At 41.5% G+C, this 65,000-nt stretch overlaps 1 protein-coding gene across 1 annotated transcript; it reads left to right on the top strand.

The window, feature by feature from the left end:
- Positions 1-11,290: 11,290 nt before the first annotated feature.
- LOC143288582 (uncharacterized) lies at positions 11,291-61,086 on the top strand. The gene is made up of 12 exons (XM_076597203.1): positions 11,291-11,444; positions 14,886-15,018; positions 28,881-29,018; positions 30,394-30,570; positions 31,178-31,345; positions 32,353-32,520; positions 33,289-33,456; positions 34,211-34,378; positions 35,639-35,863; positions 38,376-38,577; positions 41,679-41,765; positions 59,574-61,086. The coding sequence occupies exons 1-12, from the start codon at positions 11,392-11,394 to the stop codon at positions 59,669-59,671; spliced, it is 1,785 nt and encodes a 594-aa protein (XP_076453318.1). The 5' UTR covers positions 11,291-11,391; the 3' UTR covers positions 59,672-61,086.
- The last annotated feature ends 3,914 nt before the right edge of the window (positions 61,087-65,000 follow it).

The following is a 65,000-nucleotide window of genomic DNA, read 5'->3' as shown; positions in this document are numbered from 1 at the left end:
ATCATGCAATCTTTGTTTTATTTCTGACATCGAGAGAAACGAAACGAAACGAAATAAACGAAATTTTATTTTTACCAGGGTAATGAGATAAGCAAAACATATGCTTTTTTCCGCCCGGCCCTGGGTTATAAATGAAAGGGGGTAAAAAAGATAGATGTGGGGGGGTAGGGTTTTATCAAAGAACACAAGAACACATAACTATTAACAAGAAAGATATCAACGACAAATTTCACTGAAAATGAGAGAGAGAGAGACAGAGGGAGAGGGGGGGGGAACAAATAAACAGACAGAGACAGAGAAACAGATACATAGGAACAGAGAGAGACACACAAAGATAAAATGTGAAATATTTCTTCTCTCTCCAGAAGGAAGGTGGCGAATGATTAAGACGCTCAGCTGCCAATAAAAAAGGGGGGGGGGGGACCGTGAGGGTGCGGGTTCGAATCCCGCTCTCACCCTTTCTCACAACTTTGGAAAAATCAAATTGTGCGTCTAGTCTTTTGGGTGAGACGATAAACCGAGGCTCCGAGTGCAGCACGCACTTAGCGCACTGTAAAAGAACCCATGACAATGAGAGTGTTGCAATCTGGCAAAATGATGTAAAAAGAAATCCGCTCTGATAGGTACACAAATATAAAAGCATGCGCTCAAGGCCTGACAAGAGCGTTGGGTTATGCTGCTGGTCAGGCATCTGCTTCGCAGATGTGGTGTATATGTAGCGTATATGGATTTGTCCGAACGCAGTGACGCCTCCTTGAGAAACTGAAACTCTTCTCTCTCTTTGTCTCTGTCTCTGTCTCTCGGTCTGTCTGCCTGTCTCTCTGTTTCTGTCTCTCTGTGTCTCTGTGTCTCTCTGTCTCTTTCTCTGTCTGTCTGCCTGTCTCTGTCTATCAGTGTCTGTCTCAGGTCTCTCTGTCTCTCTCTCTCTCTCTCTTGATAAGAAAAACGCTCTTGTCAAATACAGATGAAGTGGAGTCATTTTTGTGTCAGAATCGTCCAGTTGCCGCCTCTTGCTGTGTCGTTTAATTCTGAGGAATGCTTCGCTCCGTTCAGTCTGTGTTGTTGAAAACAGCGAATCGCACAGGGATACAAAAGCTACTCATTGGAGATCCCTCCCCTCTCTCTCTCTCTCTCTCTCTCTCTCTCTCTCTCTTCATGTTTCTGAAGTGTCTGGGTTCTCGTCAGGTCCTAAAACCCCATTATCTCCCAACCCCACCCAACCCACAAAAAAACAACAACATTGAAATAAGCTATAAATTGAAATCAGATATGTCCTCACAAAACAACAACAACTTCTACACGAATGAATTTCGTGCATAATTAGCAAAACAAAAAGCAAAAGCGAACAAAAATAGACTCGAACAGGATGTCTCGAACAAAAAACGTAAAGTTGCCACGACGTTTGATAATTATTGTCATGCGACGCGTAGTATTATCCATCACGTTTAACAAACATAGAAATACTATCGGGCTCTCCCATGCAATAGTTTAGACTTTCATCCTCTTTACAAGAAGATTTATTATAATGCAAAGCAGCATGGCAGAATAGATTAACACACATGCATCACACACACACATACGCGCGCACCTGCACACACACTGACATACATACAAATGCATCGGTCTGCATACAGACATGCCGTGCATACGTGCACACACGCACACCGTATACACACTCACACACACATGCATGCACGCACGAACACACACATACACACACACACACACACACACACACACACACACACACACACACACACACCGGCACACACACACACACACACACACACACACACACACACACACACACACACACACACACACACACACACACATTACGTAGACTGGCCACACATTCGAGTCAGAACTGGAACTGTTTCTGAGAAAGTAGTTTGTGTACACTATTGACGTAGTGGTCTAACCTGCTTAAGCTGTTTGTTATCTGAAGTGATTGTCACAGATTGGTGTGTTCCTCTTCAGATTGTCTGTCAACAATGTGAACACTGGGAGTAGCTCATATTAGTTGAGAGAGAGAGAGAGAGAGAGAGAGAGAGAGAGAGAGACTGGACACTGGAATTATTTATTGCCAAGAAAGGTCTTTTGACGAGGGGGCAACAACGTATATTAAATTTTAGCTTCAATAAAATTTCAGACTGCAAACGGGACACTGTCAACTCCTCTCCCACCTCTACCGTCTGAAGATATCAAAATTAATACTGACCAGTGCCCTTGTGGCACAGGCCCACAGACCCCCTCCCATATCCTGCAGTCCTGCCCCACCTACGACGCTCTGAGACGCCAGGCATGGCCCAGCCCGGTGGAGCTCCAAGAGAAACTGTGGGGGCCGGTGGAGTCCCTGCGACGGACCGCGGACTTCGCTGTCCTGACCGGACTAAAAATCTAGCGTGGCCAGGGAACGCGGAAGAAGAAGAAGAAGAAGATTGATTGAATCTTTAATGGGTAAAGAATTATTCACAGTAAAGGCCTTTTTACAATTCTGCCCCTTTAACGACACAAAACAAAAAATAAAGAACGACACAAAACATACAAATAAAGAAACAAACTGAAATAAAATAAAATAATAAGAACGACGAATAAGAATAGGAACTTGAATAGTCTATTAAAGGTAACAAAGCGATGAAAACTGGAACAATTGGTACATTACATGTACATACGTACTTACACACACACACACACACACACACACAATTATAAAACAAGCAAACAAAGACATACGTACACATTCACGCCCACACACACAAACACACACACGCACTTACTGTTCACACATACACATACATTCAATTTTTCATTCATCATGGCATGGCAGCTAGTGGACTGAGTACAAGCAAGCATTTGCAAAAGAAGAAGAAGAAGCAGCTTCAACAAAATCACATAACAAAAACTATACTTGTTTTCGCAAACCATTCAGCCAGTTTAAACCAAGAAACAGACGGGCGCAGTAGCCGAGTGGTTAAAGCGTTGGACTGTTAATCCGAGGGTCCCGGGTTCGAATCACGGTAACGGCGCCTGGTGGGTAAAGGGTGGAGATTTTTACGATCTCCCAGGTCAACATATGTGCAGACCTGCTAGTGCCTGAACCCCCTTTGTGTGTATATGCAAGCAGAAGATCAAATACGCACGTTAAAGATCCTGTAATCCATGTCAGCGTTCGGTGGGTTATGGAAACAAGAACATACCCAGCATGCACACCCCCGAAAACGGAGTATGGCTGCCTATATGGCGGGGTAAAAACGGTCATACACGTAAAGGCCCACTCGTGTGCATACGAGTGAACGTGGGAGTTGCAGCCCAAGAACGCAGAAGAAGAAGAAGAAAAAACCAAGAAGCTAGGCAGTTATTGGAAATACTTAAGCCACATCCTGACAAAAACAACATCAAACAAAAAAATCAAGGAACTAGAACTAAAGAATGACAAAAAAAAAAAAACAATGATGATAACAAAATGACAAAAATGAATAGAGACTGACTCTCGACTATCTATTCAAAAATGTGTCAAAGTAATGGAGACTGGTTCAACAATACACACAAGTATGTTAATGCAATGAAATGAAAGACGCGACGGACAGGGTTGGGCCAGGTGTGGCCTTCATCTTGTCGGATTTGACAGAGGAAAGTGAAGTTATCTTTTTCAGGCTGTGTGTGTGAAGTAGAGCGTACCGCAACTAAAGGGGAAAATAGCACACACACACACACACACACACACACACACACACACGCACACACACGCACACACACACACACACACACACACACACACACACACACACACACACACACACACACACACACACACAAAACCCAGGAGGCTGCGCGCTTGAATCAACACCTATAGCTTCCCTTTTGATAAGTGAAGAAACCAAGTTGAGTGCATATGGGGCATGAAGGGTGGGTGAACAAAAGGTATAAAAAGAACTGCCCAGAACGTACCCAGTGAACGAAACCAGACACCGAAGTTACAACACAATACCGTACAAAGCCGCTCGGGATAAATATTTTTTAAAAGCTTCTATTGGCAGCCCATCCCATAGCTTGACGATTCGTAAATTGCAACTAAGTTTCCAAAATACACGCACTCTTCAGTTGCAAGAAAGGTCATTTGAAGAAAGAGGAGGAGTGATTTTGTTAAATGTCCTGTCACACATCGTCTTCTTGTAGCGCCACTTGTGCCGACACTGGTGCTCTGTGTGGCCAGACCTCTCACACCAGACACAGTGTGGAGGGTCTGGGGTGCGGTCAGCAGCACAGCAGCGAGGATGAAGCCCTGGTCCTGTAGGATGCGGGCGATGTGCCAGCATGTGGGACTGCAGGTGACGTCGCAGGCTGGTGTTTTCAGCTGCGAGCGTGGTCAGCTGAGACTGCAGGCGGGAACAGTCGTGCTGTCTACACCGGGGCAGGTGTTGTAGGTGTGGCTGTCCTCCCTCAGACATTGCAGGGTCTCCTTCTTCACTGCCTCGAAGGTGGTGTCAGGGTTGTCTCTGATGAAGCGTCTGACATCTCGCCTGAGTGCAGCTGGCTGAAGACCTCTGGCAAAGGCGTCGCGAAGGATGGTCGCTGACACCTGGATCCCCCCATCTTCAGCCCTGTTGACCTTGGTCCATAGGTGCTGAAGATGGGACGTGTACTCTGCCACCGTCTCCTTGGGCTGCTGCTGCCTGGTGAAGAAGTCTGTGGCAAGGTCTGTGGTGTCTCGCTGCTCTCCCCGGTTCTCATCAAGAACTGCAAGGATCTTGGCTGGGGTGTCCATGTTGGTTGCTGGCCATGGCAGCCTGACGATCTGCTGGCGAGCTCGGCCTGCAAGGGCTGAGATCAGCCAGAGAGAGGCTGCCGCGTCATCCAGGGGCTGTAGCTGAAGGATCAGTCTGGCCTCACTGATGAAGTCGTCGACCTCACCGCTGGTTTCCTCACTGGATAGCGTCGGGAGTTTGGGCAGGAAGTCAGCTGAAGACATCTTGATGGGGCGACGTTTCTTCTTCGTGGACTTGTGTACCTGTTGCACTGTCTTCTTTCTTCTCCTATGTTTAACTATCCCTATGTGACTGTTAATACAACCTCTTGCCCCTGCATGATCCTAGCTCGCAGCACCAAGTTGTGATAGCGTAAGTGGAAGGGGCCTTAACTTTTTAAAGAGATTTAACTCACTCAGTACGGCCAGTCTTCTCTTCTCCTCTACACAGACCCCTCGGATGTCCAGTGGGTGTCTGAATGACCCAACCTTTAGCTTCCGTCGTAAGAATTGTGGTATTCTTTGTCAACATTCACCTCTTCAGTATAAGAGCCTTCCTCTTGCAATATTTTGATGATGGTAATTGGGGTGAAACGCTGTTAACGTCGTCTCTTTCGCCGTTCGTATGGAGAGAGTTAAAAGAATTAAAACATCATTGCTCACAAGCACCAAGTTGTAACAAGGTACAACTGGTGGAGAAGGGCTGTGACTTATTGTTTGGATTTAATTTGGATAAAAGAATTGAAATATTAAAGGGAACAATTTTGGATCAATCTTGTTGTGGATCTTTATCTTGTCGTAAGGATATTTTCAAGGATCAAAATCCTGTTGGCGACGCCACTTTTGTAGCCGAGTGGTGTATTTATTAAAGGGGTGCGGGACAAAAGAATTACTAATGATGATTTACTGAATTAAGGAAAGAAAAGAATCCCCGTGCAGACCAGGAACATGTAGAGGTCAGTCACAAAAGGGTTTTCTGTTGTTTTATTTACAATAGTTATGAGAAGATAAAAGAAAAGATAAGAAAAGAGAATAGAGAAAACAAAGATGAGAAGAAGAGAATATGAACAGAACAGAGAAAACAGTGCACTGATAAGGACACAACAAACAAATGTCATTAAGCACAACATGTCAGCACAAGTGAATACTAAAGCACGTGTATATATATTACATGGAAGGACTACCATTCAGTTTGGGATAAGTAACAACATAAGATAAGATATGCATATGTGTGAAGACCAAACACTGACATCAAATGACATTTCTAATACATTTAAATAGTGTAGTTAAAGTGATTGAAGATCTGCAGATTTAGTGAAAGTACACTGACAGTATAGATTAGGTAAAGCTTATACTGTCAAAGTGACTAAAATGAATTAGTTATCATGTAGCACTATACTGGAGTAAGCTGTATAGGAGAGAGCATAATCGCTAAATTACAATGAACAGACAGTGATACATACCAGTTGAGTTTAACCAATAACTGATATTAATCCAACACTATCTTGTAATCACAACAGAATACTACATACATCTTAGAGTACTGAGAATCAGTGAAACACTAGCAGTGCAACTGATATCAGTATGTAAAATAATACATGAATAATAAACAAGATAATAAGTGGCTTTGATAAAATACTGGCAAACTGAGAGACCAGATATTCTGTGCTCATTACAAAGATCGGAAGAACCATCATGGCTTAGCCATTAAGTGGTGAATGAACCTACACAAGTTATCTAGTTTTGTGCCAAACATTAACAGTTAAGTACAGCCTGTGTGCAACATTTAAATCTCCTCCGCGGAAGCGGAAGTAACTTAACCTTCATCAGTGACAGCAAATGAGAAAAAACGCATCCTTCCCTGGTACATTCTCAAAGAAACATATCAGTGTCCAGAGACGTCACTGACTGTGATGTTGAAAAGAATTAAATGGAATACTGTTATGAGCATAATTATGACGACATGGTCATTTTCGAGATCAATAACAGCCGAGATGTGACTGCATGTCAAAGCAATAACTGAACAAAGCAATATCAACATACTCATATGAACACAAGTACTGTGTCGAAGAATATAGTTTACAAATCATCAGCACATTTTACACACCATACTTTCATCGATATGGCGATGACGCTAGCCATTGTGGGAACAAACACAACACACTGCTTACAACACAACAAGAGAGAGAGAGAGAGAGAGAGAGAGCAGGTTCTAGCCAGCAACAGCCAGGTGGAAAAGTGACCAGTGATCACCCACTCTGTCTACTTATGCAAGTTAAGTGAACTGCACTGATGCTAGCGTGGCCCGTGAAGCGAATCGGCTCAAATCCCCCTTGATTAGCATTGTGTTTGTGACAAGGTGTTCAGTGATAGATTTCTAAATGATTCCTGAGCCGACTTATGTTGGATTGGTCGCAAAAGAAAGTGCTCAATACCTCAGTACTTTATGATAAGTATAAAATGAAGTGTTGATTATTTAAGATGAATTTTTAATCTTAATTTTATTCTCCTGAAAAGGGTAAGTTTTAGCGAGCTCATTGCTGAAAATCACAAACTGCGTTAAATCAATTTAACGTAGACAAACACAAATGCAATAGATCAAGATGGAATTGCAATAATTCTGCCAGTATATAATACTTGCAGTTTACTGATCCGACAAAAGAGATATTAATTAAATACGCTGCGTCAGAAGCACAGATTAGAGCTCACCCAGTGGCACACAGCAACACTGGTTATGGAGTGGTTGTGTGGCGAGAATGACAAAATGATGTAAGCTTAGTGTCAGTTGAAATTTTTAGACTGATGAACAATTAAACTGAAATCAAGCATGCTTCTAAGTGATTAAAGTGTGTGTTTAAGCACAACAAATACAATATTGCAGTGAACAATACAGAGACTTGATTCAACGGATGTTTAGAGAATACGTTTAGAATGGGCTTGCATTCAAAGTGGGAATTGCGTCAGACATTCTGCATGAGCTGTTGAAGACCGGCAAGTTAGTTGTGCAAAAAGCGTCTGCTATACGGCTTTCAGCTTGAGCTGTGAGTTGAGCCATGATCATCTGTAGTAGCTGAGCACTTGGCTGCATCTGGAAGGTAGGTGATGGCAAAATCGACCAACATGTCTTGATGTGAAAAGAACGGTATGAAATAAACGTTTTTCTTTGGAAATGAACTGGTATTTGCAAATTAATGTGCCTCATGAACCCTGGTGAAGTAGACAGGTCAATTTAGCATCGGAAAGAGAATGCAGCTGGCTGGAGTATGAAGGTGGCAAAATGTAGTGCATCAGAAGTCATGAAGAGCAAAGACTCTCTGGAAGATGAACATGGGTCAGTTTCCAGAACTTTGTTGGAAAATGGGAGTCTCTCAGTCTGATTCAATATAAACATGTGTTTACAATGATTATTCAAATTTTTTGCATGTTATCAGGATAGCAACTGAATAAAGAAATATCTGCAACAATTTTGTGAGAATCTGTTTTGTTTTTATGTCTTCAATGTGTTGAAAATTATTAAAAACATCCAAAATTTCGTGGCCATTTTGTGATATGGCAATGTATCTAAACATGAAGTGGTCAGAAATAAACAAGTACAAACGTTATCAAAATCCAGTCCATAATTGCATGGTCTATAATTTTTTGTTATGATAAAACATCGATCATCAATGAAAATAGCACTATTAAGTTTGAAATATTACGCACAAAACAACAACAACAAAACGCGTGACAGACGTACACAACCCTTTCCACTTGACATGTTTTTCATTCATTCAAAGGCAAGCACATTCTTGAATATACTACACGCTCTTTACTTGCAACAGGTGGTCAACACATCTATCTTCGACAGCACATACACTCATTTTCTGGGGGGAAAAAAAGACTATTCAACTATTTAAATGCATATCGACGTCACATGTTAATTTTCGGTTCCTCTTGTCTGTGTTACTTCTGTACATGTAAATGTCCAAATAAAGGCATACATGTAAATAAAATTGGAACTATTTTCACATAAATCATGCAGATTCAACATGGAAAAGCACAAATCGGTTTGAAAAAAACCTTCAATCGTGTGTGTTTGAACACAGATTCAGAGAATGTGGTGTTTCCAACAGTGAGTGAAATGTACATGTAATTATTACACAGAAATCTCCAATATGTTCATTCGCATCCAATGGTTGATACATTGTTTGAAAATAAACTGTGTATGTTAATTTTGTTGTTGTTATGGTTTGTTAATGCATTTTTCTCTCATCCGATTAAGTTTAGATACAATCACAGTTTCTGACACATGGCGAGATGCGGTGATATTCGGATACTGGCGTAAGATTTCGAAACGAGTCAATTCATGTTGTTCGATAAGACTGCTTTCAGTTGAATACTTGTGGCATCAAAAGTTCCATACAACAAAGTTCAAAGTAGAAAATCACCCCCTTTAATTACCTTGATTTTGGCTTGTGCTGTCTGGTGAAGTTTTATCACGAAATGATCGTATTATCAGTTCACGTCACAGACAAAAATTAATGTGGAAGAAAAAAAAATTTCCGAAACATGTCAGTCCTTACGATATTGTTGTTTTGCAAAATTTGATAAGAACAGCCATGCATGTTTTACATCACACATCCAAACAATGCATTCATTGTGAATAATTTTTTCAATATTCAGTTTGAAGCATTTCACGTTTAGAAATGCTTGAGATGAAGTGAAGTGTTACGTTCGGACACGGAACACATGTTCTTCCATTCTGCTTTACGCAGACAATAATATTTCTTCTTATTCTTAGCTTTTGTTGTTGTTGTTGTTGTTGCTTTGTTTTTGTTTTGTTTTGTTTTTTCTCATATTTATACTTTTATCACATTTTGTTTTTCTGTTATCCTACAGAATATAATTGTTCACTGTAAGGATAAAGCTAATTGAGTCGGTTTTCTGTTTATTGATCGAATAAAAAGGTTTTGTTTGTTTTTTAATCGGTGTTTTTATCACAATTATTCAGATAAAGAGGATAACTTTTGTCAAGTGATATAAATCATGTTGTTCCCATTTCATAATAGAATAAACAGTAGTACTTTAAACAGTTAAACATTGGAGAGAATTAATGTGAAAATGGATGCCTGCAATTAATGTTTCTGAAAAAAATTAAATCAACCAGGGTGGGGAAGTTAGTTTAGGTATTTGGGTTCCACTGATGTTCATTTGTCTTAAGGTTTTAGACGGGATTAGTAAGATATGTAATTTTGCGCAGACTTTGTTTGATTTCATTGCATGGGATGAGGATTGCATGATAGATTAATTGTTAGCATTATTATAAATCCAGTAATTCAAACATCCATGCTGGGAAAGTTAGTTTGGGTAACTTGGATTCAATGTTACACATGTTACAACAAAGTTTAATATAATTATTAACGAAATACATTATTTATTATTGTTATTAATATTATATTATTATTATTACTACTACTACTACTACTACTACTACTACTACTACTACTACTACTACTACTACTACTACTACTACTACTATTGTTATTATTATTATTATTATCCCACGCTAAATTGACTTCTGCTATGCTGGGGTTCATGAGTCACAATTGCAAATATCGGTTCATTCCCAAAGAAAAATATGTATTTCATACCGTTCTTTTCACAGCAAGACAATGTGTTGGTCGATTTTGCCATCTTCTGCCTTCCATGCTTTCCGAATTAATTGTCTAGACAGTGCTCAGACAACGTTCATTCAAACATATGATTCAAACAATCAATGAAAACAAACGGAAACATTATGAACTGAACAATCCACGCAAACATGCATAAGCCCACCCCAGAAACCACGATGGCTTTGATTAATACACTGATTTCATTAGGTGCTTTCCCTGTTTATATGTTACTAATTACATATATTATATTGATCAGTTATCAATGCTTAACCTTACCGATTCAAATCTTTGTTGATTGGTCACGGCGTTCGCTTACTTTCATCGTTATAGTATTTCGTTCTAAGAATGTTATGTGTAATCTCTTTTTCTAAACAAAATTTCGCCAGCTATGATTATCACACACACACACACACACACACACACACACACACACACACACACACACACACACACACACACACACACAAACTCACATGCGTCAGTGAACAGTTACTTTTCCTTCACCTGTAGTTTTTTCCCCTATCTTTGCCAAATAACACTTAGTTATAGCTAAAAGAACGAACACACACACACACACACACACACACACACACACACACACACACACACACACACACACACACACACACACACCACACACACACACACTGAAGAATGAACACACACACACACACACACACACACACACACACGCGCGCGCGCGCGCGCGCGCGCGCGCGCATACAGAAGAGTATCGACACGCTAGTGTCGTCCAACTGTTTTTTGTGTCTTTTCTTTTTTTCATTTCGTTTATCTAAAATAAAGGAAAAAAAAAGTTTTGTTTTTAAAAAAGCAATCACAGTTACCTCCCTCCAACAAACTCTCACGTTGAGAGTTGAAAACGACTGTAAAGCAATAAAAAATGGCGCGACTAATGGGAAAGACGATGGCTCGATTCAGCACAAAAAATCAATAGTCTGTATTGAGATCGAAAACATAAAAAGACAAGTAGAAATGGAGGAAATCGAAGCATTCGTTCGCAAGCTCTGTGCAGAAGGTGACCTGGGGTAAGTTTGTTATTTGAAGTATTGCGACGGCACCATATTGAATCTGAGATTGAGAAGATCAGAATGCAAGTCGGAAAGAAAGGATCTCAGATGTGATGCTTTATTTTATTCGATTTCTTAAGTAACGAATAAGCAGTTAAGTGGCTTTCTTTTTATCAGTGTTAGACAGTTTACTCCTTCACTGATATCTTGGCATAAACTAAATTTATTCAGTACATACAAATGTAGCAAACTTACCAGACATAGCGTTAACAGTAACCGTACATAGAAACAGCAATGGACCATGGTTATTATTGTCAATTGTGTTCGTGTATTTGTATAAGTACATGTGCTAGTAAAGAACAAATAGTACTCAGCAGTAATTTCTGTTGTTTTTACCAGGACTCATCTGGTCCATTATCTCAACAGTATTATTATTAAAGCTTGTTTATTGGGTGTTTGTTTTTTTCTTCTTAGTTTTCAGTGCATGTTTGCATATTTGACAAAGTGTCTGAATAGAAAACCATTTTAATGTGATTCAGAATGTCAAAAGATTCAGATACTGATATCTACAAACCATTATTTTACACTAAACTTGCATACAGACACAAGCTTATGACACACACAGTCACACACACACACACACACACACACACACACTGACACTTAGCAAAATTATTTCACATGACAGTACACACACACACACACACACACACACACACACACACACACACCAGCATTTAGGTTTGGTTCAGGTCATCCGACTGGTTGCGCTTTGTCCATCACTTTTGTTGGTACATGACGTGTGTGTGTATCTGTATGTTTGTGTAGAGACGATGCCAGATGTGTTAGTTTGCTGTGCCATGAATGAACACAGAAAATACAATTATAACTGGTCATTACTAATCTTTATTTTGCAATGCTGAAACACTGACCCATTTTGACTGCCCAAGATGACAAATGTTCAGATTATGGCCCAGTCTATATAAAGATCACAAGTAGAATCAAAAGCAAAGCAGTAGAGCTGATACTCAGATCTACAGTTTAACAATCACTTGCGTTAGTCTAGTGCCATTGTTTCAGGAAGCACTGTCTTCTTTGTGAAAATCCAAAACTTCACAACTGTTAAATGTCTCTAAACTTTCCAAAAATACCATGACATTGACAGCATGATTTGCAGACCTGTATGTATAGGAGTCCAAATGCACAAAACAATGTCAGAATGTGTGAGTTGGGTCATGAAAACGTGAGCATACCCTGAGAACAAAGTATGGCTACTGTGGAGTACTGAAATGACAAAATAAAAACGGTCATGCACGTTAAAGTGCACCTGTACATATCTTGATCGGATCTTGATTTTACTCGAGAGAGAGCCACTCTCTTGCAAAACACTTTTAACAGCAACGAGTATAAGTGTCAACTGTCCACAGATGCTGAAGAAATCTATCTGATTCAGACTCTCCAGACACTAGGAGAATGGAAGAGAAGCATCTGTTCTGAACACTCATTTGTTCTTCCTTAACATTGGGCAGTTCCATTTGACAACATGTTCCACGATGCAGATGATGATTTCTTACAGCAAAATGTTCTACATGTATCGTAGCCATCCTCAGTTGAGACTAGAGGGAGAGTAAAAAAAAAATTGATTGGTATTGTAGTCCACCGCAATGCACAAGCGAAGATGCCTTTGTGTAAATATACCTGGCTCAGTACAAGTAGTGATTTTGTTCACTATGTTCATCTGCTCAATGTGGAACTGGAGAATAATGTCAGTAACGATTACATGATTATTTTTTAGGTTTGAAATTGCAATAGGGATCGTTTTGCAGGAGAATAAGAGAAACCTACTACAGCTATTTTAGCCAGACAGATTTTATTGAAAACCACTTAACCAGTTAGTCAAATGACCGACTGGTTGGCTAATCGATGGGTCATTTGAAAATTGTAGCATCATTGACCGATGACTGCCAAGTGCCATGAAACCTAAACACAGCTTACACACACACCACACACACACACACACACACACACACACACACACACATGTATGCATCAATACATGAAAACACATTAACACATGTGGCATATTTCATTGTTTATTTGAAAAGCTGCATGTTTTTATTTGCAGACAGGTTGTGATAGTGATCTGATCTTCTCTGCTTGCATTCTTATTATCTCACATTCTCAGCCTGGTTTCCCCTCATAGATGTGGTCTATCCTTACTCTTTTATTCATTGTTCTCAGATGACTGTGACTGTGACTTTAATGAATGCAACACTAATATAATTTGCTTGCTAAGTAATAAAAGTTCTGTTACTACTGATAGTGGTTAACATTTGGATAGCTGATGGCACAACTCAGTATTCTGTTCTATAATGGCTCATTGGTTATGAATGGTGGTGAGTCCAGATACCTGGAAGAAGTACTCACTGTACTGGAACTTGTCACCTGGTGGGATCAAAACAGTTTTAAGTAGACTTAAAGTTAGAACTCAAAACTGAAAAGTATCAAAAAATTAAAATCCTAGATTTCATTTTTAGGAAGTTTCTGTCTGATCCTGTACTGTTTGTAGTTCCTGCAGTGTCTTCTTCTTCTTCTTCTTCTGCATTCACTTGTATGCACACGAGTGGGCTTTTACGTGTATGACCGTTTTTACCCCGCCATGTAGGCAGCCATACTCCGTTTTCGGGGGTGTGCATGCTGGGTATGTTCTTGTTTCCATAACCCACCGAACACTGACATGGATTACAGGATCTTTTACGCGCGTATTTGATCTTCTGCTTGCATATACACACGAGGGGGGTTCAGGCACTAGCAGGTCTGCACATATGTTGACCTAGGAGATCGTAAAAATCTCCACCCTTTACCCACCAGGCGCCGTCACCGTGATTTGAACCCGGGACCCTCAGATTGACAGTCCAACGCTTTAACCACTCGGCTATTGCGCCCGTCAAACCTGCAGGGTCTGATTTATCATCTTTGGATGATGAACATAGCAAGCATCTAAAAGGCAGGCAAGAAGTCGGTATGAATCATCCTGACCCACCTTTCAACATTTTTTTAGATGTTTTCCTCGGGACATTGGTACAGTGGTATCGGAAGCATTTTGCCAATACTCTGATAGTTTTCTTTTCATAAAATAGGCAGCTAGTGCCTGTTGCCTTGTTGATCCAAAAACTAAATCAATGGATAAAAGAGAATTGAACAGCCAACCATCAAATAGATATGGGGTGGGTGGGCATTAGCTCTGTAAGTTAAGAATCTAGTTGTTTATATTTGGTTCATGACACAGTGGATCATTTCGTCGGTTCATGACAATGTCAGGATGTCATCTTCAAAATGGGTCAGGAAAAACTGCAGTTTTCCTTACCCATTGGCCACCCCATCACCCACTGTGTAACAGAATCAGGATATTCATGTATCAGTATGTATAATAATATGTGTAATTGACTTGTGCTCCAGCATACTGACCAAGAAGCTGATTCGTACCCAGTATCAGGCCCATTTCAACAAAACTACGGTCACACGAGAGGAGAAAGATAAAATCAATGAAGTCTTGGAGACAGTCATTCAAGAACTAGCTGACCAGTCGAAGGTAAGTTTTGTTATAATATTTGTATATCTTTTTATTGCAAATGATTCATTAAACAATATATTTAGCCCATTTGTTTGGTTTTTTGGAATTTTTGTTCCAGTTGATGGTGAACTTGAAGAAGAATGGTAAGTTAAGAGGAAAATATAGGAGACATTTTTATTAATAACAAAGGTGGGTGAAGTCAACGTAAAAGATCAATCACGGTCTCAGAAACTAAGCTGGCAAGCTTTTTGACAGCAAAGAGTGTTTGCAAGTGAGAGGGTGAAGTTCTTTGATGACATTCACTCCTTTCAAGTTGCACGTGGGCCGATTAAAGTGTCTGCTGTGCATCCGGCTTGCCACCTCTTCAAACAAGTCAACCATCTGATTCTGCAAAAAGAAAGCATGAAAAACAAAAAGCATGTGTTTCACGTTCAGTGCAGGTTCAATCATGGAGCATTGGCGGTTGTCGATTTACGACACTACAGTCTGCATTGAAATGTGAGAACACTCATTCCTAAAAGCCACGCCCCCTTCATGAACTCTGGCTGGCATTCAACTTGTCGTCTTACATCACTCCTCTCCCTCTCCTCCTCTTCTTCCAACGCTCCCTGCACGTATTCTGTCAGTCATAGCCATTTGTTAAAAAACGCTGTCTGATTGGATAGGTAGACTGAATTACATTACCATCAAATGAGCTGTCAGTTTCGTCACTGTTGTTGTCAGTCACCTTTGTTTTCAAACCAATCATCAGACAAGAGAGATCCTTCTCCATTGTGAAAGCTGTCCATAATCACAAGTAGAGCTTTCAGAATTGTGTAAATCTGCTGACTGTGACTATTTGCTTTACTGGACACAGTTTTCAATGCCTTTTTTTGCACATGATGCAAGCCACTTTTCCATGCGCGTATCATGTGCTCAGTTAGTAAATTATTATCGAGTAGAAAGCGGTCTTCTACCTGATATGTGTTCAGTTAAATAGTATTTTTATAATCCAGAATTGAACCAAACTCCAATGAAGGAAAAATTGGAACATATGCAGGACGTCAGTGGACGTCTTATAGGCACTATGGCAATACTTTTTGTAAGACATCAGCTGACATCTTATAGGCACTCTACTGGTTAAGAGTTGGAGTTTGGATTCACATTTTCATAGAGAATAAGACTTGAGAGTTGGAGTTTCTGAGTGAATTCATGCATGTACTCACAGACTGGGGGTAAGGGGGAGAAAAAAGAAACTGAGGCAAAATAATTGTATAGGGGTATGAATGAGGTGGTGGGGGGCAGGGGCTGAACTTTTACAAAGTTTTACAAGTAAGATATAAATACTGGTGATAATGATTGAGTGTACACACAGATGGGAGGATGATCATGTCAGTGAATGTTATCATGGGGCTTTCTTTGCTGACGCAGTTAAATAATGACATAGGATCAGAGGTTGAGACCTATCATCCTTTGTTAGGATACTCATCGAATCTATATATTGTACTCATCTAATATATGTTGTATATAAAATATACATTATATATGTTGAAATGTAGTGATTTCAACCATGTGTTGAAACTTGTTTTCTTTATTTCGTTTTAGTGTTTTTCCACCATTGTGATTCAGACAGATGATGAAGATGAACAACAACAAAAAAACAACCGAACTGCTACATAAAGCAGAAGTTCTTTTTTGATCACCATGTTTAGCAGTGAATGCAGACTGTCTTTTCACCCAGTTGTTGGGTAGAAAAGTAGTCAGTTGCAGTGTGTAACTGACAGTACAGTAAGTAGACAGTAACAATGTTTTACATAATGCAGAAGTTCTTTTTTGATCACCATGTTTAGCAGTGAGTGCAGGTCCTTTCACCCAGTTGTTGGGTTTAAAAAAAAAAATTATAATTATCTCATTATTTCCATGCTAGGCATCTGTTCAACTCCTACTTACTTGCTGTGTGCAGTGAATTATCACTTCATCAGTGACAGAGATGCATATGATAACAGATGAGTGTATATCGTGGCGTTCTGTACATTTATTTCTGATAAAATCAGAAATGGTGTAAATGTGTCTGCATTGTTTAACTTGGTTGAGAACCAGTTGACTTTCTGCTGTGAATTTTATGCAAATTTTTTGTCAGAATGATTTTTTCCATCTCGTTATATTCTCTTTTGCGCACCTTGCTTTAACAGTTTAAGTTTTGTACTGTATGTATAGTAAACCACTGCTTGGAGATTATATATATGTATATATCTATCTCTCTCTCTCCGGAAATAACATGTAAGAAAAAAGAAGCCATCATTTGAAATAAATACAAACCTGCCTACCACTGTGATTTCTCAGTACAGACAGAAAGGTTCACAGCAAGCAAAGCAGCCTGAACAGCGATCACTCAACACTCACTATGGACACTCAACCCAGTACTTAGTTCTAAAGGAATTCATGCTTCACATCAGTATACTTTAGCTGAAGTTGTAAATATTATTATGGATGAAATTCCAAACTCTTGGTTCACTGTTGATAGTGACTCCGGGGAAGAATTTGACAGCAGTGTTGATTCGCCAAATGACGAAACTGACACTGACAGCACTGGCGAAGAGGAAGAAAGTTGTGCATGGAAAAGGCAGCGTGTTACTGCTTCAGTCGGGGATAGATAATTATCGATTTTCATTAGAATTACTTGCAATAATCAGCTTTCTCTTTTTCATTAATATAAAGAAAAAATCAGCAAGATTGATTGAATGGTTCCAAAGATATGATAGTTTGAGTACAGCAACCCCCATGTGTCTCAGTCAATCTCTTGCACTGGCAGTTTCCAGCTATGCTCTGGCAAAGCTGACCTAGTTTCACTCCAGGCAGGCTGATTGACAGAGAAGTGGCATAAGGGTTGAAAACAACAACAACCATGGTCTTTCAAGTTCAGTTCAAAGACTTTTTATCTGCATTTGGGTGACAAGCCACAGCTGGCACATAAGTAGCAGAAACATTTCAACAATCAAACACGAGCTGAAAGCAAAAGAAAAGATTGAATTGTGTTTTTTGGCTCGCTCTGTTATTTTGTTACTAATACACTTGTGAAAAACATGTTTGGCTATTTGAAAACTGAAGTGACTGCTACTGGGCAGTTATGTTGGAGGTATGCAGGTTTGTAATTTTTAAATGAATGCATGCACTAACGATTAGATTTTTTCCTCAGCTTTCTTGGATCAAGGGGGAAGGGGGTGCTTTGCTATGCACATCGCATATTTCAGTGTTTCCTCTGTACTGTACTGGTTGAATAAGCAGTTAACGGTTACTTCCAGTCATGTCAAGATTGGAAAACAGATCAAGTTTGAAAAGTTCTGTGATAAGCCATCAGTCATTGAGTGCTCTCAGCTGTCATCCCAGTCCTCATCAGTCAGTCACCATTGTGCGGTCTGGAACAAAAAAAGAAAAAGAACAGGGGAAAAAGAAGACTGCTGCCTGTTGATGTGACGTCCATGTTTTATGTTCCACAGGACCCGCCAGCCTCCACAGATGGTGGGCAGTTTGTAGACTCTCCCTCGCCAGACCAGGGGAAAGAGAACCTGCGGCGCACAGGCTTCGCGTGCCTGTCCAACACAGCACTGCCGGCAGTGGGAGTGCCTCGCAAGGTGGCGTACAAAACCAGCAGGGCAGACCTGGGTGTGACAAACCTCAGTCACAACCACTTGATCCAGGTGTCGTTGAATAAGAACACCGTTTCTCACACTTCCAAACCTGCCAGCTTCCGATTTCGCTCCAGCTCCACCGGAAACAATGAAGTGCCTCAGCAGCATCGCAGTTCGCCCAGAAAGAGAACTAGCAGTGATTCAGTGTCAAGCAATAATGCAACAGAACTTGTGCGTGTAAACCAATCATCTGATGAGGTTGATGGTGACAGTGTGTCTGGCTCTAAAGTTGTGGAGAGCTGTAAAGAGGATGTTGAACACCATACAGCCAGGAATGCTGCTGGTAACAGCAAAAGTTCTGCAACAGAGCGTAAACCAAAAAGCAGGCAGGAGCTTGACAGCAGGAAAAGGAACGATAAACATGACTGCTCTAGTGACGAGGTGATCCTTATCCCAGTGGATTCAGATTCCTCAGCGTCCAGCAAGAGGCTTAAGATTAATTCGCCACCCAAATGGAAGAAGTGCCAGATTGAGAAAAGGAAAACTGAATCTGAAGCATCTGCTGGCAGTGACAGAAGCTGTTCTAAGGCTTCACCACCCAAACAACGGCAGCATAAGAAAGCCAGGAGGATGTACTCCGTGCAGTCTGTGCTGGCTGCCATCATGGAGTCAGACCAATCCTCAGACTCTGCTCAGAACATGGAGGGGCTTCCACATAGGTCTGAGGAAGAACAGGAAGCCTCCTCCTCCTCACCACGAAAGAAATCTTCAGGGTGGTCCCAGCAGACGAGGCATTCGCAGCCCGTGGAAGTGGATGGCAGCGCTACCACTAGAGACAGTCCAAACAAAAAGAGACACAGCTCTCAGGGCAATGCTGCATTACTTACCAAACGGCGAAAGGCAAGCCAGAGTAATGGCAAATCACGGTGGAGTGCGCCCACAAGGCAAAAGTCTGAGGGTTCACAAGAGGAGCTGAGAAGAATGGGTAAGATATCAAATCATCTGCCAGTATCCTCTGAAAAGCATGGTGATGGCTTGGGATCGGTTTCTGTGGCTAGGTCTGACAGCATTTTACATTCAGGATTCAGTGCTCAAAAGTTCTTTTCAAAGAAAGTCAAACATGTGCCAAAATCAGAAATAAAAGAACAGTCAAACTCTGCCAGAAAAGCAGGTGGAATGAAAAGAACTTTAAAAAGGTTCAAGTCCATATCACATGGTAGCCTTGAAGAAAATGCCCATCAAACGACAGTTTTAAACTCGTCAGTGTTGAAGAAAAGACTTATTGCAAGAGAGAACGGCAAACAAGCTTTGAAGATGTCAAGGTTGACGGTCAAAACTAAAAAAGGACAAAAAGGTTTGAGAGCCAAGGTGATGGCACAGAGACAAACAGAAAGTGGGGATTCTGAATCAGATGCAGATGATCTGCCCTTGAGCCTTTTGCAGCAAAATGGGAAGCAGCTCAGTGAGATTTCCAAGCCGCAAACAGATACATATCGGACCCTGAAGTCGAAATCCAAGAAAGAAAAGACAAATTCGCACAGAATCACAGACACCAAAGAATCTCTTATCTCATTTTCTCCTCCAGTAACACCTGTTGTAAAGAAAACAGTGAAACATGATGGAAAGACAAAGGCACATGCTTTATTCAGAAATGCAATGGACACATCCCCGAAAGTGAAATCATTGACATTAATGTCAGAAAGTACAGGGGATGAATCAAGTTGTTACAAAGTGTCAGGTGGAAAACGAGCATCTGGGGGACCAACTCTTCACAGAGGCACCCTTGTTGGTAAAAAATGTGTTGACTCGTCATCAGACATCACAGAAGAAGAACCAGCGTTTCAGGGCCAACTGCAAAAAATGAATCAGGGACTAGAAGTGTCAGAGGACTGTAGACCTCACAGAAAGTCTGTGTACTCCCTGTCAAGTAGCACAGAAGAAGATGCATGTAAATCTGCAAAGAAAGTGCTTTTCATGAAGAAAGGAAAGAGGCAGATAAGTAGTGCTGTCAAAGTTAGAGCCTCAGATGAGCATGTGGACTGTACATCTCACAAGTCTGTGTTTTCCCTGTCAGACAGCACGGAGGATGGTGCAGATAAATCCTCAAACAATGGATTCACTCAAAACAAACCGCTTTACAGTTACTTGAAGAAAGGAAAGAGGCAGATAGACAATGCTGCACTCAAACATGGAGCCTTCGGTGAGCATGCGGCTGACTCAGAGAGAACTTTGGAGAGTGAAATGCCAGTTGAAGAGATCGGTGCATTTGAAACTCCTCCTCAGGAACAAAATGGACAAGATGAGCCCTGGTCAGCAGTGTTGTACTCTGGAGAGCCTCTCATGTTTCCAGTCATTCAGCTGGAAGACATACAGCAAGGAAAAAAGCCATCCCTCCTTCCAGCCGACTGCGGATATGACACGGTAAGTGCCAAAAGAGAAAGAAATATTTTTGACTTTTTGGAATCCAGCAACGGGACAGAGGACAGCTTCAGCGGCGCTGATGGCGTTGACAGCAAACCGCCCAAAGTGCGGATCTGTATCTCGGAGGTGAACAAGGAGCAAAGCCACTGCTTCGTCAGGTCTGACGAGGTCATGGACAGGCCACAGCCTGCCAACCTGGACGAGTCTCGGACCGTTTTGAAGAAGCAGCGTACGGTGAAGAAAATCACACCCCAGCTCCGAACAACGTTGAAGCTGCGGAAGCAGGTGTCGCCGGACAAGAGAAACGAGTCGCCTCAGGTGGAGGAGTGGGCAGTCGTGTCTCAGGAGGAGTGGGAGGACACGTGTGGGGATCACGAAAATGGGCTTGGGGTGGATGCGTCCATCGGTGATGACAGTCCTCCATGGTCCCCCCTGAAAAGACGTTGCTCATCAAAGGTGTGTTGCCAGTGGGTGTGATGAGCATAGTGTCTTGATGCCCGCCCTTGTGTCATGGCGCCCTTTTGTTGTGGTGTCTCTGTCGTGTCATGGTGCCCCTGTCGTTTCGTGTCATGGTCCCCGTGTGTCGCTGCTCACTGCTGGGGCTTGTAATGCTCAGCACTCACTCCACACGTATCAGTTTGGTGTTGTGGTGCTTTAGCTTTGTCCTTGCAGGTAGTGCATGGCTTTTTGGTAAGGCGTGAGGCACTGTTGTGTTACAGGTTTTTGCTGTGACTGGAATTTGGTGTTTTCTGTACTTATGCCCCTTGCCTTTCCTTTCCTGCTTTCTTTTTTTCTTTTTTTCTTTTTCTTTTTTTTTTTTATCCCTCCATGTCCAGCTTTTCCCTGAATGTTTTGTTGGTATTCTGCCTGCCTGAATGATAATACACTCACATGTGACATATTTCTTGTGTACTCTGTAAGTGTTCATGGATGTTACATAGTTCTTCCATTTTCAGTTGCGTTTTCCCCACATGCTAATGGTATTTGGATTTCTATTCTGTCTCCTCCTCCCTCTTTATCTTTGATTGGTTTTTAGTGTCAGTGAATATGTCTGAAGGCTGGGGTACACATCTGGTTTTTGGGGTGGTTTTTTTTTTTTTTTTTAATATATATATATATATATATATATATTTTTTTTTTTTTTTTTTTTTTTTTTTTAACATTTTATTGGCTGTATATTGTAGTATTGTTTTCTTTCTCTTAAATTTTTTTTTATAAGTATGCTTAAAAACAGTAAAATTGATGATATCGCTTTTTGACTATGGTTTTTTTTTTTCTTCATTTTCTTTTTTTCTTTCTGCTTCTTCTTTATGCTTATAAACAGAACAGTGATTATATCATTTCCTTTGTTTCTGCTTCTTCTTCTTTTTTATGGTTATAAAGGGGACAGTGGTGGCATAATTTCCTGTGTTTCTGCTTCTTCTTCTTCTTCTTTATGCTTATAAACAGGACAGTGTTTATATCATTTCCTGTGTACATACATATACATATATAAATACATAAAACTTTGCGGGATGGATGTTATTCCCTTTGGAATGTCCAGGTTGGTTGCGCAGAACCCTTATTCCCTTGATAGTTGATACCCAGCTCAAGGAACTTTCAAATCTGTGCCATTTTCTGTCTTCTGTTTTGAGATATTGTTTCTTTTTGTTTTGTGTGTGTACACTTTTTCTTTTTTTTTTTTTTCTTTCTCAAGGCCTGACTAAGCGTGTTGGGTTACGCCACTGGTCAGGCATCTACTTAACAGATGTGGTGTAGAAGATATATATATGATATGTCCGTACGCAGTGACGCCTCATTGAGTAATTAAACTGAATTGAACTTTGTTTTGTTTTCTAAGTGGTGTTTTAAATAAGTACTTATAAGTATTTGAATCTCAAATTGTCAGTCAAAAACTGAAAAAAGAGCATGATAATAATTTAATGGTATTGATATAATATCTACGTTTTTATTCACTAACTTGTTACTGTGTACTGTTAAGTCTTGAAAATGATATGACAATGAAGGCCTGTTGATGAAGCTAGTTTTTTCTCGTACACACTGGTGAAACATTGTGTGCCAAGGTTTGTATAAAATATATAATTTGATTCATGTATATTTTAAGTTCAGTCTGATATATGTGATAATTTAATACATTGTTCTACAGTTTGTACATCAAGCAAGGTCAAGGTCATAACTTCACATCATACACTTCTGTCTTCTGACTGTCGTGTTGTTGAATTTAGGGTTAGAGTTTCTGATTGTCACTTTGTGTGGTGTATGTATTGCAGTAGAAAAACGAAATTGTAAAGACTGGTGGAACATTGCTTTAACCCTTTCATTGCCAGAGGTGGAGAGCTAGCTCCTGTACAAATCAGCTGAGCAGCAGAACACTTCTGTCTAAACCAGCCGTTCAGGAGAGGGAAAACTGTGTCACCACCAACCCACTTTATATTGCCACAACTTCGCTTCTACTCATTCAGTCTTCTTCATTCATAGCTCATTTAAAGGGCAAAGAAAGCAAATTGTGACAAACATTTTTTATTTGTATGAACACATTGACTGAAGTTTGGAATCAGTTGATGAAACTGAAAAATTGTGTACTTTTGGGAAGTTTTCACATAATCTTAGTTGTTTTAAACATAAAATACAGTATTTCAAGTGCAAAATTAACACACAGACCGGGAAAATACAACTGGAAACATAGACATAACACAGTGTAATGAAATGTGCTCACAGGTATGTGCAGATATGAGAATAATACACACACACAGTATCACCATCAGTTCCACAGGGAAAACACCACCACCACACACACTATGTTGCAGAACTGGAAAGTTTCATGGTTCTTTTCACAAATGTCTTTGTACATTATTAAATAGTTTCCTATTTGTGTGAATTTGATTTAGCAAAAGAACAACAACACACACACACACCAAAAAAACAAAAACAAAAACAAAACACCACATCATATTTGGAAACACCAGCACCACATGCACTGTATGTTGCAAAACTGGAAGGTTTCATGGCTCCTTTCACAAATGTCTTTGTCCATTATTAAATGTCTTTATGCCACTTGTCAGTTATTCTTGACTGGTCTTGCGAATTCTTCTCCACCTGTCACTGTCAGCAGTCAGCACTTTATCGGGCGAATTATCGTATAAATTCATTTGCAGTGCCACCATGGTGTTGTAAATACCCTTTCGTTTGTTTCCTGAAGGGCTGGCCGTGTTTCGACTGGAGAAATCTGCTGAATAAATTCAGAAATATTCGACAACGTGCGTCAGCTTGCAACTCAAACATAGAATAGACGTTCTGGAAACACGCTCTAAACATTTCAGACTTGTGTGGTTTCACGTAAAGAAGATCGAGCAAGGTTTGTAACTCTAGTGTTCAAGTCGCCAGTCGGCGCTTGAGGCGTTGAGCATACAAGTCTGAACACTATGAAATGGTGCTTTGGCACTTCCAGTCCTCTCCAGGAAGCATGTTTTTATTTTATTTTTCTGTTTTCTGTTTGTTCACTTGTGGACATTTCTGTTTAGTCTTAACTCTTATTAGCTCAGTACAGCCAGTCCTCTCTTCTCCACTACACAGACCCCTTGGATGTCCAGTGGGTGTCTGAATGACCCAACCTTTAGCTTCCGTCGTCGGAATTGTGGTGTTCTTTGTCAACATTCACCTCTTCAGTATAAGAGCCTTCTGCTTGCAATATTTTGATGATGGTAATTGGGCTGAAACGCTGTTAACGTCGTCTCTTTCGCCGTTCGTATGGAGAGAGTTAATGTCCAGCCTGTGATTATTTCACTCTTTTCTTTTGTTTTGAGTGAATCCATTGTGTTTGTGTACAGTGTGTGTGGTGGTTATGATGTGACACGAAAACTTTCAAAACATGTCTTTGGTGTGTTTTTACAAAACACTTGATTTACTAGACCTTGTGTTATATTATTATTCTTTACATGATCATCTATCTTTATTTTTATATATATATATATATATATATATATATCAGGGTTCGTCACTAACGGGAGCACTGAGCGGAACGCTCTGAAAAAACAAATTGCGCTCTGGAAAATTCCTTGACTCAGAGCGCTTGCGCTCTTGATTTTGAAAAGACATAAGCATACACTACTGTATCTTAATTGTTATTCCATTGTCCATCACAAACAAGAGTCAAAAGCGCGATCGTTTTGCATTTACCGAAGTTTGAAAGTCGTCTGTTTACGTTTTGTTAGTTCAACTGGAAGTAGGCCTAGTGAATCAGGGGAGGCTATGCAAAAGAGCGCTCTTCAGACTTGAAGAGTAGAAAAGTGGAGCACACGATCGATTTCGCGGCCGTGCAAAATCAAAATGAATTTATGTTTGAGACTTGTTGCTCTATGTTTTTAGTGTGCGCTCTTAGTTTTCAGTTTGCGCTCATCAAAATTCTGAAACTAGAGCGCAGGTGCTCATGTGAAAAAATGTTAATGACGAACCCTGTATATATATATATAAGATATCTTAGTTAAAGGGGGCAGTAAGTCAATAAACGTCTGGGCTTGGGAACTTTGCTAAACAGGGGCAAGTAAATATGAAATGAAGGATTCTCTGAAGAAATTATTTCCCATGTCCTTGCCTGATTTTTGTTTGGTTGGTTGTTTTTTTTGTTGTTTTTGTTTTTTATTATTATTGTTAGTATTTCTTTCAATGATTTTGCTTGTAACATCTCATTTGATTCAGAAAATATATTGCTTGGAGAAGAGATTAAACAAAGTATTTTCTCATACTAGTCATAGAATTTAAACCAGGGACTACTGTTCTGTTGCCACAAGTTCCTTTGCACACCCGTAGTCTTAGTGCCATTGTATGTTGGTTTTGCGGCTCACCTGATTCAGAAAATGTATTGCTTGGAGAAAAGATTTCACAAAGTATTATATCACAGAATTTAAGCCAGGGACTACTACTGTTCTGTTGCCACAAGTTCCTCTGCACACTCTTAAGTGCCATGGTATGTTGGTTTTGTCGTTATTTCGCTTGAGAGACTGGCACCCAACTGCTCTGCTCAAAGTGGTGGAAAGGGGGTCGGGTTAGCCTGAGTCATGTTTGGGGTTTGAACCAGCATTTCTGCTCAAGATTTATGAATTATGTGAGAGAGTGAGTGACATGTGATGTATGCTATTTCACGTACTCACCTACATGTATGTATCTGTTCTTCTGTACTCCATTAGTCAGGACAAAATGTTCTGGTGAAAGTTCATTTTCTTTCCTTGCCCTTTCTGTGCAGATTTCATTTTACGGAATGTCATTTCTTTTCACTCGTCTAAAAGCTCATCTGTGTAATCTTTCCTATGTGCACTAGTATGAGTGACTGTGTGGAGTGCTGTGTAGAAAGCCGGCTCCCCAACCCCCGCCTCTCATACCAAAACTTTTGTATACATTAGATAGTTTGGTTTGGTGTGTGTGTTCACAAACTGATAAAGCAATGTCAGGTCTCTGTGAGGATGGGTATGGTATACGCACACACACACACACACACACACATATATTATTACAATTATTACACACACAGAGCAATTAAGCATGCACACTCTCACAAAAACTACTCGCTGGTTTATTTATACGATGTATATTTTTTTTTGTTGGAAGTGTTAAGACTTTCTGTAGTTTGAGCTTTCTTGGATTGTTAACCAAAAAATGTTTATTTTTATCAAAGTAGAATACTTTGTCATCCTCTCAGTGACAGTCAGTTTTGTTTAATTATATTAAACTTTTATTATTATTTTTATTAGTATTATGCGCAATACAGGATTTCCATTTTGGTTGTGAATAACTGATATTAACACATAAAAAAAAGACAGTTTCACTTTTTATCATTATCAGGTCTTTTTTGCAATAAGAAAAAAGGCATGCTAAGTAATAGGCATAATGATAGGCATATGAATACTAAAAACTAAAGTAAAATTAACACTGTAGTTACAGGTAAGTACCACTTACTCGGTTACTGGTAAATTGATCCTCTTCATGCCCTGTGGAACATATTAGGCCACCACCCCCACGGAGATCTCAACCACTGCCTGTCTCTTGGGCTCTATCTGAGCTAGCTTCCTCCAGGTATAGCTTAAAAAATTGTAAGGATTATTTTTGTCTTTCTTTTATACTTTTACTTATGAGAAACTTATCAGGGTTTTCTTTTTTTCTTTTTTTTTCTTGATCAAGCCATTTCTTTCGTCAGTACCTTTTAACTGTCACTCCATTATGTGTGTCAGGTCAGATAAATATATCTGCTGCTGGTAACCTGGATCCCAGTACTACCTGTCACAGGGTCGAATTGCTGGCGACTAAACCATCACCCCCACCAGCCCTCTCAGGAGTATGGTGAGGAGGGTGGCTAGACACCCTGGTGGAAATAAATGACCCATCAAACAGCGCCAGCTCAGGAGAGCTACCTGTGGCCACCTAGCTAAGGGAGTAAACCCTGACAGAAAATCCGGTGCGGGGCCCCTAAGGCAGTTGGATGGCAAACTTTGTCACTTTCCGGCAGCTTTTGCAGCCGCATTGGCACCAAAATGTAACAGCCTTGCTGTTCCTTTGGATCTGTCAGCAAGGTGGAGAGGGGGGACAAGCTGCATGGGCAACAGCCTGTCTTCCATATTACATTGCCCAGGCTTATATCCTCTGTGACAGAGACTGTCTCTCTTGCATCGGTCTCTACAGTCACAGGCGACGCTGCTTGGTCCAAACAGCCCAGTTAGACATTAGGTCAGTTATACTCTATCCATGGTCAGCCATGACCGAAGGAGGCCTACTACTACTATGGCAGTAAAACTACTTAAAGGCTATGGGACCGTTAAACCTATCAAACCTTTTTCTTTTAGACTGTTGTTTTGGATGGTGGCTTTGTGTGCGTGTTTGTGTGTGTGTTTGCACTAAATTTACAAATATTGTCATAGATTTTCATGCATGATTTTTACTTTCTGTCAAGGATCTGCTGATGTAGGTGGTGTTTTTCTTTTTTTTCATGAAGGAAAGAAAAGGCTTTGATTGTGTTTGATTGGTAAGCAATGATATAAACTGATATTTTGGTTTACTTAGACGCACATTGTGATGATCATCATTTCATGCTATGTAGGATGGAAACAAGTCGACAGCTGTTGTTGGTGAAATATCCTAAAAGTAGGAGAAATTTCATGTATTCCATGTATTCTTGAAGTTTGCTGTATTATTTGTAATGTTGTGCTTTTTGGAATTGTGTATATTCTGTTGTAAAACGTTTGCCTCGGTGTTGTGGATTGTTGTTACAGTGTAAGAAATATCTGTTACTGTTTTGACAAACATAAACATGTCTCCTTGAATCTTGAGAGTTAATTTGATTGAATTGGATAATGATGGCACAGTCCGTGCCAAACATACTCAGACATTAACGTCGACATGATGAGATAAAAGGGGATGGGCGAGGGAAGGGTGCAGAACAATTTAAGCCTGTTTGAATATGGCAGGAGAAGATATTGTCATTATGAAAGGTGTATGTCTTGTGAGAGAGAGTATTTACCATTGGACTCTTTATTGATTTCTTGAAATTAGCTAAATAGTCCTTAACGTAAACTGTGAATTACTGGTATTTATTTTAAAAGCCTTAATTTACAAAATCTATGCCATTATGTTTGAAAACATGATTTTCAAACAAGGTGTTTTTGTTTTATTTTCATACATATGTAAATTATCACTTGGTTTACTTGTTCTTCCATTACATAGTTTGCTGCTTGGTTCATGTTACTCTGTACTGGAATTCCTTAATATATTTCATTAATTGATTATGATCAGTTGAAAGAACTTTATTTTTTAATGTAACAAAAAGTGAAATGACACACATGATTTTTTTTTTTTTTTTTTTTCCAGTCTAAAAAAAGAAAGGCTGCAGCGCTGGCCGCTTTTCGCGATGCGAAAGATGACCAGCCATTGAACGGGGGGGAATTACTGGACATTACATCGCAATCAGACGACAGTTTCGAAGAAGATACGCCTGTGAAAGCCAAGGTACAGTATACTTTGCAGCCGTTGATAAAAGCAAACATCTGGTGTGTACAGTGGCACTGCAGACAAATGCTGTTTAAACCTGGCATGAAAGGGATCAAAATTTGTTCATAATGTTCATGATTTCTTCTTCTTCTTCTGCGTTCGTGGGCTGCAACTCCCACATTCACTCGAATGCACACGAGTGGGCTTTTACGTGTATGACCGTTTTTACTCCGCCATGTAGGCAGCCATACTCCGTTTTCGGGGGTGTGCATGCTGGGTATGTTCTTGTTTCCATAACCCACCAAACGCTGACATGGATTACAGGATCTTTAACGTGCGTATTTGATCTTCTGCTTGCATATACACACGAAGGGGGTTCAGGCACTAGCAGGTCTGCACATATGTTGACCTGGGAGATCATAAAAATCTCCACCCTTTACCCACCAGGCGCCATCACCGTGATTCGAACCCGGGACCCTCAGATTGACAGTCCCAACGCTTGAACCACTCGGCTATTGCGCCCGTCATAATGTTCATGATGAAAAGGATATACCACTGGACAGGTATTTTGATTTATTCCAATTCTTGCTCTCATACAGCAGAATCAGTCAGCTGATAATCAGTAACATTTCTGTTATTGCGCAATACTTTTGACGGAAATTTTTTTTTTTTTTTTTTTAATCCTTGTCTTGACTTTGGAGGGGTTTGATTAACCCCTTCAGTGCTGGGGGATAAACAGTAGAAAGTTGTGTATCAAGTCATAAAACAATAAGCATAAAACAGAAAATGATCTGGAGATACACCAGTCTAGACAAACTGTGTGATTTTTCAGCCTTCCAGAGTTATTTCCCTTTTTCCGATGACATCGTCAGTGACTTCACTATGCATGTATGTGATACTTTCTGTGGCAGTCAAGGGGTTAATGACCTCTTGCTAAATCCCTGGAGGTCAGGCTGTTCAGGGCATGGGTCTTTGGTTCGATGAAGATTGCGATGTTTGAAGGAGGCGAGTTCTGTTTCTATTTGTATTTCTTTGTTTTTTTCACAACAGATTTCTCTGAGTGAAATTCGGGCTGCTGTCCCCAGGGAGAGCACGTCGATATACTACAGCGCCACCCTTTTGTGTGTGTGTGTGTGTGTATTTTTTCCTGCGTGCAGTTTTATTTGTTTTTCCTATCAAAGTGGATTTTTCTACAGAATTTTGCCAGGAACAAGCCTTTTGTTGCCGTGGGTTCTTTAACGTGCACTAAGTGCATGCTGCACACGGGACCTTGGTTTATTGTCTTATCCGAATGACTAGCGTCCAGACCACCACTCAAGGTCGAGTGGAGGGGGAGAAAATATCGGCGGTTGAGCCGTGAGTCAAACCAGCGCGTGGTTGGTTGTCATTGCAGAAGCCTCAGAAGAAAAGGAAGAGACTACAGCTGGAGTCGTCAGACGAGGAGGAGGATTTGCCCTTGAGACCAGCGTTGAACCTTGTGGATGCAGAAGAGGTGGGGAAAAAGAGCAGGGCTGATGATGACCTGGAGGTCAGCTTTGAACCCGAGACGGATCCTCTGCCGAGCGTTAAGGTGGGGGAGGGGTGTGTGGGGGGTTCATATGGAAATCTTTGGACATGGTATGACAGTAAATTTATTAACAGAAAAGTGCTTGTCTAGAATATAATTAGAAAAGAAAGCGTGTGCTTTGGTGTTGGGAGAATAAGTCTTTGCACATGAAAATTAGTGGCTATTTTCTCCTCCTCCTCCTCCCCCCCGTTCCCTCTCTCCCTCCCTCCCCCTCTTCTTCTTTGCCTTTCTGTTTGTTCTCCTTTCTCTGTGCTCATAGGCAGCAACCCCCATGTTCGTTCATATCAAAAGAGTAGATTTAATTACACACACTTAACCGTGACCCACTAGTGCAGACTCCGGCAGGGGTCTGACATTCCTGTCCTGTGCAAACTACTATCCACCTATGCGGAGAAAGTAGATTTTTACTTGTTTGACCGTTTTTACCCTATCAAAAAAGCAGCCGTACTTTGTTTTCAGGAGGTTTTGGTTTTTTGTTGTTTTTTTCATTCATATTTTTCTGCCTGTTTTTTTTTGTTTTTTGTTTTTTTTGTTTGTTTTTTTAAGGTTTTAGAGCAAAATCTGTTTGATAAGGCACAATGTAAGTATTTTTATTATTATTGTGCTGCAGAGGGCAAAGAAGAGGAAGATGAAGCAGCAGACGGACTCATCAGATGACGACGATCAGCCATTGAAGCCCAGGTCTGTGACTGGAAACGAGGAGAAGGAAGAGAGTGGCCAGGATGACCACAGTGCAGGGGAGCTGTCCGGAGATGATTCCACTCCACTAAAACCAAAGGTGGGTTGTGGTTTTGTATGTGTGTGTGTGTACTGCTGAAGGGGAGATTTGTGTGTGAGTGCGTGTGGGTTGTTAGAGCTATTGGAACTTTGCGAGGTTGATTCTAAACCACTCAAACCAAAATGTTTGGGGTTTTCTGTTGTTTTTTTTTTTGGGGGGGGGGGTTGTGTGTTTGCATGCACTACTGTAGGGGGGATTTGTGTGTGGATTGCTAGAGTTATTGGATGTTTGGGGGTTTTTTTTGTTTGGGGGGGTGGGGGTTTGTGTGTGTGTACTACTGTAGGGGGGATTTGTGTGTGAGTGCGTGTGGATTGTTAGAGCTATTTGAACTGTGTGAAGATGATTCTACACCACTCAAACCAAAATGCTTTTGTTTTGTGTGTGTGTGTCTACTACTGTGAGACTGCAGATTACTGCATATGTATGTAGTTTACCTCTGTGTGTGTGTGTGTGCCTGTGTGTATGTCTGTGTGTGTGTGTGTGTGCATTTGCCTCTTTGTGTCGCTGTGTGTTCATGTGTTGGTGTGTGCAGTTTCACTGAAAAGGGCCCAGTTTCATTTTTGTTTTTATTTCAGTCATTTGTCTTCTACGTATCTTTCCCTTCACTATATTTTTGTTTATGTAATCACTTATTTCTTTATATTGTCTTATCATTTCATTTCATTTCATGTCAATGTTTTTCGCAAACCTAAGATAGGCTCTCAAGGCCAGATCAGGGTGTTGTATTTACATAAAGTTCTGGCATCTGCTGCTGCTCCTCCCCCCTTCTTCTTTTTTGATTTTTTTTTATATACACTGCAAATGTAGTGTAGCATGTATGGATCCATCCACTTGGTTATTATCTTCTGCTTTTTCATCAACGACGTTGATGTCTTTGTCTTCTTCTTTTTCTTCTATATCTTCTTCTATGTTCATGGGCAACGACTCCCATGCTAACTCGTATTAAAGAGTAGGCAACTGTACTCTGTTTTCGGGGTGTTGTTTTATTCATTTTTTACACTGTGCAGAGGGCAAAGAAGAGGAAGATGAAGCAGCAGACGGACTCATCAGATGACGACGATCAGCCATTGAAGCCCAGGTCTGTGACTGGAAACGAGGAGAAGGAAGAGAGTGGCCAGGATGACCACAGTGCAGGGGAGCTGTCCGGAGATGATTCCACTCCACTAAAACCAAAGGTGGGTTGTGGTTTTGTATGTGTGAGTGTGTGTACTAATGTAGGGGGGATTTGTGTGTGAGTGCGTGTGGATTGATAAAGCTATTGGAACTTTGCGAGGATGATTCTACACCGCTCAAACCAAAATGTTTGGGTTTTGTTTTTTGGGTTGTGTGTGTGTGTGTACTACTGTAGGGGGGATTTGTGTGTGAGTGCGTGTGGATTGTTAGAGCTGTTGGAACTGTGTGAGGATGATTCTACACCACTCAAACCAAGATGTTTGGGTTTTTTGGGTTCTTTTGTGTGTGTATGTGTGTGCAGTACTGTAGGGAGGGGTGGGGGGTTGTGTGTGAGTGCATGTGGATTGTTAGAGCTATTGGAACTGTGCGAAGATGATTCTACCAACCATGAGCTATTGGAACTGTGTGAAGATGATTCAAACCAGATGTGGGTTGTTGTTGTTTTTTTGTTTTGTTTTTCTACACGCACTCACACAACCCCCCCGGCCCCCCTACAGTAGTACACACACAAAAAAACATCAACCCACCTTTGGTTTGAGTGGTGTAGAATCATCTTTGCACAGTTCCAATAGCTCTAACAATCCACACGCATGTTTGGCTATTATCTTCTGCTTTTTCATCAGCGACATCATTGTCTTTGTCTTCTTCTTTTTCTTCTATATCTTCTTCTTTGTTCATGGGCAACGACTCCCGTGCTTACTCGTATTAAAGAGTAGGCAACTGTACTCTGTTTTCAGGGTGTTGTTTTATTCATTATTTACACTGTGCAGAGGGCAAAGAAGAAGATGATGAAGCAGCAGACGGACTCATCAGATGACGACGATCAGCCATTGAAGCCCAGGTCTGTGACTGGAAATGAGGAGAAGGAAGAGAGTGGCCAGGACGACCACAGTGCAGGGGAGCTGTCCGGAGATGATTCCACTCCACTCAAACCAAAGGTGGGTTGTGGTTTTGTATGTGTGAGTGTGTGTACTACTGTAGGGGGGATTTGTGTGTGAGTGCATGTGGATTGATAAAGCTATTGGAACTTTGCGAGGATGATTCTACACCGCTCAAACCAAAATGTTTGGGTTTTGTTTTTTGGGTTGTGTGTGTGTGTGTACTACTGTAGGGGGGATTTGTGTGTGAGTGCGTGTGGATTGTTAGAGCTGTTGGAACTGTGTGAGGATGATTCTACACCACTCAAACCAAGATGTTTGGGTTTTTTGGGTTCTTTTGTGTGTGTATGTGTGTGCAGTACTGTAGGGAGGGGTGGGGGGTTGTGTGTGAGTGCATGTGGATTGTTAGAGCTATTGGAACTGTGCGAAGATGATTCTACCAACCATGAGCTATTGGAACTGTGCGAAGATGATTCAAACCAGATGTGGGTTGTTGTTGTTTTTTTGTTTTGTTTTTCTACACGCACTCACACAACCCCCCCGACCCCCCTACAGTAGTACACACAAAAAAACATCAACCCACCTTTGGTTTGAGTGGTGTAGAATCATCTTTGCACAGTTCCAATAGCTCTAACAATCCACACGCATGTTTGGCTATTATCTTCTGCTTTTTCATCAGCGACATCATTGTCTTTGTCTTCTTCTTTTTCTTCTATATCTTCTTCTTTGTTCACGGGCAACGACTCCCATGCTAACTCGTATTAAAGAGTAGGCAACTGTACTCTGTTTTCGGGGTGTTTTTTACCCTGTGCAGAGGGCAAAGAAGAGGATGATGAAGCAGCAGACGGACTCATCAGATGACGACGATCAGCCATTGAAGCCCAGGTCTGTGACTGGAAATGAGGAGAAGGAAGAGAGTGGCCAGGACGACCACAGCGCAGGGGAGCTGTCCGGAGATGATTCCACTCCACTAAAACCAAAGGTGGGTTGTGGGGTTTTTTTTGTGTGTGTGTACTACTGTAGGGGGGATTTGTGTGTGAGTGCGTGTGGATTGTTATAGCCATTGGAACTCTGTGTGGATAATTCTAGACCACTCAAACCAAGATGTTTGGGTTTTTTGGGGGGGGGTTCTTTTGTGTTGTGTGTGTGTGTGCAGTACTGTAGGGGGTTGGGGGGTTGTGTGTGAGTGCATGTGGATTGTTAGAGCTATTGGAACTGTGTGAAGATGATTCTACCAACCATGAGCTATTGGAACTGTGCGAAGATGATTCAAACCAAAGGTGGGTTGTTGTTTTGTGTGTGTGTGTGTGTGTGTGTACTACTGTAGGGGGGGATTTGTGTGTGAGTGCGTGTGGATTGTTAGAGCTGTTGGAACTGTGCGAGGATGATTCCACACCACTCAAACCAAAGGTTTTGTTTCACTTTGTGTATGTGTGTGTGTTAGGAAAACGAAAAAAATGAGGGAGGATAAAGGTCACATAGTCTTTTATGGCCTTCGGGGCAGTGAATTCATATCCACTGTGTTTAGAACTCGGCGAAGGAATGCAGAGTCCAGTCCCCTTCTTCCGCCACCTTTAACCTTTTTTTTGTTTTGTTATTTATATTTCTTACACATACAAATGGGCCATTTGTAGGGAAAATCAGGGGAGAAAACTGGCAGTACTGAGCTATGAAAAGTAAAACTACCTTGGTATGGCCGTGTGACAAAGATCCAGGAGCAATGCTAAATCGGTTCTCCAAGGAAGTGCTGAGGGAGACGGGGGGAGGGGGGGGGGGGGGGGGGGGGGGCGGCCCTGGACTGGCAAACATATCAGTAACGGTGCCTGGTGGGTAAAGAGTGGAGATTTTTCTGACCTCCCATGTCAGCGTAAGTGCAGACCTGCTAGTCTCTGGACCCCCTTCATGTGTATACGCAAGCAGAAGATCAAATATGCGCATTAAAGATCCTGTAATCCATGTCAGCGTTGGGTGGGTTATGGAAATAAGAACATACCCAGCATGCACACCCCCAAAAACAGAGTATGGTTGCCTCCATGGTAGGACAAAAACAGTCATACACGTAAAAGCCCACTTGAGTACATAAGAGTGAACGTGGGAGTTGCAGCCCACAAACAAAGAAGAAGAAGAAATACCTTTCTCCTGTTTTTTGGGGTTTTTTTCTTCCTGGCAGTCAAGGGGATTCTATTGTCATTGCCAACATAGATATTTTTCACTATTCTTCATACTAATTTTCTGTTTCCAGGTTTCTCTCAAGGCCCCCAAACTGGTCTTCATGTCTTCAGACGATGGTCTGTCCCCGATGAAAGTGAAGCTGAAGCCTTCCCAGGATGATGGGAGTGACCTTGACACCAGCAGTCTCTCATCAGAGGGTGAAAATGAGGCTCAGTCAGAACCCACTAAGCCCCGTGTCCCCAAACTCAAGTTTACCATGAAGAAGGTTCAGCCCACTGAAAAGGCCAAGTCAGAGGTGAGGATGAGACGGTCTCTTGTTGAAACAAAAGTAAACGTCTTCCAAGTGTAAACTGTTCATTGTCTGGTAGTTCTCCTGTTGTAAACTGTTCAGTTGTCTGGTAGTTCTCCTGTTCTAAACTGTTCAGTTGGCCGGTAGTTCTATTGTAAACTGTTCAGTTGTCCGGTAGTTCTCCTGTTGTAAACTGTTCAGTTGTCTGGTAGTTCTCCTGTTGTAAATTGTTCATTTGTCCGTTAGTTCTCCTGTTTCTCCTGTTGTAAACTTTTCAGTTGTCCGGTAGTTCTCCTGTTATTCAGTTGTCCGGTAGTTCTCCTGTTATTAGTTGTCTGGTCATTCTCCTGTTGTAAACTGTTCAGTTGCCCGGTAGTTCTCCTGTTGTAAACTGTTCAGTTGTCCAGTAGTTCTCCTGTTGTAAACTGTTCAGTTGTCCGGTAGTTCTCCTGTTGTAAACTGTTCAGTTGTCCGGTAGTTCTCCTGTTGTAAACTGTTCAGTTGTCCGATAGTTCTCCTGTTATTCAGTTGTCCGGTCATTCTCCTGTTGTAAACTGTTCAGTTGTCCGATAGTTCTCCTGTTATTCAATTGTCCGGTAGTTCTCCTATTCAGATAATCTTTCTACACCTTTGTCATAGCTTTCTCACATTGACTGCTGTAGGGGAGATTGTCATAGTTTTCTCACATCGACTGCCGTAGTGGAGATTGTCATAGTTTTCTCACATCGACTGCTGTAGGGGATATTGTCATAGTTTTCTCACATCGACTGCCGTAGTGGAGATTGCTGTCAATGGTTGATAGTTCTGTGACCCTCCATCTGAATTTCTACCCCTTACCCCCCGACATTTGGGACATTTTTGTTTTCTTTATTTTTTTGATGATGGGGGTCGATAAAGATGCAGTGGAGGTCGATATAGGTTTGGGACTCCTTGACAAGGCTGTACTCTCAATATATATATATAGAACATGATAGCTTTACGTAGAAGACGTCATGTAAGGTCAGAAGGATGACGTAAAAAATAGCATTACGTCATCTGTTATAAGTGTAGTCTGTGACCAAGCTGCTGGGTGGCAGCGAAAATTCAGATTTTATTGTTTTTGTTTAACAAAATAGGTATTGTATTTCAGCTTTGTTTTATGTCAGGAAATTGAAGCAACACTCCCAAAGAGGCGTCCGTAAAGTGGATGACTCTCAACTGTGGGGTCCCAGCCTTTCTGTTTGAGCTCACAGCACATTATGTGTTCCTGTTTGAGCTCACAGCACACTGTGTGTTCTTCCTATTTGAGCTCACAGCACACTGTGTTCTTCCTGTTTGAGCTCACAGCACACTGTGTGTTCTTCCTGTTTGAGCTCACAGCACACTGTGTTCTTCCTGTTTGAGCTCACAGCACACTGTGTTCTTCCTGTTTGAGCTCACAGCACACTGTGTGGTCCCTGTCTTCCTGTTTGAGCTCACAGCACACTGTGTGTTCTTCCTGTTTGAGCTCACAGCACACTGTGTGTTCTTCCTGTTTGAGCTCACAGCACACTGTGTTCTTCCTGTTTGAGCTCACAGCACACTGTGTTCTTCCTGTTTGAGCCCACAGCACACTGTGTGTTGTTCCTGTTTGAGCCAACAGCACATTGTGTTCTTCCTGTTTGAGCTCACAGCACACTGTGTTCTTCCTGTTTGAGCTCACAGCACATTGTGTGTTCTTCCTGTTTGAGCTCACAGTCTTCCTGTTTGAGCCCACAGCACATTGTGTGGTCCCAGTCTTCCTGTTTGAGACACTCAGTTGTGGGTAGGAGGTGGACAGGGGTTGAGAAAAAACCTGCCTCTGATGGGAATTGAACCAGAGTCCCAATCATCAGTCCGCAACACTTCACCACCGATTTGTTTATCATCTGATTTGTTGTACCACTTATTCCACGATACAAAGCATGAAACGCGATAACAAAGCATGAAAATGTTTAGTGTATAGGTCAGAATGAGACTTATGGGTTTTGTGTTTTTTGTTTGCAAAATAAAGTTTGGATGGCGGTTCAAGAAGTTTCGAGTGAGTGAGTACTTTACTCATTCTGTTGTGGAGAAGGGGGGAGGGAGGGGAAGCAGGATTTCCATAGTCACTGCAGAAAAGCAATTACACTACACTAAGTAAACATATATGCGTAGTTGATTTGGATTTGAAAAAAAGAAAAGAAAAAAAAACAAACAAATCTGTGTATACAGTGGACACAGTGGTAGAATATGTTGTGGCTTTGTATGACAAAGTAATCAACCGAAAAAACAACAAAAAAAATTAAGGAATTGGATTTGGTCTGTGGAAGTAAAGTTTAATTGTTAAGTTTTGAGTAAGGACTTTGTGTTACTTTTACTGTTTCTTTATTTAATCTTACCAAAAAAATTTTTTTTTTTTTTTTAATTATTGTTGTTGTTGTTGTATTTCCCATACCTCCAACTTTAACCCCTTTGATTTCCAGGTTGTTTCGATCTTGTCAGTGTGTCCGTGTTGACCTCAGACTAAGATTCTGTGCAGAAGGCGAAGACAGAAAAAGGGTCAAAGGCAGAAAAAGCAGCTCCCTCGGAGAAAGAGGAGTCGCCCCACCTTAAGCGTTTAAGGCTGATCTGCCGCAAAGTGGGGATTTTTGTTCGCAGCGATGTCCACTTTGCTGGCTGCTCCTCCGACAAGCAGAAAATAGACCGCTTGAAAGAAGCTCTCAGGAAAGCCGGAATGAAAGGTATTAGCATTTTTAAAATTGCCAGGTTTTGGCTTGGGAGGAGGGGGAGCGGGGGAGGGTAGTTTTCTGTTGTTAGGAGGAGGGGGGGGGGGGGGTTTGGGTTGTTTTTTTTTAATAAGGATTTGGCTCCGAGAGGTATATGTAGGTAAACTGAAGTGTCAGAGGGGATGAAAAATCCTTTATGGTGTCATATACTGTACCATGTCAAACTTATGAAAACTAGACCTCTTTTTTGCTTCTTGGAGGGGGGTCTTTTTTTTTTTAATTTTTAAAATAAGCATTTGGCTGAGAGAGGTATACGCTTAAACTGAAGCGTCAGTGGGGTTGAAAAATCCTTTCTTGCTTTGGGGAGGGGGGGGGGTTGGTCAGTGGGGTTGAAAAATCCTTTCTTTGGGGAGGGGGGGGGGGTTGGTCAGGGGGTCGGGGGGGGGGGGGGGGGGGTATTGCCGACATTTGCAATATTTCAGTTGGATTGAAAAGGCAATTGGAGGAGTCGCAGGGGTGAGGGAAAGTGGGGGGTGGGGAGGGGGTCACAGTTATTCTTGATATTTGTCAGGGAAGTTTCAGTTCGGATAGCAGTTGTGATTTCTCTTTCCGCATCCCTGCACCCTTCCCCCACACCCTCTTCACCATCCCAGCCCCCTCACCCCCTGCCCTCTAACCTCCCCCCCCCCTCCCCCCAACCCACCCACCCACCCTCTGATTCAACCTGTTGTATGGAAAGAAAGAACTTGGACCAAACTGTTGTTGTTTGTATTACGAAAAGCAGTAAATCTTGTGCCATTGGTTAATCACAGTCGTAACAATAGTCTTGGTGAAGATTAAGACAGTGATGATCAAGGATAGTGTTGATGATGATGATACATAAATTGAGAGATTTTTTTTTTTTTTAATGTACCCAACCCGTTTCAGTTACCTGTGCGTCCTTGTGTGTGTGTGTGTGTGTGTGTGTGTGTCCGTGTCAACTCAACAGTGAAGCTGTGAAGATACTTAGCCATGAGGTGAAGTGAATCCAACAGGACTGTTCATGTTGTGACATTGTGTCTGACACCTTGCAGGCCGCTTTGCAGTAATAAGATACTTTGCCATATATGTGAATCCAACAGGCTTGTTCACATACAACATTGCGTCTGACACCTTGCAGGCCGCTTTGCAGTAATAAGATACTTTGCCATATATGTGAATCCAACAGGCTTGTTCACATACAACATTGCGTCTGACACCTTGCAGGCCACTTTGCAGTAATAAGATACTTTGCCATATATGTGAATCCAACAGGCTTGTTCACATACAACATTGCATCTGACACCTTGCAGGCCGCTTTGCAGTAATAAGATACTTTGCCATATATGTGAATCCAACAGGCTTGTTCACATACAACATTGTGTCTGACACCTTGCAGGCCGCTTTGCAGTAATAAGATACTTTGCCATATATGTGAATCCAACAGGCTTGTTCATGTACAACATTGTGTCTGACACCTTGCAGGTCGCTTTGCAGTAATAAGATACTTTGCCATATATGTGAATCCAACAGGCTTGTTCATGTACAACATTGTGTCTGACACCTTGCAGGCTGCTTTGCAGTAATAAGATACTTTGCCATATATGTGAATCCAACAGGCTTGTTCACATACAACATTGTGTCTGACACCTTGCAGGCCGCTTTGCAGTAATAAGATACTTTTCCATATATGTGAATCCAACAGGCTTGTTCACATACAACATTGTGTCTGACACCTTGCAGGCCACTTTGCAGTAATAAGATACTTTGCCATATATGTGAATCCAACAGGCTTGTTCACATGACACTGGTGGTGTGCTGTCTCAGACACCTTGCAGGGCAGTTTACAGTAATAAGATTCTTTGCCATGACCAGCTGGGAGGACGCGGGTTCGAATCCCAGCGGAGGTGGGTTTTTCCGCCCGTGGCCGGCTCCTACCCAGAGTTGAGCGTGGGGAGACTGGGACCACACAGTCGAGTGTCATCCACTTCATGGATGCGTCTTTGGGTGTGTTGCTCTAATTACCTGACCAACACTTAAGTGTCTGTATCTCTCAGGCCTGGTTAACGCCAGGATATCATTATGACAGGAAGTGTAGAGTACAACCTTGTCACGCAGTCCCAAACCAAAATGGACCTCCACAGTAACATCATCATCGTCATCGTCATCCTCCTCCTCCTTCATCATCATCAGTGCATCAGTGTAAACCAAACAGTCTCAGAGTCTGTGGCCTTTCATGCCCATCTCTCATGGTGACCTCAGTTTCAATACCCCTCCACTTCCGTGCTTGGGGTGAGTCCTGTCGGTGTCTTCATTGTCAGCAGATTCATGGGGGGCTGTTGTTTGGGGGATGTGGTGGCGGTCCGCACTCTTGGAGGGACACTCACTCAGTCTGGCTCCACGACTAAGCCATTATTGCCATTAGTAGGGGGCTTAGTAGGTGGTGTCCTAAGTATGTTAAATCAGAACAGGCACCACTGAACACCACCGAAGTGACTCAGCAACAATGCACGGTCTCCTCTGGTGTGTGGCCTCCTGGTGACCTAACATTGATGGTTCCCTGTGGACTGTTGACGCTGGAACTGTGACAAACGAACCCGGATGTGGCCGTGTATGGGGGAATCTAAATGAGCGGTGTGGGAGTAATGCCACTGAAATGGTGCAGATGATGGGGCAGCAAAAAAAAAAAAGATTCTTTGCCATGAGGTGAATCCAACAGGCTTGTTAACGTTGTGACAATGTTGGTGCACTGTGTCTGGCGCTTTGCAGGCCAGTTTACAGTAATGAGGTACTTTGCCATGAGGTGACAATGTTGGTGATGACAATGTTGGTGTGCTGTCTCTTGCGCCTTGCAGGCCAGTTTACAGTAATGAGGTACTTTGCCATGAGGTGACAGTGTTGGTGATGACAATGTTGGTACACTGTCTCTGACATCTTGCAGGCCGGTTTACAGTAATGAGGTACTTTACCATGAGGTGACAGTGTTGGTGTGCTGCCTCTGGCACTGTGCAGGCAAGTTTACAGTAATAAGATACTTTGCCATGAGGTGACAGTGTTGGTGATGACAATGGTGGTGTGCTGTCTCTGGCGCCTTGCAGGCCAGCCCAGCCTCAGCAAAGTGGACAGTGTCAACCTGAGGAGAGAGGCAGAGGACTTGGACACAACCAACATCATAGAGACCTCAGGTACTGGGCCAGTGTGTTACTCCTCCTCCTCCTCCTACTCTTACCCGCCCCCCCTCTTACCCTCTCCCTTTCTCCTCCTCCTCTCCCCTCCTATGCTCTCCCTTCCTTTCCTCCTCCTCCTCCTCTTACCTGCGCCCTCCTATCCTCTCCTTTCCTCCTCCTCCCCCCCCTCCTCCTCCCCCTCCTCCACCTCTTTCCCGTCCCCCCTCCTATCCTCTTCCTTCCACCTCCTCCCCATCCTCCTCCTTCCCCCCTCCTCCTCCTCCTCCTCTTACCCGCCCCCTCTTCTATCCTCCCTTTTCCCCCTCCCCCTCCTCCCCCCCCCTCCTCCTCCTCCCCCTCCTCCTCTCCCTCCCTCTCTCCCTCCTCCTCCTCTTATCCACCCCGTCTCCTATCCTCTCGCTTCCTTTTCCACTTCCTCCCACTCCTCCTCCTCCCTCCTCCTCCTCCTCATCCTCCTCCTCCTTACCCGTGCCCCCCTCCTATCCTCTTCCTTCCTTTCCTCCTCCTCCTCCTCCTCCTCCTCCTCCCCCTCCCCATCCTCCTCTTCCTCTTATCCTCTACACGTCCTCCCCTCTCTTCCCCCCCCCCTCCTCCTTACTCCCGTCCTCCCCGCTTGCCTTTTGGTACCTCTACATACAATCCAATACAATATGAATACAATATATTTTTATCACTACAACTGGATATTAGTAGAAACATTCTGAACCAGCTGCCGTGACAAAATGGTTAGAATTGCAGCCTTTAGTTAATGTACACTGTTGTACAGCCCCTGTTCATTACTTTGTTCAAACAGAATCCAGTCTGCTAGTTCTCCTTTTCGGTTCTGTGTGCCATTTGGCTGTGCATTCTGCTTTTGAAAAACAATCAGCTTACTTCCGATTTCTCTACTTTCACACCATAAATTTATCCCCAACTCAGACGCTGCCCTTGTTTTGTTTTGTTTTTTCATTGCCTAAAGGCAAACTCTGATCACATTCAGTTGAAATTTTGCATAGTATGCGATTAGGTTTCAAGTTGATTTCATGAGGAAGATGAACCATGTCGAATCGAACAGTGGTGTGACTGAAGTGTAGCTGTTCAGCGCGATCATGAGTGTTTGTTGTGATCCGTGATGTTGACGTATATTGAGTTTGTTGTGTCAGGTGGCCCCACATGGTGGTCAGAATTTAGTTTTCAGACACACATCCCCACATGGTGGTCAGAATTTAGTTTTCAGACACACATCCCCACATGGTGGTCAGAATTTAGTTTTCAGACACACGTCCCCACATTGTGGTCAGAATTTAGTTTTCAGACACACATCCCCACATGGTGGTCAGAATTTAGTTTTCAGACACACATCCCCACATGGTGGTCAGAATTTAGTTTTCAGACACACATCCCCACATGGTGGTCAGAATTTAGTTTTCAGACACACATCCCCACATGGTGGTCAGAATTTAGTTTTCAGACACACATTCCCACATGGTGGTCAGAATTTAGTTTTCAGACACACATTCCCACATGGTGGTCAGAATTTAGTTTTCAGACACACATGGTGGTCAGAATTTAGTTTTCAGACACACATCCCCACATGGTGGTCAGAATTTAGTTTTCAGACACACATGGTGGTCAGAATTTAGTTTTCAGACACACATCCCCACATGGTGGTCAGAATTTAGTTTTCAGACACACATCCCCACATGGTGGTCAGAATTTAGTTTTCAGACACACATCCTCACATGGTGGTCAGAATTTAGTTTTCAGACACACATCCCCACATTGTGGTCAGAATTTAGTTTTCAGACACACATCCCCACATGGTGGTCAGAATTTAGTTTTCAGACACACATCCCCACATGGTGGTCAGAATTTAGTTTTCAGACACACATCCCCACATGGTGGTCAGAATTTAGTTTTCAGACACACATTCCCACATGGTGGTCAGAATTTAGTTTTCAGACACACATGGTGGTCAGAATTTAGTTTTCAGACACACATCCCCACATGGTGGTCAGAATTTAGTTTTCAGACACACATGGTGGTCAGAATTTAGTTTTCAGACACACATCCCCACATGGTGGTCAGAATTTAGTTTTCAGACACACATCCCCACATGGTGGTCAGAATTTAGTTTTCAGACACACATCCCCACATGGTGGTCAGAATTTAGTTTTCAGACACACATCCCCACATGGTGGTCAGAATTTAGTTTTCAGACACACATCCCCACATGGTGGTCAGAATTTAGTTTTCAGACACACATCCCCACATGGTGGTCAGAATTTAGTTTTCAGACACAGATGGGGTGCACACAGCCATAGGACACAGGGGTCAGTTTTGAGTATTAAAAAAGAAAAGAAAAAAAGGTAGCCCCTTATAGACCGAAAAGTACAGTACTCTTAAGTGACTCTCTTTATTGACTGACTCAGCGTCAGCTTATTTGTATTTGACTGCATTGTCTGCACACATCGAAGGGTTAATTCTTGTACCTACATACAGACAATGAACCAGTCTTGAGTCTGTAAAGTTCACCGTCTGTATAAGCAGTTCTTGTGATGTTCATGATGGCCTTTTTGACTTCGTCTTCTTTTCGTAAAGTTAGCTGTTAATAAACAATTCTTGCTATGTTCATATAATCATGTTGTTTCTTCTTCTTCTTCTTCACTTTCAAACGCAGGACGCCCAAAACGAAAACCAAAGGACATGTTCCAGCCCGCTTCCTCCCCCAAGAAGTCTCTGTCTCCAATCAAACAACAGTTCAGCAGAATCAAGGATCTGATTTCAGAGTCAGAGAGTGACTGAACGTGTTCATGTCATTATCACAGCAGAATCAAGGATCTGATTTCAGAGTCAGAGAGTGACTGAACGTGTTCATGTTGTTATCGTACTGGGTTTACCCCCTGAAAACAGAGTATGGCTGCCTATATGGGGGAAAGGGGTGGGGGTGGGGGGTGGGGGGGGTCATGCATGTAAAAGCCCACTTGTACATATAGAAGTGAATGAGGGAAGTTGCAGCCTATGAATGCAAAAGAAGAATCATACAGGTTTGTGTGTACGTCAGTACCTGAGTTGAGATTCATTTGAAAGACTTGTTCTCTGTGTGTGTGTGTGTTGGAGAGAAGTGGATAGGGTGTGAGTGTTTTGTTCAGAAAAGTAAGTTAGTGCTGTTTTTGTTTTTGGGGTTCTGTGAGATTTGAACTGAAGAGAATTATTTTGTATAATTTTTAATCTGAAAATGGGCCTTCAGAATGTTGAATGGACCTCTTTGATTTTGATCATATGAATTCAGAAAACGCCCCCTTCACCAGCAGGTTTGTGTTGTGTTCGTTTTTCTTTCCTTTTAGATGAAGTAACCGTCTGGTTTCAGAAAAAAATAAGTGAATTGTCTGAAAATTAAGTAGCGGTCTAGTTTCAGAAAAAAAATAAGTGAATTGTCTGAAAATTAAGTAGTGGTCTAGTTTCAGAAAAAATAGGGAATTGTCTGAAAATTATGTAGCGGTCTAGTTTCAGAAAAAAAATAAGTGGATTGTCTGAAAATTAAGTAGCGGTCTAGTTTCAGAAAAAAATAAGTGAATTGTCTGAAAATGCGTGCAGACACTTAGTGCCATGCAAAAACTTGTGAGCAAACACACCCACAGACGGTGTCAGTCATCCATGTACACACTTTACAGTATTGATCTGATTTCCAAATTATCTCCAGTTATCTCCCGAAGGAATCAGTTGTCTCCCGAAGGAATCAGGGTGATCCCGAGTAGCAGGTTCCCCTTACCAACCCCCCACCTACATCTCCCTCGCAAGATGAATCAAACAAGAGAATGAAAGTGTAATAAGAAAACTGAATATCCTGAAGTTGACTAGAAATTTGGGAAGCACTTTTTATTTTATTTTGTTTTATTTTAAGTCTGCTGACATTTTTTTTGTACCACAATAACACCGACTACCTGTCGTCCGAAGATGACTTATCACACAGTTTGTAGTTTGACATTGCAAAACAAGTGTATTTTAACATGGAGTGACAAGATTGCCAAGTGAAAAATGAGAGGCACTACGGATGAAGAAGACAGATAAGTTAAACACTGTGATCGTGCAAACGGTGTGATCTGCCAACACAGCACAATCATTTTCCGTCCCAAATAAATCAACTGGCAATTACCTCCTCTTTCCCAGATAGGTGAATCAGGCCAGTATTGCCAGATATTGAATCCTTTTTTTTTTTTTTCTTTTTTTTTTTTTTCAGAATTCATCGTTACTCTGCCAGTCTGAATGTTGACAGAAAGATCAGGGTAATGTCCCTGTACAGGAAGGTTAAGGTCATGGCCGTTTTGTTATCACAATGACGAGTGAATGGAGCTGAGCAATGGTTTGGAAATCCAAACCAGTTTTTACCTTGGGGGGATGGGGTCAGGACCACTTTTCAAAATTGGTATTTTCACACCAGTACATGCTACAACTTCTGGACAAATGCCAGCATGCATTTATTCATTTGGATGTTCCCCCTCACACACACACACACACACACACACACACACACACACACACATGAATAATAATAAATGAATAGATAAACACAGCAATCAGAAAAATCTGTCGTGATAAAAAGAAATACAAATACAAATAAATAAAAGAGAATTTGGCAACTTAAGCTCAAGTCCAAGAGAGCGAAAGTGGGTGTGTGTTAAATATGGGTTTGTGGCAACTCCAAACTGGTTTACCAAACCACCACGCAGTGACATGTAAGTTGGGTTGTGGCAACTCCTAACTGGTTTTTCCAACCACCACCACATGTGAGTTTGGCTTGTGGCAACTCCAAACTGGTTTTCCAAACCACCACACATGTAAGTTGGCTTGTGGCAACTCCAAACTGGTTTTCCAAACCACCACACATGTAAGTTGGCTTGCTTTTTCCAGTACATATCAGTTTTGCCACACACCTCTACAAGTGAAACTCAGAATAGATCTCAGGTCACTAAATCCTTGTTGTGCAGGCTGCGTGTTTGGCATTGTGAGTCGTGTAGATTTTGTTCAGCAGGAGGAAGTGTGATGAATTGCTCCTCAGAAAGGCATGTGTATGATCGTTAATCGTCGTGTCTGACTATGACTGTCGTAACATCAGAGGGGGGCATCTGCTGTCCAGATTATCACAGCTAGAATTTAATTATAGAGGAGAGTTTCTTGCCCACGTTACATCCCCACACCATAACTGCTAACCATTCCTTTTTTTCTTTTTTTTTCTGAATTTTACCACCAATTCTGAAATTATGATTTTCTGCATATTTTTTTCAAATTTCAAAATTCCAACAACAAAAAAACCAAAAAACATGAGAAATTGAACCTGCTTGCTGGGTTCGTGCACCAATTCATGTTTTTCAACTGGAAAGCAGTTACTGTGCACACTCAAGGCACCATTAATGTTTTACCAACATGGCGTGGAGCAGGTAAAGACAAAAGTCGACGTGATGTGGACAGCAAATCAACAAAAAGAAGGGTTTACCAACATGGTGTGGAGCAGTGAAAGTCGATGTGATGTGGACAGCAAATCAACAAAAAGAAGGGTTTACCAACATGGTGTGGAGCAGTGAAAGTCGATGTGATGTGGACAGCAAATCAACAAAAGAAGGGTTTACCAACATGGCGTAGAGCAGTGAAAGTCGATGTGATGTGGACAGCAAATCAAAAAGAAGGGTTTACCAACATGGTGTGGAGCAGTGAAAGTCGATGTGATGTGGACAGCAAATCAACAAAAGAAGGGTTTACCAACATGGCGTAGAGCAGTGAATGTCGATGTGATGTGGACAGCAAATCAGCAAAAAGAAGGGTTTACCAACATGGTGTGGAGCAGTGAAAGTCGATGTGATGTGGACAGCAAATCAGCAAAAAGAAGGGTTTACCAACATGGCGTGGAGCAGTGAAAGTCGATGTGATGTGGACAGCAAATCAAAAAGAAGGGTTTACCAACATGGTGTGGAGCAGTGAAAGTCGATGTGATGTGGACAGCAAATCAACAAAAAGAAGGGTTTACCAACATGGCGTAGAGCAGTGAAAGTCGATGTGATGTGGACAGCAAATCAACCAAAAAAAAAGGGGGTTATCAGTGCTTTACTTCACAGTATAAGGAACAGTTTTTATTTATCGATTCATGCTACATCCCCCTCCTGAACCCATTGCCTGACAGCATTTCTAATTTTGGGTCTGGAATGTTGGCAGCTGTGCCACACTCTTGGCCAAGAGGACTTTAAAGACAGTCGAGAGTTGAGATGGTTCCCAAAGGCCAATTAGCCCCCAAGGCTGTAGCACTAAGAGCTAGTGCCGTCTTGCCTCCTAGCTTGAGACTCATAGCCCTTTACAAAAGACTAAGCTGTGAATGAATTCCCATTGCAATGGAGAAACCATTGATCATACAGCTGTCACCTTGTTGTTGGCCCAGCTGTAAACTTATGTCAGGCTCTGTTGTCAGCCTCCCGTTGAACCTGTCTGAAGGGCATAGAACTTGGCCAAATAACAAACCCATCAACGCCAAAGTCATTATGTGTGGTGATGTGGAAAGGGAAAAAAATATATATTTATCATCATTTTTCTGTACTAAGTAACTAAAATTTTGTCCTGTTCTTGTGCTGTTGAGGGTTTGTTTGGTTGGTTTTTTTTGTTAATTTTTATTGCTTCTAATGTTCATAGCGTTTTTGTTGACATTATGCTAGTTTTTGGAGAGACGTGGATACCATTCCGGTTGTTCTGGTTTCAGTTTTGTTCAGTCTGTTTCAGTGGCTATATATAGACATGTTAAGGGGTTGGGGTTTTTTTGTTTGTTTGGTTTTTTCATCTTGCATATTTGTTTTGTGTTGTGATTCAGTCCATTCCTTTCCCTGTCCCTTAATTGAAAACTGATCAGTGTTTGGGGTTTCAAAGTCTCCATCATAACCATTTCCACTGACAACGCTTGACTTTTATTTAGTTTGTTGGTTTTGTGAATGTCAGCGATAATCTTTTGTTGCGATGCCACATCGGAAGAACATAAATTGCTTCAGTTTTTCTGTTCTTTTTTCAATTTTTTTCACCATTTTTCCAGCTTATCTGGTATTTTTGACTGTAGATACCTTGCATTCCTTCAGTGTTGCAGAACCAAATGATTTGTTGCCGTTAATGTTTCTTCAGTGATCTGTTCCTTTTAGTGGATATTTTCACATTGTTTATTTGCTTCTGCTTTAATGTTTTCTGTCTGGCCTCCGGCAATGCATAACCTTACTGACTGATGCGAATCTCCAGCAGTGAATAACTGGCCAGTGAAGATCGGTGTGTGTGTGTGTGAGAGAGAGAGTGAGTGTGGCGAATGGTGTCTGGGTGTCTGATTTCTTCTTGGTTGTGGACATCATTGGCTCCAATCTTTTCTTTGGGAACAACAACCATTGCAGGCCAACTGTGTCCTTCTCCTCCTCAAAAAAAAAAAAAGAAAACTACTTAAAGGGATGAAGAAAGCAAGGGCGTTTAGGGATTATGTTTTCATACTGGAAGTGATTCGTTCATGCTTGTGTAATTGGTACACAACATTGGTGAATAACGATAATCGTATTATTATAATCCCGTTGGTGAATAATGGTAATTGTATTATTATTTGTTGTATTTTGTATTTCTTTTTATCACAACAGATTTCTCTGTGTGAAATTCGGGCTGCTCTCCCCAGGGAGAGCGCGTCACTACACTACAGCGCCACCCTTTTTTAAATTTTTTTCCTGCGTGCTGTTTTATTTGTTTTTCCTGTTGACGTGGATTTTTCTACAGAATTTTGCCAGGAACAACCCTTTTATTGTCATGGGTTCTTTTACGTGCGCTAAGTGTATGCTGCACACGGGACCTCAGTTTATCGTCTCATCCGAATGACTACCGTCCCGACCACCACTCGAGGTCTAGTGGAGGGGAAGAAAATATCGGCGGCTGAGCCGTGATTCGATTCAGTGCGCTCAGATTCTCTCACTTCCTGGGCGGACACGTTACCTCCCGGCTATCATGATACCCTGACCCCTCCCCTTTCCTGATGCCCAGACATACTTTGTTTTGTTTTGGAAGCATCTTTTTTCGCAGAATAGTTTTTAACAATAATAGGCGTGTGGTTTTCCCTGTACTTGTTCTGTCCACAGTTCTATACTGAAGTGTTGCTGTGTATACGGTCTGTGTGGGGGACTCGATCTTGACAGCAAAGAATACCAATGGTTTGTGGTGCAGCATTTTGTGTTTGTGAAGAGAACGGTAAATGAACCCTTCTGGTTTGCAGAAGGTGAAGAAAGACAAGACAGTGCATAATAAAAACAAATTGCATCATGATCTAATCACATTTTTGTATGTGTGTGTATCATTTAGGTTGAATGCCAAATGTTCTTTATCAGTATTAAAAAGTCTTCAAATTGTTACTCCTGTATAGGGTCTTATTGATAGAGGAATGACTTCACCTACCATTTGTTTGGATCACCCGTTCCTGTACAATGGATGTATGACTTCCACTCACCATCTGTTTGGATCACCTGTTCATGTACAGTGGATGTATGACTTCCACTCACCATCTGTTTGGATCACCCGTTCATGTACAGTGGATGTATGACTTCCACTCACCATCTGTTTGGATCACCCGTTCATGTACAGTGGATGTATGACTTCCACTCACCATCTGTTTGGATCACCCGTTCATGTACAGTGGATGTATGACTTCCACTCACCATCTGTTTGGATCACCCGTTCATGTACAGTGGATGTATGACTTCCACTCACCATCTGTTTGGATCACCCGTTCATGTACAGTGGATGCATGACTTCCACCTACCATCTGTTTGGATCACCCGTTCATGTACAGTGGATGTATGACTTCCACTCACCATCTGTTTGGATCACCCGTTCATGTACAGTGGATGTATGACTTCCACTCACCATCTGTTTGGATCACCCGTTCATGTACAGTGGATGTATGACTTCCACTCACCATCTGTTTGGATCACCTGTTCATGTACAGTGGATGTATGACTTCCACTCACCATCTGTTTGGATCACCCGTTCATGTACAGTGGATGCATGACTTCCACCTACCATCTGTTTGGATCACCCGTTCATGTACAGTGGATGTATGACTTCCACTCACCATCTGTTTGGATCACCCGTTCATGTACAGTGGATGTATGACTTCCACCTACCATCTGTTTAGATCACCCGTTCATGTACATAACCAAAACCATCTCTGGAACAAAATGTGGACTGTCTAGGATCTTATTAATGGATGTATGACTTCCAACCACGATCTGTTCGGATCACCCGTTCATGTACATAACCATCATTGGAACAAAAAGTTGACGGTCTACATGCTACTTACATTTTCTCTTCTTTTTTTTTTTCTTTTTTTCTCATGCTGGTGTGGCCATTGTAGAGCATTGGAGCGGTGGTCGAAAGAAAATGTATTGTTGTGTGCGATCATCCGTTGTGAATTGAAAAGCAGGATGGCTGTGTTCATTGTATGATGATGAAGGAAATGGGTGACCTTTCACCAAGTCATTCTAACTCCAAGCACCCTGTCTCCCTGCCAGTTGTTGGTTTCTTTCAGACTGCAAACTACTTAAGTGGAGAGTGGTGTTGTGAATGTTTCTTTCAGACTGTAAACTACTCATGTGGAGAGTGGTGTTGTGAATGTTTCTTTCAGACTGTAAACTACTCATGTGGAGAGTGGTGTTGTGTATGTTTCTTTCAGACTGTAAACTAAAGTGGAGAGTGGTGTTGTGAATTTTTTTGGCCAGATGAGAAGTAGCTTTCAAGGTTTTTTTAAGGTTTGTGTGTGTGTGTTTTTATCACGCTGACCTTTGAAAAAAACCCAACTGTGTAGTGAACTAAGTTACAGCAGTTTTCCGAATCTCATTCTTGTGGACTATTTTGTACAACACGAATGAAAAAACACAAAAGGAAGAGCCTTTGTGACTCATTGGAGCTATCCTGCTGATTTAAAAACCACAACGAAACCAAAAAGCAGGAGTGGTTGGGGCTGGGATGTGTTACCAATACTTAAATATATCGACCCAAATAATGTTTCTGCTCAACCTCTGAAAACAGTGTTTGTGCAGCCAGAAGTTTTGTGGTGGAAATGGAACACTTCCGTCTGAAGCAGACTATGTCGCCCTGCATTTCACTGTGTTACGATCATGATAGACATTTCGATAAAAGTGTTCAAAACTTTCCCTGTCTCCATCTTGATTTTCCAGCTTTGATAAATCATAAAACATACAAACTATTTATTGGTAATGCGGGGCAATTTTCTTTTGTATTAACAATTGACTGAAGTGTAGTAAGTTGTGTAACATGCATAAGTTGATCCAAATTGTATTAACAATTGACTGAAGTGCAGTGAGTTACGCAACATGCATAAGTTGATCCAAATTGTATTGTTTGCTCACCATCAGTAATTTTTTTTTTTTTTTTTAGATCTGCTGAAACACTGTGCTGGTTTTTGCCAGGCAGTCTTTGCACATTGTGTCTGAATTTCAGTAATATCCAAATTATGTGTTTGTCAAATTTTTAACCAATTCCCATTTTTTCCAAGACTTGAGCACCCAGTAACTTCATAACTAAGTAACATTGCATTGGACTGAACAAAATATTGTTTATTTTCTGGAAACGTGGTTTAATCCAGATCCAGAACAGTTGCACCCCTGTGTGTAGAAAGTTTGTTTTTTAGTAGTTGTTGTTTTTCAGACTGTATTTTCAGAGGAAATTGATTTGTGAAAGTTTACCACTGACACAGACGCACTTTCTGCCAAAGTGACACTGCACTGATCGCCTATGGAGATCGAGTCTGGTTGGAAAAGGGATGTTGTTGTTAGCAACAGCACTGAAGATCAGTACAAACTTCCCTGAGTCGTGACATTGGAAATCAACCAGTCAACAGAAGCTAAGTTATATATATATATAGATAGGCACCTCTTCACTTGCCCTTTGTCATGAAGATTACCTTCACCCAAAAATTTTTTTGTTTTTGTTAATAAACCTCTTCTTTTTTTTTTCTTTCTTTTTTTTCTTTTACCAGATAAGCAGCTATAGATTTTTTTTTTTTCCTGGAAAGGTTTTATTATTTTTTGTCTTTGCTGTGATATTTGGAACTTTTTACTTTGTCAGTTTGTGTGTGTGTGCTCTGGATGGGTAAGGCGTCTGTTGGAAGTTTTGTTTTATTTTGTGTGTCTGTTACTCAATTTATTAATTGCTAATGTTGAGTTTGCTTATTACGTATATATTTGTATTTGTGCTAGGTTACTTTTGTTTTCAATCCTCTGGCACAACACGACTAAATTGGCAATGTCGTAGGCTTGTATGTATGAATATGGCTGTATTTGTGCCAAATATTCTTTTTTCTTTCTTTTTTTTCTCCCCTCTCAGATTTTATGTGACCAATATTTTCAGGGGTTTTTTTTTGGGGGGGGGTTTATTTTGGGTTTTTTTACCCAGTGTGGTTGGCTGGGTTTAAAACAACTAAGAAAGAATAGAAAAGAAAAAAGTTCTGGGTGGACTGTTAGATTGGAATCAAATGTGATTTTTAAGGGGAAATGATTGGAAGATTGTCTGTCCACTGAGTGGTGGATCGTCTATCCATGATAATCAAATGCCATTGTGTGTGTGTGTGTGTGTGTGTGTGAGACTTAAGAGCAGCAATAAGTGTTTTCTTGCGTCTTTCAGCAGCTGCATCCATGCTCCCCTCCCCATTTTTAAAGCATCCACATGCATTTCCTTGAAATACCATTGTCCCATTGGTTGGGGAGGGGTGAGGGGGTTGTACACTGCCATAATATATGTTCATTGTCATTTCCCACTGTGACAAACAAGATTGGTCATTGTCGTTTCTCACTGTGACAGACAAAATTGGTCATTGTCGTTACCTGTTGTGACAAACAAAATCTTCCCCACCCCTCTTCCTCCATGAAGTTGTCAGTGAATTAATGCAATATTGAGTAAAAAACAGGTGTGGTCTGGTATTCGGACTGAGCATAGATTTATTTTGGACGAATCGAGGGTGCCGAGTCGAATCGAGTACACAGAATGTAAGAATACAATAAACACAAGCCGCATGCAACAAAATAAGGCCAAAAGGATACGCTGAATAGCCGAAAAAAGCGTAAGACGAGACAGAGCCTAAACCTGACAAGATGGCGTGGAGAGCCTTGGCCAAAGGAATGATTAAGCGCTTATAGTTTTTAGAGGCGTTTGATTGGCTGAGAGCGGTGGGCCCGTCTTTTCACTGTTAGCCGCGCGAAATTTGGCCAAGCAGAGCAAACCAATAGGCCTAGTTTGCATCAGTTTGACATGGTAAGTATATTTAACACCAAACATGGAGTATAATACAAACTCCTCCTTTTGGTGGCATAATTTTTGGTCTGATTGTAGATTTTTGCTATATGAAATGTATATTGCGTGACATTAAGAGGCATGTTGCGTTCATGTGTGTCGGACTTTTGAGTTTAAAGATGTGTGTTTGATGTGGCAAAGTTGAAGACATCACGCACGCACGCACACACACACACACACACACAACACCACACCACACCACACCACACCACACACACACACACACACACACACACACACACACCACCACCACCACCACCACCGCCACCACCACCACCACCACATACACACACACCACACCAGACATACACACACACCACACATCACAGCACAACACTACACTCAAGACACACACCACACCGCACTCAAGACACACATACACACTCACCATACATACACCACACCACAGCACACATCACACCACACACACACAGCACAACACACTCAAGACACACACACACACACCACACCACACATACAGCACAACACCACACTCAAGACACACAAACACACATACACACACCACCACCACCACACCACACCACACACAGCACAACACCACACTCAAAACACAGCACAACACCACACTCAAACACAGCACAACATGGCACTCAAAACACAGCACAACACCACACTCAAGACAGCAGAACACTACACTCAAGACACACACATACCACACCACAGCACACATCACACCACACACACAGCACAACACACTCAAGACACACACACCACACCACACACTTAAACACACACCACACCACAGCACATATCACACCACACACACAGCACAACACCACACTCAAGACACCACACACACACACACACACACACACACACACACACACCACACCACACCACAGCGCAACATCACATTCAAGATACAGCACAACACCACACTACATCACACCACGACACAGCACAGCACTACACTTAAGACACACAGACCACACCACACCACACACACACACACACACACCACACCACACCACACCACACCACACCACACCACACACACAACACAACACAACACTCAAGACACACACATTACACCACACTCAGGAGGATGTGTTGAGCAGTAACCTTGAAAATCAGAAATCCAAAGAGAACTTAGAAATCCTTAGATATAGCCTGTGTCACAAAAGCCAAAAGATTGTTTGTGTTGTATGTTATGTCCAATATGTGTTTTATTAAAAAGAGCAAAGCATGAAAAACAAATGAAATTATGAAATGTTTTGAAAGAGTTGATCATCAGGTGAAGGTGCGATGACAGAATTGGTTTGGCGTTCAGACTTCTGATCTGTTGTTCATTAATTATTATTTATTATAATTATTATTATTTTCATTACTACTACCTTTTTTTTTTATATCATAATTATTATTTATTTACTTATTTATTTATGTAAGCTTTTCTTTTTTTCTTTTTTCTTTTTTTTTTCTCAAGGCCTGACTAAGCTGTATCTCGAGTGTGATGTTGCGCTATGTGTGCTGCTGGTCAGGCATCTGCTTGGCAGATGTGGTGTAGCGTATATGGATTTGTCCGAACGCAGTGACGCCTCCTTGAGCTACTGAAACTGTTCATTAATGATAAGGTTTTGAGGCCACGTTTCAGGCATGGTGTTGCTGTGTCCTGGATAAAGTCACTTTCCTCCGATTTTCCTCACCCCACTCAGGTGTGAATGGCCGGCCCCCCAGTGGGGATGCCGGGGGTCTTTCAGTACGAATAGCATCCCCGCCTTCTGGAAATTCTGTGCTAGGAAATTCCTCTTTTATGTCGCTCTCTTTGTTTCTGCCTTTTTTTCTGTCTTCACTGTTGTCTTCTTTTTCTGCCTTCCCAGTCCATTCCCCTTTCTTTTTTCAGGCAAGTCCTTGACACTTTTTTTCTTTTTTCCACAGTGTGTGATGTACTGTCTGTGCTGTTTTGCTCTGGGCGATTAGATAGTGAGATGTAAACACTGGGATGGGCACTAGCTGCCCATTCTGCAGTGTTATTTGCCTATATTATGGCCTTTTTTATGTACTTTTTGTTTGGCTTTGAATTATTGTATTTTCTCTTTTTGACGATTTTTTTGTAATCTGGGGATGATAAATTAAGCGGAATGGCTGGCGTCCTCAGCATAACCTTGTCTTATTTGCCATAAGGAGCTAAATGGTTGGGATACTGTGTCATGAACTGTTTTGTGGGTTTGTCTTAATGGGTTTCTTTTGAGGGGGGGTGGGGGGGGGGGTTGTAGATGTGACAGTTTTGTGTTGACGCGGTTGAGCATTTGTATGGTTTGACAGCCCTGATACGGCCCTGTGCGGTCAGCTGGACTGTCAGCAGCAAGAATAAGGTGTGAACGGACACCTGACTTAAGTTGGGGAGGTTCAAAACCACCCTAGGAGAGGACTGGGCCCCACCTTCCTTTGTGTGCCCAGCCAACGACACATTGGGTATTGAATCATTGCCCAGATGTCCTGAAAGGCATGGGACATTTGTTGTTGTTTTTTTATATCATCACATGGAATTGATTGGAGGGAATTTTACTTTATTCTTCATTACTTTGATGTTCTCTCTTTTTCCTTTTTTTCCTCCCCCCCCCCCCCCCCAATTTATTTGGGGTATACTTGTGGAAGGATTTCATTGTTCCAGTTAATTTCTGTTTCTGTCTCTCTCTTTTTTTTTCTTTTTCTTTTTTTAAATGATAATGGATTGTTCATCATGCTTGATAGCTAAAAGTGCTCCACATTACATGGCATTAATTGTCAGTGTCTGTGTGCCAAAAAAAAAAAAAAAAAAGTCTGTTGTTTTGTTTCTTTTTTTTTTAACTCGAATCAGATGCACTTGTCATTGTATCAATTTCAGTTTGAATTTTGTCATTGAAGTGTTAAAATTTGATGGTGTTACACACAGCTCTGTTATTTTAGAAGACCATGGGAGGGGGTGGGGGGGGAGAGAGAGAGAGAGCAGACTTCATATATTTAGATTGCATATGTTATAAATGGTCTGTGAAAGATGCCATTATTGTTTTGCTTTTGGTCAGTTAACCAAGTTGGTGAAACCTAACACTTGATATATATATTAGCCATATTTTTAACTGGTTTATTCACCTGCACTGTTTTCTTATGTCGCCCTGTTGCAATTCTTCGGATACTTGCCAAGTACACAATTCTTCAGATACTTTCCAGATGCACAGTTCTTCAGATACTTGTAGAAATACACAGTTCTTCAGATACTTGGAGAAATACACAGTTCTTCAGATACTTGTAGAAATACACAGTTCTTCAGATACTTGCCAAGTACACAATTCTTCAGATACTTTCCAGATGCACAGTTCTTCAGATACTTGGAGAAATACACAGTTCTTCAGATACTTGCCAGATACACAGTTCTTCAGATACTTGGAGAAATACACAGTTCTTCAGATACTTGCAGAAATACACAGTTCTTCAGATACTTGCCAAATACACAGTTCTTCAGATACTTGGAGAAATACACAGTTCTTCAGATACTTGGAGAAATACACAGTTCTTCAGATACTTGTTTGTGTTTTTTTTTTAAAGTTTTTAGTAAGATTTTTTTTTTAAAGTTCAGTTCAGTGGCATGAAGAGGGAGGGATTTAGTAAGCCTCGAAATTAATTGTGTCTTCATAAGTGAAAGAATTTGCTCCAGTAAAAACAGTTTCTGTCAGTGTGAAGAGGGAGAGGTTTAGTAAACCTCGAAATTAATTATGTTTTAATAAGTGAGAGAATTTGCTCCAGAGTAAGCCTCGAAATTAATGATGTCTTAATAAGTGAAAGAATTTGCTCCAGTAAAACAGTTTCTGTCAGTGTGAAATGTATGGCAACAGTATTCCTTTTTGTGTTCAAAAGTTTTTTTCCTTCCCGTATTGTTGTCGTCGAGACTATGATCTTCCACAGGATTGGTGCTTGTTTAACGACGGAAATGAAAGAGCGGTGCTTTGTTGTTGCCACTTGGTGCGTCGGATAAACTGAAAGGTTTGAATTCATTGCTTCCTGGTTATTTTTGGTAAAACAGTCAAATCAGTCTTGCCATGATGAAGGTGTTCCAAACATGTGCTCAAGTTTGGTGGGGTTTTTTTTTTTGTTTTTTGTTTGTTGTTGTTTTTTTGTATGGTGAGGAAGTCGTTCATTGTGACATGAGCAGTTGATCATACGATTTTTGTTGTTGCTGTTGTTCGCTCGCACATGATGTGACAATGGGTACAGGGTATCGCTTTGTCCCGCTTTTCACCCACCCCAGGTTAACATGGTAAGTCTGGGTGCTGGCCATTTTCATGAGACAGAAATCAAATCAAATCAAATTACCGTGCTTAGAGCCTCGCCAACCACTAAGGCCATCTCAAGGCTGTCACCACTTAGATGAGACCGAAGCCCAGGGCTGCGTTCTATAAAGCTTAGCAGTGTTAAGTTTGCTTATGGTGACCAATTCTCGTAAGTCCTCGCTGATTTCATAGGCTTTGTTTATGCTTAGCAAAGCAAGCATCCTAGTTTTGTGGCTTGCACCTGGAGCACATAAATGAATCCACAACAACGAAGATTTTGCATTTGTTTAAATTCTGTATCGTAATTTTTTTATTATTATTTAAACCAAAAAAAACACTATGTAGATGGATATGATTAAGCATTCGGGGACGTCATGGTAGAGTCAGTCAGTTATTGAGCTTCTGATCCAGTGTCCACCAGAGCTCGGGAGTTCGAGGCCCCGTTTGGACATGATGTTGTGTCCTTGGGGAAGGGCACTTTACTCCGATTTTCCTCACTCCGACAGGTGTGAATTGGTGACTGAACCTCAGTAGAAGGTTAAAAAAACACACAAAAAACAATAGTAATAAAGAAAGAAAGAAAAACCAGCAAAGGGGAGGATTGGGCCTTGCATCCTGTGCCAGAGTCCTAGACAATGAATAGGAATTAATTCACTGCTCCCAGAGTCCTTGACAATGAACAGGAATTAATTCACTGCTCCCAGAGTCCTTGACAATGAACAGGAATTAATTCGCTGCTCCCAGAGTCCTAGACAATGAATAGGAATTAATTCACTGCTCCCAGAGTCCTTGACAATGAACAGGAATTAATTCACTGCTCCCAGAGTCCTAGACAATGAATAGGAATTAATTCACTGCTCCCAGAGTCCTAGACAATGAATAGGAATTAATTCACTGCTCCCAGAGTCCTAGACAATGAATAGGAATTAATTCACTGCCCCCATAGTCCTAGACAATGAATAGGAATTAATTCACTGCTCCCAGAGTCCTAGACAATGAATAGGAATTAATTCACTGCTCCCAGAGTCCTAGACAATGAATAGGAATTAATTCACTGCTCCCAGAGTCCTAGACAATGAATAGGAATTAATTCACTGCTCCCGGAGTCCTAGACAAACGAATAGGAATTAATTCACTGCCCCTTAGCTGTGGCTTTTAAATTTGTGTCATCTTTAACTTAACTTTTTTTTTCACATTCATTCAGATACATGTGTGGACGCTCATACAAAGACACATGAAGGGAGAAAGGAGTATGGTGGAAAGAAGCAGAACCGCACTGGTAAAAATGCTGTCCGTCCCTGAAAAGCAGAACCGCTCTGGTAAAAATGCTGTCCGTCCCTGAAAGAGTTGAGGGAATCCAGATCCAGTTTCAGGTGACAAGATATTGACACAGGGGGTTATTTCCTTGAAGATGGGCAGAAGCCAAGCTTTCCTCAGACTTTCTTGTTGTTGCTGGTTGCCCTGTAATTCACTGCTAGCATTTACATCACTAGTTCAGGCTGCCAGTATCAGTGTAATGTGGAATTGAACCAAAGTCAGTGCCATTAGAGGGTAGGTGTGGGGGGAAAGTTTGGGTAGATGACAGAAACCTAGCTCTCCTCAGACTTGTTTGTTGTTGTTGTTGTTGTTTGCCCTGTAATTCACTGCTAGGATTTTACATCTCAAAATTCAGGCTGTCAGTATCAGTGTAATGTGGAATTTTACCAAAGTCTGTGCCGCTACAGGGGTAAGTGTAGGGGGGAAGTTTGGGCAGATGACAGAAACCTAGCTTTCATCAGGTTTTTTTTTTGTTTGGGGTTTGTTTTTTTTTCCCTGTAATTCACTGCTAGCATTGACATCACAAAGTTCAGGCTGCCAGTATCAGGATCATGTGGAATTGAACCAAAGTCTGTGCCATTACAGGGGTAGGTGCGGGGGCAAATATGGGCACATCAGAAACTGAGCTTTCCTGATACTTGTTTATGTTGTTGTTTTTTCCCTGTAATTCACTGCTAGCATTGACGTCACAAAGTTCAGCCTGCCAGTATCAGTATCATGTGGAATTTTACCATTCAGTGCCGTAACAAGGGGTAGGTGTGGAAAGTATGGGCACATTCCCCAATCTTTTATTTTCTGCTCCGTCATCTACACCGTATTGATGGCATTACTCCTTTCCTGTTCATTCCGTTTCACCCCATACACAGCCACACCTGGGTTCATCTGTCGCAGTTACCCTGACTAGCTCTGGAATTCAATGCAAAAGCTACAAGAACAAACAGGATAACATTATCAAACAGCATTTGATTAGTAAAGATTTGAACCCTGTGTCCATGACTGCATGTTGATAAGCTTGCTACAGGTCTTTTTGTCCAGGGTTTGTTGTTGTAGTTTTCATTGTCGGGCGGCTCGTAAAATGTGTGATTTGTTGATATAGTGATTGATTGTTAATTCTGTTGCAACCCAAGCAGATGTTTTCATCTTGAATGAAGTAGTCAACTTTTAGGTTTTAACGTTGGCATCGCGTTTTCCTACATCAAGCCTGTGTTGCATCCATTCAATGTTGCAGTATAATAATCATGCTTAAGTGGTGTTGACTGTTACACAGTCATGGGACTAAAGGCAACTGGACAGCACGTGTTCTGTTGTGGTTGCTTTTGATGAAACAGGAAATGTGTGATCAGGTTGCACTGATCGTGTTGTGATCGTTCATTTTGAGTGCTGGAATAAAAGTTGATGATCAAGAACACTGCAGTTTGAGAATGTGAGTGATGGGGGGGGGGGGCACACATTTCTTGTTGATTTTCAAATGAAAGGTATGTTCATTGTTTGAGTTGGTACAACTACAAACATTTGACATCGTAAAATCTTGGATGAGATCCTGAAGGACACACACACCGACGCACGCGCGTGAGTGGAGTGATGGCCTAGAGGAAACGCGTCCGATAGGAAGCGAGAGAATCACAGCTCAGCCGCCGATATCTTCTCCCCCTCCACTAGACCACGAGTAATGGTCTGAACGCTAGTCATTCGGATGAGATGATAAACCGAGGTCCCGTGTGCAGCATGCACTTAGCGCACGTAAAAGATCCCACGGCAACAAAAGGGTTGTTCCTGGCAAAATTCTGTAGAAAAATCCACTTCGATAGGAAATTTTTTTTTTTTAAACTGCACGCAGGAAAAAATGCTCAAAAAATGGGTGGCGCTGTTGTATAGCGACGCGCTCTCCCTGGGGAGAGCAGCCCGAATTTCACACAGAGAAATCTGTTATAAAAAGAAATACAAATACAAGAGTGGCATCATACATTATTCAGGAAATCCACTCATTCCGTGTTTTTGTAACAAGTTATCATTTTCAGTTCTCTCTCTCTCTCTCTCTCTCTTTCTCTGTCTGCGTGTGTGGGTGTAAAATGTTGCAGTTTTGACGGCTGCATTTCTGTCGTCATCTTTATTTTACGTCATAAATGAAACGCCTGAGAGAGGCGCAGTCCGAACGTTGAAGAAGACAAACAGCAAATTGATTGTTTTCCAGTCATACAGAATGTACTGTAAACTTTCTTGTTATAATTAAACGCTCAGTATCTAGAAGAAAATGATATTGGGGTTAAACGTTATGCATGGGCCTTGCATAGGCCTAGCCACAACTCAAAAAAAAAAAAAAAAAGAAATTTCATTATCAACAAACCAGTGCAAAGTTCATCTCTCGATAACAGAACGCCTGCGTGAGATGTCCGTGATACTAGAAAACCAAGAGAGAGCATGACAGTATTTATGACTCAGTGTCCTCTCTCTCTCTCTCTCTCTCTCTCTCCCCTCTCTCTCTCTCTCATATTAAAACAACCGGGATTTATCATTTCTGTTAAAAAGAAGAAAAAAGGTTTAAAACAAAAAAAAAAACTCTCTCATATTAAAACAACCCGGACATATTTATCTTCTTTTTTTTTTTTTAATCTCTCTCTCTCTCTCTCTCTGTCCCTGCCTTTGTTCAAATTGACTAGTGCCGTATTGGTTGTCGTGCACAAAACCTGGTGTCATTAGGGATCTTTCATTGATTTATACAAGTACAAGCCTTTGTTTTTTATATAACGCTTAGAAACATGCAGTCGTTTCATAGTCTTGATTCCATCGGCTATTTATCAGCAAATTATGTCGTTTTTGACTCACTTGTGTAAACAAAGTGAGTCTATGTTTTAACCCGGTGTTCGGTTGTCTGTGTGTGTGTGTCTGTGTGTCCGTGGTAAACCGTTTTAACATTGACATTTTCTCTGCAAATGCTTTGTCAGTTGACACCAAATTTGGCATAAAAATAGGAAAAATTCAGTTCTTCCCAGTCATCTTATTTAAAACAATAATGCTCCTCTGGGATGGGCACAAAAAAATAATAAAAAGAAGCCTAATTATATGCAAACTGCATTTACTGTTATATTTATATTTTTTTGTATTCTCTAAACTTGGCACTTTGACCTCTTATTCTGACACAACAACTAGAGGAGTCTTTATTATCATTTTTTGTTCAAACAGGAACTTCTTTTGCTAAGCATGGAAGTTTTTATTTATTTTGCAAACGTTTTGGTGCAGTTAGTAAAAAAGGGAAATTACTCTGTAATTAATGCTAGGGGACTTAATTTATCACAAGTGAGTCTTGAAGGCCTTGCCTCTCTTGTTTGTTGTTCAAATACCCGTTCTTGAGGGGCTGTGACCAAACCATTCCCTCCTTCCTTCCAAGACCTGGATGACTTGTTTCACATTGTTTCAATGGACATTGTAACCGTTTGGGTTTTCTTCCACCGACGGGTATCAGTTCCACCGCGGGACCTACGCCGGCGGTCGCATCATCAGTCGGGCTGAGCTATAAAAAATATTTTGATCAAGTTTTTTTTTCTGCGAGATCGAGCCAGTAGGCTACAGTAAGGGTTATGAATTCTAGGCCACGATAATAGTAATGCAGCGACATGCGACCAAGTGCAGTTTGGTTGCAAGCCAGAAACACTCCTATTTCTTTTGTTAACTATAAGGACTTAGTCATACGGACGTGTGTCGTTATCTCTCATACCAAATCGATTGATTTGTTGCTAACATCGTGCACTATATACATACTGTACTGTACATACATACATACAGAAAGACTGAGTTTACCAGTCATTCGATTGATTTGTTGCTAACATCACTCGTGCACTATATACATACTGTACTGTACATACATACATACAGAAAGACTGAGTTTACCAGTCATTCGATTGATTTGTTGCTAACATCGTGCACTATATACATACTGTACTGTACATACATACATAGAGAAAGACTGAGTTTACCAGTTATTCGATTGATTTGTTGCTTACATCGTGCACTATATGGATATATATATATATATATATATATACGTGTGTGTGTGCATATATATATATATATGTGTGTGTGTGTGTGTGTGTGTACACGCAGAGAGAGAAGGCCTGTTTGTATACTTAAACTCAGTCAATGTTATGCTGTAAATCACTGATCTCGGAAAGCCAAGATCATCCTTCACACAAATTCAACTTCCTGGACGCCAGCTGTTCCAAATCCGGGTTTGTCTGGTCAGTGATCTGGGTTATCATTGCCCACACCGCTTTCCTCTTGCGTAGTTCATTTGCCACAGAGCATCCTTTACATTCGTTTTCAACCCAAACTGTGTACGCGGCTTAATTGTCACTCAACAGCAGACGCATACTGGGGCCTCGATCAGTATTGATCTGTGCGATATCATGCATTCTCTCTCTCTCTCTCTCTCTCTCTCTCTCTCTCTCTCTCTCTCTCACACACACACACACACACACACACACACACACACACACACTGAGTCTGATGACATACAGACACACACACACACACACACACACACACACACACACACTGAGTCTGATGACATACAGACACACACACACACACATACACACACACACACACACACACACTGATGCGGACACATAGACTCTCTCTCTCTCTCTCTCTCTCTCTCTCTCTCTCTCTCTCTCTCTCTGTTGTTTTCTAATAAGGTTCTGGGAGTCATATTAGACAACAATCTCACTTGGATTCCTCACATAACTCCCCTTTGCAAAAAGACAGCCCAGAAGAACCATCAACTGTCCAAAATAAAGCACTTCCTTGACCTCCACTCACGGAAATTATTTTTTCAAGCACATATCCAGTCCACAATAGATTACGCATCAACACTATGGGACTCCGCCAGTGCACATACCATGAAGCCATTACTAAATCTTCATAAACGGGGGCTCAAGTTGGTACTCCGAAAAATAAAAGACTTCCCTATTGGACTCAGACTAACAAGCGAATATTGTCCCTCTAGTCCGTAGATTAGAGTACAACAAAGGAACAACAATGCACAAGATCATGACAGGAAATGCACCACCAACACTGATAAACAAATTCTCTGTAAATTCATCAAGGAATCCCCCAAAAGTCCATATCCAAATTCCAAGAAATGAATTGTTCAATTAATCAAGTTTGGTTTACTCAGGCGCCACTCCATGGAACTCACTCCCAGAAACGGTTAAACAACACCACTGCCCCACTACCTTCAAAAAACATTACCTTTCCCACCTTATAACAGTGTAAGGTATTGTTCATACCGATTGACTCTTGGTGTGTCCGGTTGCCC

This window comes from Babylonia areolata, chromosome 12 (genome assembly GCF_041734735.1).
Source record: "Babylonia areolata isolate BAREFJ2019XMU chromosome 12, ASM4173473v1, whole genome shotgun sequence".
Lineage (NCBI taxonomy): Eukaryota > Metazoa > Mollusca > Gastropoda > Neogastropoda > Buccinidae > Babylonia > Babylonia areolata.
Note: the sequence above shows the minus strand (reverse complement) of the source record. Positions and strands in the feature narration are given on the sequence as shown.

What these genes read in the sequence shown, in the direction of transcription:
- LOC143288582 (XM_076597203.1), top strand. Translation starts at nt 11,392, where the DNA reads ATGGAGGAAATCGAAGCATTCGTTCGCAAGCTCTGTGCAGAAGGTGAC. An exon ending in CCACTCCACTAAAACCAAAG is followed by an intron (nt 31,346 to 32,352) that starts GTGGGTTGTGGT and finishes TACACTGTGCAG; the next exon opens with AGGGCAAAGAAGAGGAAGAT. An exon ending in CCACTCCACTCAAACCAAAG is followed by an intron (nt 33,457 to 34,210) that starts GTGGGTTGTGGT and finishes TACCCTGTGCAG; the next exon opens with AGGGCAAAGAAGAGGATGAT.